Source organism: Lynx rufus, unplaced genomic scaffold, assembly GCF_022079265.1.
Source record: "Lynx rufus isolate CCGP_SWC_20201006 ecotype Redwood Valley unplaced genomic scaffold, mLynRuf1.p SCAF_23, whole genome shotgun sequence".
Taxonomy (NCBI): Eukaryota; Metazoa; Chordata; class Mammalia; order Carnivora; family Felidae; genus Lynx; species Lynx rufus.
The window spans coordinates 27203-98203 of record NW_025814838.1 but is presented as its reverse complement, the minus strand read 5'-3'; positions in this window follow the sequence as shown (position 1 = coordinate 98203).

The following is a 71001-nucleotide window of genomic DNA, read 5'->3' as shown; positions in this document are numbered from 1 at the left end:
CGTTTCCCTAAGCACGAAATGTCTGCTGAGAAGCCCCGCGGGGCCGACGAGACGACCCCGTGCCCTCAACGCTGTGCAGCCAACAGGGGGCGGGATCCAGTTGTCGACCAACTTCTCCTTCCCCTAAATTTCCAAGGGTTGCAAGTGCTTGCGGGGCCTCACAGGGCTGCGCCCCAAGTGCATCTCCCAAAGCAAGGCTGTGACGTAACCGACCTCACCTGGCCTCAGTGGACTCCGGGAAGTCACAAGTGTTGGAGTAGGTGTACCGGTCCTAGGCGTTAGACTGTCCTAAGCTCACCTGGAGAAACCACACTATGGTGACTCCACCTGTCCCACGGACGGACACCTCGTTTCACACAGTCGGTGGGGACTGCGACGACAGTACCGGATGCAGAACTCGCTCGAACGACACTAAGGGCAACCCTTCACCAAGAACCCATCTTGTTTCCCTCGCGTCAGTAGTGTGTGCAGCGGCCCGCGGGGCTCGAAAAGGTCAGGCCAGTGCTGTCTCCGCGCCTCTCGGAAGCATCAAGGTGGGGACAGCGTCTCGCCACTGACATCTGATGGCGCTCACGTACACAAGTGTTGGAAAACGGACGCTGGCCCGCGAGGGAAGCTCCCTGGGCTGATGTGCAGGAAAGAACACCGTGGGAGTGTGCTTGTGGGGCGGTGGCGGAGTGGGGCCATAAGAACCCTCTTGGAACGAACATCCCGTTTCCTACAGTTAGAAGCCTTGGACCCACCGCGACGGTGGTGCTGAACGCGAGGTGTCCACCATGGGAGCTGCGTGGAAACACGCTGCGGCGATACCCTTTCCACACGTAATGAGGTTTCCCCAGATGACAGTGTGTGGGAAACCACGCGCGGCCTGTGCGGAGAGTGCCACACACTCCTGTGGCGAAACAACACTGGGGTGCATGCTTGCTGTGACGACCCTCTCGTTTCCCAAAGCTAGACGTGTGTGCAGAGTTACGCGGAGCCAGGCTGCAAGGAGCCAGAGAGGGAACCCTGTGACACAGCACGGTGCGGAAGCCTCCTTTCGGCTCAGCAACCCCTGGTTTCCCCAGGTTGGCAGGCTTTGGAGACCCCCGCGGTCGACTCGCAGGGCAATGCCACGGACTCCATTCTGTGAACCTCAGTGTGGGACCACCCTCTTTCCTCCTACCTTCACGACGGAAGAAGCCTTGGAAATAGTCTGCCGTGCCTGCCTTGAAAGTCCCAGGGACTGAACTCTGCCAGAGAAACTCCAGTTGGGGAAAGCTAGCTTTCCACCAACACGTTGTTCCACCAAGGAGGAAGTGCTCCCTGGAGAGCACTGCGGGGCCGACAGCGCCCGTCCCCTCGACTCAGCTCCGGGAAGCACACTCTCGCGGAGGGCCTCTTTCAACTGACACCCCGTTTCCCTAAGCACGAAATGTCTGCTGAGAAGCCCCGCGGGGCCGACGAGACGACCCCGTGCCCTCAACGCTGTGCAGCCAACAGGGGGCGGGATCCAGTTGTCGACCAACTTCTCCTTCCCCTAAATTTCCAAGGGTTGCAAGTGCTTGCGGGGCCTCACAGGGCTGCGCCCCAAGTGCATCTCCCAAAGCAAGGCTGTGACGTAACCGACCTCACCTGGCCTCAGTGGACTCCGGGAAGTCAGAAGTGTTGGAGTAGGTGTACCGGTCCTAGGCGTTAGACTGTCCTAAGCTCACCTGGAGAAACCACACTATGGTGACTCCACCTGTCCCACGCACGGACACCTCGTTTCACACATTCGGTGGGGACTACGACGACAGTACCGGATGCAGAACTCGCTCGAACGACACTAAGGGCAATCCTTCACCAAGAACCCATCTTGTTTCCCTCGCGTCAGTAGCGTGTGCAGCGGCCCGCGGGGCTCGAAAAGGTCAGGCCAGTGCTGTCTCCGCGCCTCTCGGAAGCATCAAGGTGGGGACAGCGTCTCGCCACTGATATCTGATGGCGCTCACGTACACAAGTGTTGGAAATCGGACGCTGGCCCACGAGGGAAGCTCCTTGGGCTGATGTGCAGGAAAGTACACCGTGGGAGAGTGCTTGTGGGGCGGTGGCGGAGTGGGGCCATAAGAACCCTCTTGGAACGAACATCCCTTTTCCCACAGTTAGAAGCCTTGGAACCACCGCGACGGTGGTGCTGAACGCGAGGTGTCCACCATGGGAGCTGCGTGGAAACACGCTGCGGCGATACCCTTTCCACACGTAATGAGGTTTCACCAGATGACAAGTGTCTGGGAAACCACGCGCGGCCTGTGCGGAGAGTGCCAAACACTCCCGCGGTGAAACAACACTGGGGTGCATGCTTGCTGTGACGACCCTCTCGTTTCCCAAAGCTAGTCGTGTGTGCAGAGGTGCGCGGAGCCAGGCTGCAAGGAGCCACAGAGGGAACCCTGTGACACAGCACGGTGGGGAAGCCTTCTTTCGGCTCAGCAACCCCTGGTTTCCCCAGGTTGGCAGGCTTTGGAGACCCCCGCGGGCAACTCGCAGGGCCATGCCACGGACTCCATTCTGTGAAACCTCAGTGTGGGACCACCCTCTTTCCTCCTACCTTCACGACGGAAGAAGCCTTGGAAATAGTCTGCCGTGCCTGCCTTGAAAGTCCCAGGGACTGAACTCTGCCAGAGAAACTCCAGTTGGGGAAAGCTAGCTTTCCACCAACACGTTGTTCCACTAAGGAGGACGTGCTCCCTGGAGAGCACTGCGGGGCCGACAGGGCCCGTCTCCTCGACTCAGCTCCGGGAAGCACACTCTCGCGGAGGGCCTCTTTCAACTGACACCCCCGTTTCCCTAAGCACGAAATGTCTGCTGAGAAGCCCGGCGGCGCCGACGAGACGACCCCGTGCCCTCTACGCTGTGCAGCCAACAGGGGGTGGGATCCAGTTTTCGACCAAATTCGTCCCCGAAAGGTCCAAGGGTTGGAAATGCTTGCGGGGCCTCACAGGGTTTCGCCCCAACTGCATCTCCCAAAGCAAGGGTGTGACGTAACAGACCTCACCTGGCCTCAGTGGACTCCGGGAAGTCAGAAGTGTGGGAGTAGGTGTACCGGCCCTAGGCGTTAGACTGTCCTAAGCTCACCTGGAGAAACCACACTATGGTGACTCCACCTGTCCCACGGACGGACACCTCGTTTCACACAGTCGGTGGGGAATGCGACGACAGTACCGGATGCAGAATTCGCTCGAACGACACTAAGGGCAACCCTTCACCAAGAACCCATCTTGTTTCCCTCGCGTCAGTAGTGTGTGCAGCGGCCCGCGGGGCTCGAAAAGGTCAGGCCAGTGCTGTCTCCGCGCCTCTCGGAAGCATCAAGGTGGGGACAGCGTCTCGCCACTGACATCTGATGGCGCTCACGTACACAAGTGTTGGCAAACGGACGCTGGCCCGCGAGGGAAGCTCCCTGGGCTGATGTGCAGGAAAGAACACCGTGGGAGTGTGCTTGTGGGGCGGTGGCGGAGTGGGGCCATAAGAACCCTCTTGGAACGAACATCCCGTTTCCTACAGTTAGAAGCCTTGGACCCACCGCGACGGTGGTGCTGAACGCGAGGTGTCCACCATGGGAGCTGCGTGGAAACACGCTGCGGCGATACCCTTTCCACACGTAATGAGGTTTCCCCAGATGACAGTGTGTGGGAAACCACGCGCGGCCTGTGCGGAGAGTGCCACACACTCCTGTGGCGAAACAACACTGGGGTGCATGCTTGCTGTGACGACCCTCTCGTTTCCCAAAGCTAGACGTGTGTGCAGAGTTACGCGGAGCCAGGCTGCAAGGAGCCAGAGAGGGAACCCTGTGACACAGCACGGGTGCGGAAGCCTCCTTTCGGCTCAGCAACCCCTGGTTTCCCCAGGTTGGCAGGCTTTGGAGACCCCCGCGGTCGACTCGCAGGGCAATGCCACGGACTCCATTCTGTGAACCTCAGTGTGGGACCACCCTCTTTCCTCCTACCTTCACGACGGAAGAAGCCTTGGAAATAGTCTGCCGTGCCTGCCTTGAAAGTCCCAGGGACTGAACTCTGCCAGAGAAACTCCAGTTGGGGAAAGCTAGCTTTCCACCAACACGTTGTTCCACCAAGGAGGAAGTGCTCCCTGGAGAGCACTGCGGGGCCGACAGCGCCCGTCCCCTCGACTCAGCTCCGGGAAGCACACTCTCGCGGAGGGCCTCTTTCAACTGACACCCCGTTTCCCTAAGCACGAAATGTCTGCTGAGAAGCCCCGCGGGGCCGACGAGACGACCCCGTGCCCTCAACGCTGTGCAGCCAACAGGGGGCGGGATCCAGTTGTCGACCAACTTCTCCTTCCCCTAAATTTCCAAGGGTTGCAAGTGCTTGCGGGGCCTCACAGGGCTGCGCCCCAAGTGCATCTCCCAAAGCAAGGCTGTGACGTAACCGACCTCACCTGGCCTCAGTGGACTCCGGGAAGTCAGAAGTGTTGGAGTAGGTGTACCGGTCCTAGGCGTTAGACTGTCCTAAGCTCACCTGGAGAAACCACACTATGGTGACTCCACCTGTCCCACGCACGGACACCTCGTTTCACACATTCGGTGGGGACTACGACGACAGTACCGGATGCAGAACTCGCTCGAACGACACTAAGGGCAATCCTTCACCAAGAACCCATCTTGTTTCCCTCGCGTCAGTAGCGTGTGCAGCGGCCCGCGGGGCTCGAAAAGGTCAGGCCAGTGCTGTCTCCGCGGCTCTCGGAAGCATCAAGGTGGGGACAGCGTCTCGCCACTGATATCTGATGGCGCTCACGTACACAAGTGTTGGAAATCGGACGCTGGCCCACGAGGGAAGCTCCTTGGGCTGATGTGCAGGAAAGTACACCGTGGGAGAGTGCTTGTGGGGCGGTGGCGGAGTGGGGCCATAAGAACCCTCTTGGAACGAACATCCCGTTTCCCACAGTTAGAAGCCTTGGAACCACCGCGACGGTGGTGCTGAACGCGAGGTGTCCACCATGGGAGCTGCGTGGAAACACGCTGCGGCGATACCCTTTCCACACGTAATGAGGTTTCACCAGATGACAAGTGTCTGGGAAACCACGTGCGGCCTGTGCGGAGAGTGCCAAACACTCCCGCGGTGAAACAACACTGGGGTGCATGCTTGCTGTGACGACCCTCTCGTTTCCCAAAGCTAGTCGTGTGTGCAGAGGTGCGCGGAGCCAGGCTGCAAGGAGCCACAGAGGGAACCCTGTGACACAGCACGGTGGGGAAGCCTTCTTTCGGCTCAGCAACCCCTGGTTTCCCCAGGTTGGCAGGCTTTGGAGACCCCCGCGGGCAACTCGCAGGGCCATGCCACGGACTCCATTCTGTGAAACCTCAGTGTGGGACCACCCTCTTTCCTCCTACCTTCACGACGGAAGAAGCCTTGGAAATAGTCTGCCGTGCCTGCCTTGAAAGTCCCAGGGACTGAACTCTGCCAGAGAAACTCCAGTTGGGGAAAGCTAGCTTTCCACCAACACGTTGTTCCACTAAGGAGGACGTGCTCCCTGGAGAGCACTGCGGGGCCGACAGGGCCCGTCTCCTCGACTCAGCTCCGGGAAGCACACTCTCGCGGAGGGCCTCTTTCAACTGACACCCCGTTTCCCTAAGCACGAAATGTCTGCTGAGAAGCCCGGCGGCGCCGACGAGACGACCCCGTGCCCTCTACGCTGTGCAGCCAACAGGGGGTGGGATCCAGTTTTCGACCAAATTCGTCCCCGAAAGGTCCAAGGGTTGGAAATGCTTGCGGGGCCTCACAGGGTTTCGCCCCAACTGCATCTCCCAAAGCAAGGGTGTGACGTAACAGACCTCACCTGGCCTCAGTGGACTCCGGGAAGTCAGAAGTGTGGGAGTAGGTGTACCGGCCCTAGGCGTTAGACTGTCCTAAGCTCACCTGGAGAAACCACACTATGGTGACTCCACCTGTCCCACGGACGGACACCTCGTTTCACACAGTCGGTGGGGACTGCGACGACAGTACCGGATGCAGAATTCGCTCGAACGACACTAAGGGCAACCCTTCACCAAGAACCCATCTTGTTTCCCTCGCGTCAGTAGTGTGTGCAGCGGCCCGCGGGGCTCGAAAAGGTCAGGCCAGTGCTGTCTCCGCGCCTCTCGGAAGCATCAAGGTGGGGACAGCGTCTCGCCACTGACATCTGATGGCGCTCACGTACACAAGTGTTGGAAAACGGACGCTGGCCCGCGAGGGAAGCTCCCTGGGCTGATGTGCAGGAAAGAACACCGTGGGAGTGTGCTTGTGGGGCGGTGGCGGAGTGGGGCCATAAGAACCCTCTTGGAACGAACATCCCGTTTCCTACAGTTAGAAGCCTTGGACCCACCGCGACGGTGGTGCTGAACGCGAGGTGTCCACCATGGGAGCTGCGTGGAAACACGCTGCGGCGATACCCTTTCCACACGTAATGAGGTTTCCCCAGATGACAGTGTGTGGGAAACCACGCGCGGCCTGTGCGGAGAGTGCCACACACTCCTGTGGCGAAACAACACTGGGGTGCATGCTTGCTGTGACGACCCTCTCGTTTCCCAAAGCTAGACGTGTGTGCAGAGTTACGCGGAGCCAGGCTGCAAGGAGCCAGAGAGGGAACCCTGTGACACAGCACGGTGGGGAAGCCTCCTTTCGGCTCAGCAACCCCTGGTTTCCCCAGGTTGGCAGGCTTTGGAGACCCCCGCGGTCGACTCGCAGGGCAATGCCACGGACTCCATTCTGTGAACCTCAGTGTGGGACCACCCTCTTTCCTCCTACCTTCACGACGGAAGAAGCCTTGGAAATAGTCTGCCGTGCCTGCCTTGAAAGTCCCAGGGACTGAACTCTGCCAGAGAAACTCCAGTTGGGGAAAGCTAGCTTTCCACCAACACGTTGTTCCACCAAGGAGGAAGTGCTCCCTGGAGAGCACTGCGGGGCCGACAGCGCCCGTCCCCTCGACTCAGCTCCGGGAAGCACACTCTCGCGGAGGGCCTCTTTCAACTGACACCCCGTTTCCCTAAGCACGAAATGTCTGCTGAGAAGCCCCGCGGGGCCGACGAGACGACCCCGTGCCCTCAACGCTGTGCAGCCAACAGGGGGCGGGATCCAGTTGTCGACCAACTTCTCCTTCCCCTAAATTTCCAAGGGTTGCAAGTGCTTGCGGGGCCTCACAGGGCTGCGCCCCAAGTGCATCTCCCAAAGCAAGGCTGTGACGTAACCGACCTCACCTGGCCTCAGTGGACTCTGGGAAGTCAGAAGTGTTGGAGTAGGTGTACCGGTCCTAGGCGTTAGACTGTCCTAAGCTCACCTGGAGAAACCACACTATGGTGACTCCACCTGTCCCACGGACGGACACCTCGTTTCACACAGTCGGTGGGGACTGCGACGACAGTACCGGATGCAGAACTCGCTCGAACGACACTAAGGGCAACCCTTCACCAAGAACCCATCTTGTTTCCCTCGCGTCAGTAGTGTGTGCAGCGGCCCGCGGGGCTCGAAAAGGTCAGGCCAGTGCTGTCTCCGCGCCTCTCGGAAGCATCAAGGTGGGGACAGCGTCTCGCCACTGACATCTGATGGCGCTCACGTACACAAGTGTTGGAAAACGGACGCTGGCCCGCGAGGGAAGCTCCCTGGGCTGATGTGCAGGAAAGAACACCGTGGGAGTGTGCTTGTGGGGCGGTGGCGGAGTGGGGCCATAAGAACCCTCTTGGAACGAACATCCCGTTTCCTACAGTTAGAAGCCTTGGACCCACCGCGACGGTGGTGCTGAACGCGAGGTGTCCACCATGGGAGCTGCGTGGAAACACGCTGCGGCGATACCCTTTCCACACGTAATGAGGTTTCCCCAGATGACAGTGTGTGGGAAACCACGCGCGGCCTGTGCGGAGAGTGCCACACACTCCTGTGGCGAAACAACACTGGGGTGCATGCTTGCTGTGACGACCCTCTCGTTTCCCAAAGCTAGACGTGTGTGCAGAGTTACGCGGAGCCAGGCTGCAAGGAGCCAGAGAGGGAACCCTGTGACACAGCACGGTGCGGAAGCCTCCTTTCGGCTCAGCAACCCCTGGTTTCCCCAGGTTGGCAGGCTTTGGAGACCCCCGCGGTCGACTCGCAGGGCAATGCCACGGACTCCATTCTGTGAACCTCAGTGTGGGACCACCCTCTTTCCTCCTACCTTCACGACGGAAGAAGCCTTGGAAATAGTCTGCCGTGCCTGCCTTGAAAGTCCCAGGGACTGAACTCTGCCAGAGAAACTCCAGTTGGGGAAAGCTAGCTTTCCACCAACACGTTGTTCCACCAAGGAGGAAGTGCTCCCTGGAGAGCACTGCGGGGCCGACAGCGCCCGTCCCCTCGACTCAGCTCCGGGAAGCACACTCTCGCGGAGGGCCTCTTTCAACTGACACCCCGTTTCCCTAAGCACGAAATGTCTGCTGAGAAGCCCCGCGGGGCCGACGAGACGACCCCGTGCCCTCAACGCTGTGCAGCCAACAGGGGGCGGGATCCAGTTGTCGACCAACTTCTCCTTCCCCTAAATTTCCAAGGGTTGCAAGTGCTTGCGGGGCCTCACAGGGCTGCGCCCCAAGTGCATCTCCCAAAGCAAGGCTGTGACGTAACCGACCTCACCTGGCCTCAGTGGACTCCGGGAAGTCAGAAGTGTTGGAGTAGGTGTACCGGTCCTAGGCGTTAGACTGTCCTAAGCTCACCTGGAGAAACCACACTATGGTGACTCCACCTGTCCCACGCACGGACACCTCGTTTCACACATTCGGTGGGGACTACGACGACAGTACCGGATGCAGAACTCGCTCGAACGACACTAAGGGCAATCCTTCACCAAGAACCCATCTTGTTTCCCTCGCGTCAGTAGCGTGTGCAGCGGCCCGCGGGGCTCGAAAAGGTCAGGCCAGTGCTGTCTCCGCGCCTCTCGGAAGCATCAAGGTGGGGACAGCGTCTCGCCACTGATATCTGATGGCGCTCACGTACACAAGTGTTGGAAATCGGACGCTGGCCCACGAGGGAAGCTCCTTGGGCTGATGTGCAGGAAAGTACACCGTGGGAGAGTGCTTGTGGGGCGGTGGCGGAGTGGGGCCATAAGAACCCTCTTGGAACGAACATCCCTTTTCCCACAGTTAGAAGCCTTGGAACCACCGCGACGGTGGTGCTGAACGCGAGGTGTCCACCATGGGAGCTGCGTGGAAACACGCTGCGGCGATACCCTTTCCACACGTAATGAGGTTTCACCAGATGACAAGTGTCTGGGAAACCACGTGCGGCCTGTGCGGAGAGTGCCAAACACTCCCGCGGTGAAACAACACTGGGGTGCATGCTTGCTGTGACGACCCTCTCGTTTCCCAAAGCTAGTCGTGTGTGCAGAGGTGCGCGGAGCCAGGCTGCAAGGAGCCACAGAGGGAACCCTGTGACACAGCACGGTGGGGAAGCCTTCTTTCGGCTCAGCAACCCCTGGTTTCCCCAGGTTGGCAGGCTTTGGAGACCCCCGCGGGCAACTCGCAGGGCCATGCCACGGACTCCATTCTGTGAAACCTCAGTGTGGGACCACCCTCTTTCCTCCTACCTTCACGACGGAAGAAGCCTTGGAAATAGTCTGCCGTGCCTGCCTTGAAAGTCCCAGGGACTGAACTCTGCCAGAGAAACTCCAGTTGGGGAAAGCTAGCTTTCCACCAACACGTTGTTCCACTAAGGAGGACGTGCTCCCTGGAGAGCACTGCGGGGCCGACAGGGCCCGTCTCCTCGACTCAGCTCCGGGAAGCACACTCTCGCGGAGGGCCTCTTTCAACTGACACCCCGTTTCCCTAAGCACGAAATGTCTGCTGAGAAGCCCGGCGGCGCCGACGAGACGACCCCGTGCCCTCTACGCTGTGCAGCCAACAGGGGGTGGGATCCAGTTTTCGACCAAATTCGTCCCCGAAAGGTCCAAGGGTTGGAAATGCTTGCGGGGCCTCACAGGGTTTCGCCCCAACTGCATCTCCCAAAGCAAGGGTGTGACGTAACAGACCTCACCTGGCCTCAGTGGACTCCGGGAAGTCAGAAGTGTGGGAGTAGGTGTACCGGCCCTAGGCGTTAGACTGTCCTAAGCTCACCTGGAGAAACCACACTATGGTGACTCCACCTGTCCCACGGACGGACACCTCGTTTCACACAGTCGGTGGGGAATGCGACGACAGTACCGGATGCAGAATTCGCTCGAACGACACTAAGGGCAACCCTTCACCAAGAACCCATCTTGTTTCCCTCGCGTCAGTAGTGTGTGCAGCGGCCCGCGGGGCTCGAAAAGGTCAGGCCAGTGCTGTCTCCGCGCCTCTCGGAAGCATCAAGGTGGGGACAGCGTCTCGCCACTGACATCTGATGGCGCTCACGTACACAAGTGTTGGCAAACGGACGCTGGCCCGCGAGGGAAGCTCCCTGGGCTGATGTGCAGGAAAGAACACCGTGGGAGTGTGCTTGTGGGGCGGTGGCGGAGTGGGGCCATAAGAACCCTCTTGGAACGAACATCCCGTTTCCTACAGTTAGAAGCCTTGGACCCACCGCGACGGTGGTGCTGAACGCGAGGTGTCCACCATGGGAGCTGCGTGGAAACACGCTGCGGCGATACCCTTTCCACACGTAATGAGGTTTCCCCAGATGACAGTGTGTGGGAAACCACGCGCGGCCTGTGCGGAGAGTGCCACACACTCCTGTGGCGAAACAACACTGGGGTGCATGCTTGCTGTGACGACCCTCTCGTTTCCCAAAGCTAGACGTGTGTGCAGAGTTACGCGGAGCCAGGCTGCAAGGAGCCAGAGAGGGAACCCTGTGACACAGCACGGGTGCGGAAGCCTCCTTTCGGCTCAGCAACCCCTGGTTTCCCCAGGTTGGCAGGCTTTGGAGACCCCCGCGGTCGACTCGCAGGGCAATGCCACGGACTCCATTCTGTGAACCTCAGTGTGGGACCACCCTCTTTCCTCCTACCTTCACGACGGAAGAAGCCTTGGAAATAGTCTGCCGTGCCTGCCTTGAAAGTCCCAGGGACTGAACTCTGCCAGAGAAACTCCAGTTGGGGAAAGCTAGCTTTCCACCAACACGTTGTTCCACCAAGGAGGAAGTGCTCCCTGGAGAGCACTGCGGGGCCGACAGCGCCCGTCCCCTCGACTCAGCTCCGGGAAGCACACTCTCGCGGAGGGCCTCTTTCAACTGACACCCCGTTTCCCTAAGCACGAAATGTCTGCTGAGAAGCCCCGCGGGGCCGACGAGACGACCCCGTGCCCTCAACGCTGTGCAGCCAACAGGGGGCGGGATCCAGTTGTCGACCAACTTCTCCTTCCCCTAAATTTCCAAGGGTTGCAAGTGCTTGCGGGGCCTCACAGGGCTGCGCCCCAAGTGCATCTCCCAAAGCAAGGCTGTGACGTAACCGACCTCACCTGGCCTCAGTGGACTCCGGGAAGTCAGAAGTGTTGGAGTAGGTGTACCGGTCCTAGGCGTTAGACTGTCCTAAGCTCACCTGGAGAAACCACACTATGGTGACTCCACCTGTCCCACGCACGGACACCTCGTTTCACACATTCGGTGGGGACTACGACGACAGTACCGGATGCAGAACTCGCTCGAACGACACTAAGGGCAATCCTTCACCAAGAACCCATCTTGTTTCCCTCGCGTCAGTAGCGTGTGCAGCGGCCCGCGGGGCTCGAAAAGGTCAGGCCAGTGCTGTCTCCGCGGCTCTCGGAAGCATCAAGGTGGGGACAGCGTCTCGCCACTGATATCTGATGGCGCTCACGTACACAAGTGTTGGAAATCGGACGCTGGCCCACGAGGGAAGCTCCTTGGGCTGATGTGCAGGAAAGTACACCGTGGGAGAGTGCTTGTGGGGCGGTGGCGGAGTGGGGCCATAAGAACCCTCTTGGAACGAACATCCCGTTTCCCACAGTTAGAAGCCTTGGAACCACCGCGACGGTGGTGCTGAACGCGAGGTGTCCACCATGGGAGCTGCGTGGAAACACGCTGCGGCGATACCCTTTCCACACGTAATGAGGTTTCACCAGATGACAAGTGTCTGGGAAACCACGTGCGGCCTGTGCGGAGAGTGCCAAACACTCCCGCGGTGAAACAACACTGGGGTGCATGCTTGCTGTGACGACCCTCTCGTTTCCCAAAGCTAGTCGTGTGTGCAGAGGTGCGCGGAGCCAGGCTGCAAGGAGCCACAGAGGGAACCCTGTGACACAGCACGGTGGGGAAGCCTTCTTTCGGCTCAGCAACCCCTGGTTTCCCCAGGTTGGCAGGCTTTGGAGACCCCCGCGGGCAACTCGCAGGGCCATGCCACGGACTCCATTCTGTGAAACCTCAGTGTGGGACCACCCTCTTTCCTCCTACCTTCACGACGGAAGAAGCCTTGGAAATAGTCTGCCGTGCCTGCCTTGAAAGTCCCAGGGACTGAACTCTGCCAGAGAAACTCCAGTTGGGGAAAGCTAGCTTTCCACCAACACGTTGTTCCACTAAGGAGGACGTGCTCCCTGGAGAGCACTGCGGGGCCGACAGGGCCCGTCTCCTCGACTCAGCTCCGGGAAGCACACTCTCGCGGAGGGCCTCTTTCAACTGACACCCCGTTTCCCTAAGCACGAAATGTCTGCTGAGAAGCCCGGCGGCGCCGACGAGACGACCCCGTGCCCTCTACGCTGTGCAGCCAACAGGGGGTGGGATCCAGTTTTCGACCAAATTCGTCCCCGAAAGGTCCAAGGGTTGGAAATGCTTGCGGGGCCTCACAGGGTTTCGCCCCAACTGCATCTCCCAAAGCAAGGGTGTGACGTAACAGACCTCACCTGGCCTCAGTGGACTCCGGGAAGTCAGAAGTGTGGGAGTAGGTGTACCGGCCCTAGGCGTTAGACTGTCCTAAGCTCACCTGGAGAAACCACACTATGGTGACTCCACCTGTCCCACGGACGGACACCTCGTTTCACACAGTCGGTGGGGACTGCGACGACAGTACCGGATGCAGAATTCGCTCGAACGACACTAAGGGCAACCCTTCACCAAGAACCCATCTTGTTTCCCTCGCGTCAGTAGTGTGTGCAGCGGCCCGCGGGGCTCGAAAAGGTCAGGCCAGTGCTGTCTCCGCGCCTCTCGGAAGCATCAAGGTGGGGACAGCGTCTCGCCACTGACATCTGATGGCGCTCACGTACACAAGTGTTGGCAAACGGACGCTGGCCCGCGAGGGAAGCTCCCTGGGCTGATGTGCAGGAAAGAACACCGTGGGAGTGTGCTTGTGGGGCGGTGGCGGAGTGGGGCCATAAGAACCCTCTTGGAACGAACATCCCGTTTCCTACAGTTAGAAGCCTTGGACCCACCGCGACGGTGGTGCTGAACGCGAGGTGTCCACCATGGGAGCTGCGTGGAAACACGCTGCGGCGATACCCTTTCCACACGTAATGAGGTTTCCCCAGATGACAGTGTGTGGGAAACCACGCGCGGCCTGTGCGGAGAGTGCCACACACTCCTGTGGCGAAACAACACTGGGGTGCATGCTTGCTGTGACGACCCTCTCGTTTCCCAAAGCTAGACGTGTGTGCAGAGTTACGCGGAGCCAGGCTGCAAGGAGCCAGAGAGGGAACCCTGTGACACAGCACGGGTGCGGAAGCCTCCTTTCGGCTCAGCAACCCCTGGTTTCCCCAGGTTGGCAGGCTTTGGAGACCCCCGCGGTCGACTCGCAGGGCAATGCCACGGACTCCATTCTGTGAACCTCAGTGTGGGACCACCCTCTTTCCTCCTACCTTCACGACGGAAGAAGCCTTGGAAATAGTCTGCCGTGCCTGCCTTGAAAGTCCCAGGGACTGAACTCTGCCAGAGAAACTCCAGTTGGGGAAAGCTAGCTTTCCACCAACACGTTGTTCCACCAAGGAGGAAGTGCTCCCTGGAGAGCACTGCGGGGCCGACAGCGCCCGTCCCCTCGACTCAGCTCCGGGAAGCACACTCTCGCGGAGGGCCTCTTTCAACTGACACCCCGTTTCCCTAAGCACGAAATGTCTGCTGAGAAGCCCCGCGGGGCCGACGAGACGACCCCGTGCCCTCAACGCTGTGCAGCCAACAGGGGGCGGGATCCAGTTGTCGACCAACTTCTCCTTCCCCTAAATTTCCAAGGGTTGCAAGTGCTTGCGGGGCCTCACAGGGCTGCGCCCCAAGTGCATCTCCCAAAGCAAGGCTGTGACGTAACCGACCTCACCTGGCCTCAGTGGACTCCGGGAAGTCAGAAGTGTTGGAGTAGGTGTACCGGTCCTAGGCGTTAGACTGTCCTAAGCTCACCTGGAGAAACCACACTATGGTGACTCCACCTGTCCCACGCACGGACACCTCGTTTCACACATTCGGTGGGGACTACGACGACAGTACCGGATGCAGAACTCGCTCGAACGACACTAAGGGCAATCCTTCACCAAGAACCCATCTTGTTTCCCTCGCGTCAGTAGCGTGTGCAGCGGCCCGCGGGGCTCGAAAAGGTCAGGCCAGTGCTGTCTCCGCGCCTCTCGGAAGCATCAAGGTGGGGACAGCGTCTCGCCACTGATATCTGATGGCGCTCACGTACACAAGTGTTGGAAATCGGACGCTGGCCCACGAGGGAAGCTCCTTGGGCTGATGTGCAGGAAAGTACACCGTGGGAGAGTGCTTGTGGGGCGGTGGCGGAGTGGGGCCATAAGAACCCTCTTGGAACGAACATCCCGTTTCCCACAGTTAGAAGCCTTGGAACCACCGCGACGGTGGTGCTGAACGCGAGGTGTCCACCATGGGAGCTGCGTGGAAACACGCTGCGGCGATACCCTTTCCACACGTAATGAGGTTTCACCAGATGACAAGTGTCTGGGAAACCACGTGCGGCCTGTGCGGAGAGTGCCAAACACTCCCGCGGTGAAACAACACTGGGGTGCATGCTTGCTGTGACGACCCTCTCGTTTCCCAAAGCTAGTCGTGTGTGCAGAGGTGCGCGGAGCCAGGCTGCAAGGAGCCACAGAGGGAACCCTGTGACACAGCACGGTGGGGAAGCCTTCTTTCGGCTCAGCAACCCCTGGTTTCCCCAGGTTGGCAGGCTTTGGAGACCCCCGCGGGCAACTCGCAGGGCCATGCCACGGACTCCATTCTGTGAAACCTCAGTGTGGGACCACCCTCTTTCCTCCTACCTTCACGACGGAAGAAGCCTTGGAAATAGTCTGCCGTGCCTGCCTTGAAAGTCCCAGGGACTGAACTCTGCCAGAGAAACTCCAGTTGGGGAAAGCTAGCTTTCCACCAACACGTTGTTCCACTAAGGAGGACGTGCTCCCTGGAGAGCACTGCGGGGCCGACAGGGCCCGTCTCCTCGACTCAGCTCCGGGAAGCACACTCTCGCGGAGGGCCTCTTTCAACTGACACCCCGTTTCCCTAAGCACGAAATGTCTGCTGAGAAGCCCGGCGGCGCCGACGAGACGACCCCGTGCCCTCTACGCTGTGCAGCCAACAGGGGGTGGGATCCAGTTTTCGACCAAATTCGTCCCCGAAAGGTCCAAGGGTTGGAAATGCTTGCGGGGCCTCACAGGGTTTCGCCCCAACTGCATCTCCCAAAGCAAGGGTGTGACGTAACAGACCTCACCTGGCCTCAGTGGACTCCGGGAAGTCAGAAGTGTGGGAGTAGGTGTACCGGCCCTAGGCGTTAGACTGTCCTAAGCTCACCTGGAGAAACCACACTATGGTGACTCCACCTGTCCCACGGACGGACACCTCGTTTCACACAGTCGGTGGGGACTGCGACGACAGTACCGGATGCAGAATTCGCTCGAACGACACTAAGGGCAACCCTTCACCAAGAACCCATCTTGTTTCCCTCGCGTCAGTAGTGTGTGCAGCGGCCCGCGGGGCTCGAAAAGGTCAGGCCAGTGCTGTCTCCGCGCCTCTCGGAAGCATCAAGGTGGGGACAGCGTCTCGCCACTGACATCTGATGGCGCTCACGTACACAAGTGTTGGAAAACGGACGCTGGCCCGCGAGGGAAGCTCCCTGGGCTGATGTGCAGGAAAGAACACCGTGGGAGTGTGCTTGTGGGGCGGTGGCGGAGTGGGGCCATAAGAACCCTCTTGGAACGAACATCCCGTTTCCTACAGTTAGAAGCCTTGGACCCACCGCGACGGTGGTGCTGAACGCGAGGTGTCCACCATGGGAGCTGCGTGGAAACACGCTGCGGCGATACCCTTTCCACACGTAATGAGGTTTCCCCAGATGACAGTGTGTGGGAAACCACGCGCGGCCTGTGCGGAGAGTGCCACACACTCCTGTGGCGAAACAACACTGGGGTGCATGCTTGCTGTGACGACCCTCTCGTTTCCCAAAGCTAGACGTGTGTGCAGAGTTACGCGGAGCCAGGCTGCAAGGAGCCAGAGAGGGAACCCTGTGACACAGCACGGTGCGGAAGCCTCCTTTCGGCTCAGCAACCCCTGGTTTCCCCAGGTTGGCAGGCTTTGGAGACCCCCGCGGTCGACTCGCAGGGCAATGCCACGGACTCCATTCTGTGAACCTCAGTGTGGGACCACCCTCTTTCCTCCTACCTTCACGACGGAAGAAGCCTTGGAAATAGTCTGCCGTGCCTGCCTTGAAAGTCCCAGGGACTGAACTCTGCCAGAGAAACTCCAGTTGGGGAAAGCTAGCTTTCCACCAACACGTTGTTCCACCAAGGAGGAAGTGCTCCCTGGAGAGCACTGCGGGGCCGACAGCGCCCGTCCCCTCGACTCAGCTCCGGGAAGCACACTCTCGCGGAGGGCCTCTTTCAACTGACACCCCGTTTCCCTAAGCACGAAATGTCTGCTGAGAAGCCCCGCGGGGCCGACGAGACGACCCCGTGCCCTCAACGCTGTGCAGCCAACAGGGGGCGGGATCCAGTTGTCGACCAACTTCTCCTTCCCCTAAATTTCCAAGGGTTGCAAGTGCTTGCGGGGCCTCACAGGGCTGCGCCCCAAGTGCATCTCCCAAAGCAAGGCTGTGACGTAACCGACCTCACCTGGCCTCAGTGGACTCCGGGAAGTCAGAAGTGTTGGAGTAGGTGTACCGGTCCTAGGCGTTAGACTGTCCTAAGCTCACCTGGAGAAACCACACTATGGTGACTCCACCTGTCCCACGCACGGACACCTCGTTTCACACATTCGGTGGGGACTACGACGACAGTACCGGATGCAGAACTCGCTCGAACGACACTAAGGGCAATCCTTCACCAAGAACCCATCTTGTTTCCCTCGCGTCAGTAGCGTGTGCAGCGGCCCGCGGGGCTCGAAAAGGTCAGGCCAGTGCTGTCTCCGCGCCTCTCGGAAGCATCAAGGTGGGGACAGCGTCTCGCCACTGATATCTGATGGCGTTCACGTACACAAGTGTTGGAAATCGGACGCTGGCCCACGAGGGAAGCTCCTTGGGCTGATGTGCAGGAAAGTACACCGTGGGAGAGTGCTTGTGGGGCGGTGGCGGAGTGGGGCCATAAGAACCCTCTTGGAACGAACATCCCTTTTCCCACAGTTAGAAGCCTTGGAACCACCGCGACGGTGGTGCTGAACGCGAGGTGTCCACCATGGGAGCTGCGTGGAAACACGCTGCGGCGATACCCTTTCCACACGTAATGAGGTTTCACCAGATGACAAGTGTCTGGGAAACCACGTGCGGCCTGTGCGGAGAGTGCCAAACACTCCCGCGGTGAAACAACACTGGGGTGCATGCTTGCTGTGACGACCCTCTCGTTTCCCAAAGCTAGTCGTGTGTGCAGAGGTGCGCGGAGCCAGGCTGCAAGGAGCCACAGAGGGAACCCTGTGACACAGCACGGTGGGGAAGCCTTCTTTCGGCTCAGCAACCCCTGGTTTCCCCAGGTTGGCAGGCTTTGGAGACCCCCGCGGGCAACTCGCAGGGCCATGCCACGGACTCCATTCTGTGAAACCTCAGTGTGGGACCACCCTCTTTCCTCCTACCTTCACGACGGAAGAAGCCTTGGAAATAGTCTGCCGTGCCTGCCTTGAAAGTCCCAGGGACTGAACTCTGCCAGAGAAACTCCAGTTGGGGAAAGCTAGCTTTCCACCAACACGTTGTTCCACTAAGGAGGACGTGCTCCCTGGAGAGCACTGCGGGGCCGACAGGGCCCGTCTCCTCGACTCAGCTCCGGGAAGCACACTCTCGCGGAGGGCCTCTTTCAACTGACACCCCGTTTCCCTAAGCACGAAATGTCTGCTGAGAAGCCCGGCGGCGCCGACGAGACGACCCCGTGCCCTCTACGCTGTGCAGCCAACAGGGGGTGGGATCCAGTTTTCGACCAAATTCGTCCCCGAAAGGTCCAAGGGTTGGAAATGCTTGCGGGGCCTCACAGGGTTTCGCCCCAACTGCATCTCCCAAAGCAAGGGTGTGACGTAACAGACCTCACCTGGCCTCAGTGGACTCCGGGAAGTCAGAAGTGTGGGAGTAGGTGTACCGGCCCTAGGCGTTAGACTGTCCTAAGCTCACCTGGAGAAACCACACTATGGTGACTCCACCTGTCCCACGGACGGACACCTCGTTTCACACAGTCGGTGGGGACTGCGACGACAGTACCGGATGCAGAATTCGCTCGAACGACACTAAGGGCAACCCTTCACCAAGAACCCATCTTGTTTCCCTCGCATCAGTAGTGTGTGCAGCGGCCCGCGGGGCTCGAAAAGGTCAGGCCAGTGCTGTCTCCGCGCCTCTCGGAAGCATCAAGGTGGGGACAGCGTCTCGCCACTGACATCTGATGGCGCTCACGTACACAAGTGTTGGAAAACGGACGCTGGCCCGCGAGGGAAGCTCCCTGGGCTGATGTGCAGGAAAGAACACCGTGGGAGTGTGCTTGTGGGGCGGTGGCGGAGTGGGGCCATAAGAACCCTCTTGGAACGAACATCCCGTTTCCTACAGTTAGAAGCCTTGGACCCACCGCGACGGTGGTGCTGAACGCGAGGTGTCCACCATGGGAGCTGCGTGGAAACACGCTGCGGCGATACCCTTTCCACACGTAATGAGGTTTCCCCAGATGACAGTGTGTGGGAAACCACGCGCGGCCTGTGCGGAGAGTGCCACACACTCCTGTGGCGAAACAACACTGGGGTGCATGCTTGCTGTGACGACCCTCTCGTTTCCCAAAGCTAGACGTGTGTGCAGAGTTACGCGGAGCCAGGCTGCAAGGAGCCAGAGAGGGAACCCTGTGACACAGCACGGTGCGGAAGCCTCCTTTCGGCTCAGCAACCCCTGGTTTCCCCAGGTTGGCAGGCTTTGGAGACCCCCGCGGTCGACTCGCAGGGCAATGCCACGGACTCCATTCTGTGAACCTCAGTGTGGGACCACCCTCTTTCCTCCTACCTTCACGACGGAAGAAGCCTTGGAAATAGTCTGCCGTGCCTGCCTTGAAAGTCCCAGGGACTGAACTCTGCCAGAGAAACTCCAGTTGGGGAAAGCTAGCTTTCCACCAACACGTTGTTCCACCAAGGAGGAAGTGCTCCCTGGAGAGCACTGCGGGGCCGACAGCGCCCGTCCCCTCGACTCAGCTCCGGGAAGCACACTCTCGCGGAGGGCCTCTTTCAACTGACACCCCGTTTCCCTAAGCACGAAATGTCTGCTGAGAAGCCCCGCGGGGCCGACGAGACGACCCCGTGCCCTCAACGCTGTGCAGCCAACAGGGGGCGGGATCCAGTTGTCGACCAACTTCTCCTTCCCCTAAATTTCCAAGGGTTGCAAGTGCTTGCGGGGCCTCACAGGGCTGCGCCCCAAGTGCATCTCCCAAAGCAAGGCTGTGACGTAACCGACCTCACCTGGCCTCAGTGGACTCCGGGAAGTCAGAAGTGTTGGAGTAGGTGTACCGGTCCTAGGCGTTAGACTGTCCTAAGCTCACCTGGAGAAACCACACTATGGTGACTCCACCTGTCCCACGCACGGACACCTCGTTTCACACATTCGGTGGGGACTACGACGACAGTACCGGATGCAGAACTCGCTCGAACGACACTAAGGGCAATCCTTCACCAAGAACCCATCTTGTTTCCCTCGCGTCAGTAGCGTGTGCAGCGGCCCGCGGGGCTCGAAAAGGTCAGGCCAGTGCTGTCTCCGCGCCTCTCGGAAGCATCAAGGTGGGGACAGCGTCTCGCCACTGATATCTGATGGCGCTCACGTACACAAGTGTTGGAAATCGGACGCTGGCCCACGAGGGAAGCTCCTTGGGCTGATGTGCAGGAAAGTACACCGTGGGAGAGTGCTTGTGGGGCGGTGGCGGAGTGGGGCCATAAGAACCCTCTTGGAACGAACATCCCTTTTCCCACAGTTAGAAGCCTTGGAACCACCGCGACGGTGGTGCTGAACGCGAGGTGTCCACCATGGGAGCTGCGTGGAAACACGCTGCGGCGATACCCTTTCCACACGTAATGAGGTTTCACCAGATGACAAGTGTCTGGGAAACCACGTGCGGCCTGTGCGGAGAGTGCCAAACACTCCCGCGGTGAAACAACACTGGGGTGCATGCTTGCTGTGACGACCCTCTCGTTTCCCAAAGCTAGTCGTGTGTGCAGAGGTGCGCGGAGCCAGGCTGCAAGGAGCCACAGAGGGAACCCTGTGACACAGCACGGTGGGGAAGCCTTCTTTCGGCTCAGCAACCCCTGGTTTCCCCAGGTTGGCAGGCTTTGGAGACCCCCGCGGGCAACTCGCAGGGCCATGCCACGGACTCCATTCTGTGAAACCTCAGTGTGGGACCACCCTCTTTCCTCCTACCTTCACGACGGAAGAAGCCTTGGAAATAGTCTGCCGTGCCTGCCTTGAAAGTCCCAGGGACTGAACTCTGCCAGAGAAACTCCAGTTGGGGAAAGCTAGCTTTCCACCAACACGTTGTTCCACTAAGGAGGACGTGCTCCCTGGAGAGCACTGCGGGGCCGACAGGGCCCGTCTCCTCGACTCAGCTCCGGGAAGCACACTCTCGCGGAGGGCCTCTTTCAACTGACACCCCGTTTCCCTAAGCACGAAATGTCTGCTGAGAAGCCCGGCGGCGCCGACGAGACGACCCCGTGCCCTCTACGCTGTGCAGCCAACAGGGGGTGGGATCCAGTTTTCGACCAAATTCGTCCCCGAAAGGTCCAAGGGTTGGAAATGCTTGCGGGGCCTCACAGGGTTTCGCCCCAACTGCATCTCCCAAAGCAAGGGTGTGACGTAACAGACCTCACCTGGCCTCAGTGGACTCCGGGAAGTCAGAAGTGTGGGAGTAGGTGTACCGGCCCTAGGCGTTAGACTGTCCTAAGCTCACCTGGAGAAACCACACTATGGTGACTCCACCTGTCCCACGGACGGACACCTCGTTTCACACAGTCGGTGGGGACTGCGACGACAGTACCGGATGCAGAATTCGCTCGAACGACACTAAGGGCAACCCTTCACCAAGAACCCATCTTGTTTCCCTCGCGTCAGTAGTGTGTGCAGCGGCCCGCGGGGCTCGAAAAGGTCAGGCCAGTGCTGTCTCCGCGCCTCTCGGAAGCATCAAGGTGGGGACAGCGTCTCGCCACTGACATCTGATGGCGCTCACGTACACAAGTGTTGGAAAACGGACGCTGGCCCGCGAGGGAAGCTCCCTGGGCTGATGTGCAGGAAAGAACACCGTGGGAGTGTGCTTGTGGGGCGGTGGCGGAGTGGGGCCATAAGAACCCTCTTGGAACGAACATCCCGTTTCCTACAGTTAGAAGCCTTGGACCCACCGCGACGGTGGTGCTGAACGCGAGGTGTCCACCATGGGAGCTGCGTGGAAACACGCTGCGGCGATACCCTTTCCACACGTAATGAGGTTTCCCCAGATGACAGTGTGTGGGAAACCACGCGCGGCCTGTGCGGAGAGTGCCACACACTCCTGTGGCGAAACAACACTGGGGTGCATGCTTGCTGTGACGACCCTCTCGTTTCCCAAAGCTAGACGTGTGTGCAGAGTTACGCGGAGCCAGGCTGCAAGGAGCCAGAGAGGGAACCCTGTGACACAGCACGGTGCGGAAGCCTCCTTTCGGCTCAGCAACCCCTGGTTTCCCCAGGTTGGCAGGCTTTGGAGACCCCCGCGGTCGACTCGCAGGGCAATGCCACGGACTCCATTCTGTGAACCTCAGTGTGGGACCACCCTCTTTCCTCCTACCTTCACGACGGAAGAAGCCTTGGAAATAGTCTGCCGTGCCTGCCTTGAAAGTCCCAGGGACTGAACTCTGCCAGAGAAACTCCAGTTGGGGAAAGCTAGCTTTCCACCAACACGTTGTTCCACCAAGGAGGAAGTGCTCCCTGGAGAGCACTGCGGGGCCGACAGCGCCCGTCCCCTCGACTCAGCTCCGGGAAGCACACTCTCGCGGAGGGCCTCTTTCAACTGACACCCCGTTTCCCTAAGCACGAAATGTCTGCTGAGAAGCCCCGCGGGGCCGACGAGACGACCCCGTGCCCTCAACGCTGTGCAGCCAACAGGGGGCGGGATCCAGTTGTCGACCAACTTCTCCTTCCCCTAAATTTCCAAGGGTTGCAAGTGCTTGCGGGGCCTCACAGGGCTGCGCCCCAAGTGCATCTCCCAAAGCAAGGCTGTGACGTAACCGACCTCACCTGGCCTCAGTGGACTCCGGGAAGTCAGAAGTGTTGGAGTAGGTGTACCGGTCCTAGGCGTTAGACTGTCCTAAGCTCACCTGGAGAAACCACACTATGGTGACTCCACCTGTCCCACGCACGGACACCTCGTTTCACACATTCGGTGGGGACTACGACGACAGTACCGGATGCAGAACTCGCTCGAACGACACTAAGGGCAATCCTTCACCAAGAACCCATCTTGTTTCCCTCGCGTCAGTAGCGTGTGCAGCGGCCCGCGGGGCTCGAAAAGGTCAGGCCAGTGCTGTCTCCGCGGCTCTCGGAAGCATCAAGGTGGGGACAGCGTCTCGCCACTGATATCTGATGGCGCTCACGTACACAAGTGTTGGAAATCGGACGCTGGCCCACGAGGGAAGCTCCTTGGGCTGATGTGCAGGAAAGTACACCGTGGGAGAGTGCTTGTGGGGCGGTGGCGGAGTGGGGCCATAAGAACCCTCTTGGAACGAACATCCCGTTTCCCACAGTTAGAAGCCTTGGAACCACCGCGACGGTGGTGCTGAACGCGAGGTGTCCACCATGGGAGCTGCGTGGAAACACGCTGCGGCGATACCCTTTCCACACGTAATGAGGTTTCACCAGATGACAAGTGTCTGGGAAACCACGTGCGGCCTGTGCGGAGAGTGCCAAACACTCCCGCGGTGAAACAACACTGGGGTGCATGCTTGCTGTGACGACCCTCTCGTTTCCCAAAGCTAGTCGTGTGTGCAGAGGTGCGCGGAGCCAGGCTGCAAGGAGCCACAGAGGGAACCCTGTGACACAGCACGGTGGGGAAGCCTTCTTTCGGCTCAGCAACCCCTGGTTTCCCCAGGTTGGCAGGCTTTGGAGACCCCCGCGGGCAACTCGCAGGGCCATGCCACGGACTCCATTCTGTGAAACCTCAGTGTGGGACCACCCTCTTTCCTCCTACCTTCACGACGGAAGAAGCCTTGGAAATAGTCTGCCGTGCCTGCCTTGAAAGTCCCAGGGACTGAACTCTGCCAGAGAAACTCCAGTTGGGGAAAGCTAGCTTTCCACCAACACGTTGTTCCACTAAGGAGGACGTGCTCCCTGGAGAGCACTGCGGGGCCGACAGGGCCCGTCTCCTCGACTCAGCTCCGGGAAGCACACTCTCGCGGAGGGCCTCTTTCAACTGACACCCCGTTTCCCTAAGCACGAAATGTCTGCTGAGAAGCCCGGCGGCGCCGACGAGACGACCCCGTGCCCTCTACGCTGTGCAGCCAACAGGGGGTGGGATCCAGTTTTCGACCAAATTCGTCCCCGAAAGGTCCAAGGGTTGGAAATGCTTGCGGGGCCTCACAGGGTTTCGCCCCAACTGCATCTCCCAAAGCAAGGGTGTGACGTAACAGACCTCACCTGGCCTCAGTGGACTCCGGGAAGTCAGAAGTGTGGGAGTAGGTGTACCGGCCCTAGGCGTTAGACTGTCCTAAGCTCACCTGGAGAAACCACACTATGGTGACTCCACCTGTCCCACGGACGGACACCTCGTTTCACACAGTCGGTGGGGACTGCGACGACAGTACCGGATGCAGAATTCGCTCGAACGACACTAAGGGCAACCCTTCACCAAGAACCCATCTTGTTTCCCTCGCGTCAGTAGTGTGTGCAGCGGCCCGCGGGGCTCGAAAAGGTCAGGCCAGTGCTGTCTCCGCGCCTCTCGGAAGCATCAAGGTGGGGACAGCGTCTCGCCACTGACATCTGATGGCGCTCACGTACACAAGTGTTGGCAAACGGACGCTGGCCCGCGAGGGAAGCTCCCTGGGCTGATGTGCAGGAAAGAACACCGTGGGAGTGTGCTTGTGGGGCGGTGGCGGAGTGGGGCCATAAGAACCCTCTTGGAACGAACATCCCGTTTCCTACAGTTAGAAGCCTTGGACCCACCGCGACGGTGGTGCTGAACGCGAGGTGTCCACCATGGGAGCTGCGTGGAAACACGCTGCGGCGATACCCTTTCCACACGTAATGAGGTTTCCCCAGATGACAGTGTGTGGGAAACCACGCGCGGCCTGTGCGGAGAGTGCCACACACTCCTGTGGCGAAACAACACTGGGGTGCATGCTTGCTGTGACGACCCTCTCGTTTCCCAAAGCTAGACGTGTGTGCAGAGTTACGCGGAGCCAGGCTGCAAGGAGCCAGAGAGGGAACCCTGTGACACAGCACGGTGCGGAAGCCTCCTTTCGGCTCAGCAACCCCTGGTTTCCCCAGGTTGGCAGGCTTTGGAGACCCCCGCGGTCGACTCGCAGGGCAATGCCACGGACTCCATTCTGTGAACCTCAGTGTGGGACCACCCTCTTTCCTCCTACCTTCACGACGGAAGAAGCCTTGGAAATAGTCTGCCGTGCCTGCCTTGAAAGTCCCAGGGACTGAACTCTGCCAGAGAAACTCCAGTTGGGGAAAGCTAGCTTTCCACCAACACGTTGTTCCACCAAGGAGGAAGTGCTCCCTGGAGAGCACTGCGGGGCCGACAGCGCCCGTCCCCTCGACTCAGCTCCGGGAAGCACACTCTCGCGGAGGGCCTCTTTCAACTGACACCCCGTTTCCCTAAGCACGAAATGTCTGCTGAGAAGCCCCGCGGGGCCGACGAGACGACCCCGTGCCCTCAACGCTGTGCAGCCAACAGGGGGCGGGATCCAGTTGTCGACCAACTTCTCCTTCCCCTAAATTTCCAAGGGTTGCAAGTGCTTGCGGGGCCTCACAGGGCTGCGCCCCAAGTGCATCTCCCAAAGCAAGGCTGTGACGTAACCGACCTCACCTGGCCTCAGTGGACTCCGGGAAGTCAGAAGTGTTGGAGTAGGTGTACCGGTCCTAGGCGTTAGACTGTCCTAAGCTCACCTGGAGAAACCACACTATGGTGACTCCACCTGTCCCACGCACGGACACCTCGTTTCACACATTCGGTGGGGACTACGACGACAGTACCGGATGCAGAACTCGCTCGAACGACACTAAGGGCAATCCTTCACCAAGAACCCATCTTGTTTCCCTCGCGTCAGTAGCGTGTGCAGCGGCCCGCGGGGCTCGAAAAGGTCAGGCCAGTGCTGTCTCCGCGCCTCTCGGAAGCATCAAGGTGGGGACAGCGTCTCGCCACTGATATCTGATGGCGCTCACGTACACAAGTGTTGGAAATCGGACGCTGGCCCACGAGGGAAGCTCCTTGGGCTGATGTGCAGGAAAGTACACCGTGGGAGAGTGCTTGTGGGGCGGTGGCGGAGTGGGGCCATAAGAACCCTCTTGGAACGAACATCCCGTTTCCCACAGTTAGAAGCCTTGGAACCACCGCGACGGTGGTGCTGAACGCGAGGTGTCCACCATGGGAGCTGCGTGGAAACACGCTGCGGCGATACCCTTTCCACACGTAATGAGGTTTCACCAGATGACAAGTGTCTGGGAAACCACGTGCGGCCTGTGCGGAGAGTGCCAAACACTCCCGCGGTGAAACAACACTGGGGTGCATGCTTGCTGTGACGACCCTCTCGTTTCCCAAAGCTAGTCGTGTGTGCAGAGGTGCGCGGAGCCAGGCTGCAAGGAGCCACAGAGGGAACCCTGTGACACAGCACGGTGGGGAAGCCTTCTTTCGGCTCAGCAACCCCTGGTTTCCCCAGGTTGGCAGGCTTTGGAGACCCCCGCGGGCAACTCGCAGGGCCATGCCACGGACTCCATTCTGTGAAACCTCAGTGTGGGACCACCCTCTTTCCTCCTACCTTCACGACGGAAGAAGCCTTGGAAATAGTCTGCCGTGCCTGCCTTGAAAGTCCCAGGGACTGAACTCTGCCAGAGAAACTCCAGTTGGGGAAAGCTAGCTTTCCACCAACACGTTGTTCCACTAAGGAGGACGTGCTCCCTGGAGAGCACTGCGGGGCCGACAGGGCCCGTCTCCTCGACTCAGCTCCGGGAAGCACACTCTCGCGGAGGGCCTCTTTCAACTGACACCCCCGTTTCCCTAAGCACGAAATGTCTGCTGAGAAGCCCGGCGGCGCCGACGAGACGACCCCGTGCCCTCTACGCTGTGCAGCCAACAGGGGGTGGGATCCAGTTTTCGACCAAATTCGTCCCCGAAAGGTCCAAGGGTTGGAAATGCTTGCGGGGCCTCACAGGGTTTCGCCCCAACTGCATCTCCCAAAGCAAGGGTGTGACGTAACAGACCTCACCTGGCCTCAGTGGACTCCGGGAAGTCAGAAGTGTGGGAGTAGGTGTACCGGCCCTAGGCGTTAGACTGTCCTAAGCTCACCTGGAGAAACCACACTATGGTGACTCCACCTGTCCCACGGACGGACACCTCGTTTCACACAGTCGGTGGGGACTGCGACGACAGTACCGGATGCAGAATTCGCTCGAACGACACTAAGGGCAACCCTTCACCAAGAACCCATCTTGTTTCCCTCGCGTCAGTAGTGTGTGCAGCGGCCCGCGGGGCTCGAAAAGGTCAGGCCAGTGCTGTCTCCGCGCCTCTCGGAAGCATCAAGGTGGGGACAGCGTCTCGCCACTGACATCTGATGGCGCTCACGTACACAAGTGTTGGAAAACGGACGCTGGCCCGCGAGGGAAGCTCCCTGGGCTGATGTGCAGGAAAGAACACCGTGGGAGTGTGCTTGTGGGGCGGTGGCGGAGTGGGGCCATAAGAACCCTCTTGGAACGAACATCCCGTTTCCTACAGTTAGAAGCCTTGGACCCACCGCGACGGTGGTGCTGAACGCGAGGTGTCCACCATGGGAGCTGCGTGGAAACACGCTGCGGCGATACCCTTTCCACACGTAATGAGGTTTCCCCAGATGACAGTGTGTGGGAAACCACGCGCGGCCTGTGCGGAGAGTGCCACACACTCCTGTGGCGAAACAACACTGGGGTGCATGCTTGCTGTGACGACCCTCTCGTTTCCCAAAGCTAGACGTGTGTGCAGAGTTACGCGGAGCCAGGCTGCAAGGAGCCAGAGAGGGAACCCTGTGACACAGCACGGTGCGGAAGCCTCCTTTCGGCTCAGCAACCCCTGGTTTCCCCAGGTTGGCAGGCTTTGGAGACCCCCGCGGTCGACTCGCAGGGCAATGCCACGGACTCCATTCTGTGAACCTCAGTGTGGGACCACCCTCTTTCCTCCTACCTTCACGACGGAAGAAGCCTTGGAAATAGTCTGCCGTGCCTGCCTTGAAAGTCCCAGGGACTGAACTCTGCCAGAGAAACTCCAGTTGGGGAAAGCTAGCTTTCCACCAACACGTTGTTCCACCAAGGAGGAAGTGCTCCCTGGAGAGCACTGCGGGGCCGACAGCGCCCGTCCCCTCGACTCAGCTCCGGGAAGCACACTCTCGCGGAGGGCCTCTTTCAACTGACACCCCGTTTCCCTAAGCACGAAATGTCTGCTGAGAAGCCCCGCGGGGCCGACGAGACGACCCCGTGCCCTCAACGCTGTGCAGCCAACAGGGGGCGGGATCCAGTTGTCGACCAACTTCTCCTTCCCCTAAATTTCCAAGGGTTGCAAGTGCTTGCGGGGCCTCACAGGGCTGCGCCCCAAGTGCATCTCCCAAAGCAAGGCTGTGACGTAACCGACCTCACCTGGCCTCAGTGGACTCCGGGAAGTCAGAAGTGTTGGAGTAGGTGTACCGGTCCTAGGCGTTAGACTGTCCTAAGCTCACCTGGAGAAACCACACTATGGTGACTCCACCTGTCCCACGCACGGACACCTCGTTTCACACATTCGGTGGGGACTACGACGACAGTACCGGATGCAGAACTCGCTCGAACGACACTAAGGGCAATCCTTCACCAAGAACCCATCTTGTTTCCCTCGCGTCAGTAGCGTGTGCAGCGGCCCGCGGGGCTCGAAAAGGTCAGGCCAGTGCTGTCTCCGCGCCTCTCGGAAGCATCAAGGTGGGGACAGCGTCTCGCCACTGATATCTGATGGCGCTCACGTACACAAGTGTTGGAAATCGGACGCTGGCCCACGAGGGAAGCTCCTTGGGCTGATGTGCAGGAAAGTACACCGTGGGAGAGTGCTTGTGGGGCGGTGGCGGAGTGGGGCCATAAGAACCCTCTTGGAACGAACATCCCGTTTCCCACAGTTAGAAGCCTTGGAACCACCGCGACGGTGGTGCTGAACGCGAGGTGTCCACCATGGGAGCTGCGTGGAAACACGCTGCGGCGATACCCTTTCCACACGTAATGAGGTTTCACCAGATGACAAGTGTCTGGGAAACCACGTGCGGCCTGTGCGGAGAGTGCCAAACACTCCCGCGGTGAAACAACACTGGGGTGCATGCTTGCTGTGACGACCCTCTCGTTTCCCAAAGCTAGTCGTGTGTGCAGAGGTGCGCGGAGCCAGGCTGCAAGGAGCCACAGAGGGAACCCTGTGACACAGCACGGTGGGGAAGCCTTCTTTCGGCTCAGCAACCCCTGGTTTCCCCAGGTTGGCAGGCTTTGGAGACCCCCGCGGGCAACTCGCAGGGCCATGCCACGGACTCCATTCTGTGAAACCTCAGTGTGGGACCACCCTCTTTCCTCCTACCTTCACGACGGAAGAAGCCTTGGAAATAGTCTGCCGTGCCTGCCTTGAAAGTCCCAGGGACTGAACTCTGCCAGAGAAACTCCAGTTGGGGAAAGCTAGCTTTCCACCAACACGTTGTTCCACTAAGGAGGACGTGCTCCCTGGAGAGCACTGCGGGGCCGACAGGGCCCGTCTCCTCGACTCAGCTCCGGGAAGCACACTCTCGCGGAGGGCCTCTTTCAACTGACACCCCCGTTTCCCTAAGCACGAAATGTCTGCTGAGAAGCCCGGCGGCGCCGACGAGACGACCCCGTGCCCTCTACGCTGTGCAGCCAACAGGGGGTGGGATCCAGTTTTCGACCAAATTCGTCCCCGAAAGGTCCAAGGGTTGGAAATGCTTGCGGGGCCTCACAGGGTTTCGCCCCAACTGCATCTCCCAAAGCAAGGGTGTGACGTAACAGACCTCACCTGGCCTCAGTGGACTCCGGGAAGTCAGAAGTGTGGGAGTAGGTGTACCGGCCCTAGGCGTTAGACTGTCCTAAGCTCACCTGGAGAAACCACACTATGGTGACTCCACCTGTCCCACGGACGGACACCTCGTTTCACACAGTCGGTGGGGAATGCGACGACAGTACCGGATGCAGAATTCGCTCGAACGACACTAAGGGCAACCCTTCACCAAGAACCCATCTTGTTTCCCTCGCGTCAGTAGTGTGTGCAGCGGCCCGCGGGGCTCGAAAAGGTCAGGCCAGTGCTGTCTCCGCGCCTCTCGGAAGCATCAAGGTGGGGACAGCGTCTCGCCACTGATATCTGATGGCGCTCACGTACACAAGTGTTGGAAATCGGACGCTGGCCCACGAGGGAAGCTCCTTGGGCTGATGTGCAGGAAAGTACACCGTGGGAGAGTGCTTGTGGGGCGGTGGCGGAGTGGGGCCATAAGAACCCTCTTGGAACGAACATCCCTTTTCCCACAGTTAGAAGCCTTGGAACCACCGCGACGGTGGTGCTGAACGCGAGGTGTCCACCATGGGAGCTGCGTGGAAACACGCTGCGGCGATACCCTTTCCACACGTAATGAGGTTTCACCAGATGACAAGTGTCTGGGAAACCACGTGCGGCCTGTGCGGAGAGTGCCAAACACTCCCGCGGTGAAACAACACTGGGGTGCATGCTTGCTGTGACGACCCTCTCGTTTCCCAAAGCTAGTCGTGTGTGCAGAGGTGCGCGGAGCCAGGCTGCAAGGAGCCACAGAGGGAACCCTGTGACACAGCACGGTGGGGAAGCCTTCTTTCGGCTCAGCAACCCCTGGTTTCCCCAGGTTGGCAGGCTTTGGAGACCCCCGCGGGCAACTCGCAGGGCCATGCCACGGACTCCATTCTGTGAAACCTCAGTGTGGGACCACCCTCTTTCCTCCTACCTTCACGACGGAAGAAGCCTTGGAAATAGTCTGCCGTGCCTGCCTTGAAAGTCCCAGGGACTGAACTCTGCCAGAGAAACTCCAGTTGGGGAAAGCTAGCTTTCCACCAACACGTTGTTCCACTAAGGAGGACGTGCTCCCTGGAGAGCACTGCGGGGCCGACAGGGCCCGTCTCCTCGACTCAGCTCCGGGAAGCACACTCTCGCGGAGGGCCTCTTTCAACTGACACCCCGTTTCCCTAAGCACGAAATGTCTGCTGAGAAGCCCGGCGGCGCCGACGAGACGACCCCGTGCCCTCTACGCTGTGCAGCCAACAGGGGGTGGGATCCAGTTTTCGACCAAATTCGTCCCCGAAAGGTCCAAGGGTTGGAAATGCTTGCGGGGCCTCACAGGGTTTCGCCCCAACTGCATCTCCCAAAGCAAGGGTGTGACGTAACAGACCTCACCTGGCCTCAGTGGACTCCGGGAAGTCAGAAGTGTGGGAGTAGGTGTACCGGCCCTAGGCGTTAGACTGTCCTAAGCTCACCTGGAGAAACCACACTATGGTGACTCCACCTGTCCCACGGACGGACACCTCGTTTCACACAGTCGGTGGGGACTGCGACGACAGTACCGGATGCAGAATTCGCTCGAACGACACTAAGGGCAACCCTTCACCAAGAACCCATCTTGTTTCCCTCGCGTCAGTAGTGTGTGCAGCGGCCCGCGGGGCTCGAAAAGGTCAGGCCAGTGCTGTCTCCGCGCCTCTCGGAAGCATCAAGGTGGGGACAGCGTCTCGCCACTGACATCTGATGGCGCTCACGTACACAAGTGTTGGCAAACGGACGCTGGCCCGCGAGGGAAGCTCCCTGGGCTGATGTGCAGGAAAGAACACCGTGGGAGTGTGCTTGTGGGGCGGTGGCGGAGTGGGGCCATAAGAACCCTCTTGGAACGAACATCCCGTTTCCTACAGTTAGAAGCCTTGGACCCACCGCGACGGTGGTGCTGAACGCGAGGTGTCCACCATGGGAGCTGCGTGGAAACACGCTGCGGCGATACCCTTTCCACACGTAATGAGGTTTCCCCAGATGACAGTGTGTGGGAAACCACGCGCGGCCTGTGCGGAGAGTGCCACACACTCCTGTGGCGAAACAACACTGGGGTGCATGCTTGCTGTGACGACCCTCTCGTTTCCCAAAGCTAGACGTGTGTGCAGAGTTACGCGGAGCCAGGCTGCAAGGAGCCAGAGAGGGAACCCTGTGACACAGCACGGGTGCGGAAGCCTCCTTTCGGCTCAGCAACCCCTGGTTTCCCCAGGTTGGCAGGCTTTGGAGACCCCCGCGGTCGACTCGCAGGGCAATGCCACGGACTCCATTCTGTGAACCTCAGTGTGGGACCACCCTCTTTCCTCCTACCTTCACGACGGAAGAAGCCTTGGAAATAGTCTGCCGTGCCTGCCTTGAAAGTCCCAGGGACTGAACTCTGCCAGAGAAACTCCAGTTGGGGAAAGCTAGCTTTCCACCAACACGTTGTTCCACCAAGGAGGAAGTGCTCCCTGGAGAGCACTGCGGGGCCGACAGCGCCCGTCCCCTCGACTCAGCTCCGGGAAGCACACTCTCGCGGAGGGCCTCTTTCAACTGACACCCCGTTTCCCTAAGCACGAAATGTCTGCTGAGAAGCCCCGCGGGGCCGACGAGACGACCCCGTGCCCTCAACGCTGTGCAGCCAACAGGGGGCGGGATCCAGTTGTCGACCAACTTCTCCTTCCCCTAAATTTCCAAGGGTTGCAAGTGCTTGCGGGGCCTCACAGGGCTGCGCCCCAAGTGCATCTCCCAAAGCAAGGCTGTGACGTAACCGACCTCACCTGGCCTCAGTGGACTCCGGGAAGTCAGAAGTGTTGGAGTAGGTGTACCGGTCCTAGGCGTTAGACTGTCCTAAGCTCACCTGGAGAAACCACACTATGGTGACTCCACCTGTCCCACGCACGGACACCTCGTTTCACACATTCGGTGGGGACTACGACGACAGTACCGGATGCAGAACTCGCTCGAACGACACTAAGGGCAATCCTTCACCAAGAACCCATCTTGTTTCCCTCGCGTCAGTAGCGTGTGCAGCGGCCCGCGGGGCTCGAAAAGGTCAGGCCAGTGCTGTCTCCGCGCCTCTCGGAAGCATCAAGGTGGGGACAGCGTCTCGCCACTGATATCTGATGGCGCTCACGTACACAAGTGTTGGAAATCGGACGCTGGCCCACGAGGGAAGCTCCTTGGGCTGATGTGCAGGAAAGTACACCGTGGGAGAGTGCTTGTGGGGCGGTGGCGGAGTGGGGCCATAAGAACCCTCTTGGAACGAACATCCCTTTTCCCACAGTTAGAAGCCTTGGAACCACCGCGACGGTGGTGCTGAACGCGAGGTGTCCACCATGGGAGCTGCGTGGAAACACGCTGCGGCGATACCCTTTCCACACGTAATGAGGTTTCACCAGATGACAAGTGTCTGGGAAACCACGTGCGGCCTGTGCGGAGAGTGCCAAACACTCCCGCGGTGAAACAACACTGGGGTGCATGCTTGCTGTGACGACCCTCTCGTTTCCCAAAGCTAGTCGTGTGTGCAGAGGTGCGCGGAGCCAGGCTGCAAGGAGCCACAGAGGGAACCCTGTGACACAGCACGGTGGGGAAGCCTTCTTTCGGCTCAGCAACCCCTGGTTTCCCCAGGTTGGCAGGCTTTGGAGACCCCCGCGGGCAACTCGCAGGGCCATGCCACGGACTCCATTCTGTGAAACCTCAGTGTGGGACCACCCTCTTTCCTCCTACCTTCACGACGGAAGAAGCCTTGGAAATAGTCTGCCGTGCCTGCCTTGAAAGTCCCAGGGACTGAACTCTGCCAGAGAAACTCCAGTTGGGGAAAGCTAGCTTTCCACCAACACGTTGTTCCACTAAGGAGGACGTGCTCCCTGGAGAGCACTGCGGGGCCGACAGGGCCCGTCTCCTCGACTCAGCTCCGGGAAGCACACTCTCGCGGAGGGCCTCTTTCAACTGACACCCCGTTTCCCTAAGCACGAAATGTCTGCTGAGAAGCCCGGCGGCGCCGACGAGACGACCCCGTGCCCTCTACGCTGTGCAGCCAACAGGGGGTGGGATCCAGTTTTCGACCAAATTCGTCCCCGAAAGGTCCAAGGGTTGGAAATGCTTGCGGGGCCTCACAGGGTTTCGCCCCAACTGCATCTCCCAAAGCAAGGGTGTGACGTAACAGACCTCACCTGGCCTCAGTGGACTCCGGGAAGTCAGAAGTGTGGGAGTAGGTGTACCGGCCCTAGGCGTTAGACTGTCCTAAGCTCACCTGGAGAAACCACACTATGGTGACTCCACCTGTCCCACGGACGGACACCTCGTTTCACACAGTCGGTGGGGACTGCGACGACAGTACCGGATGCAGAATTCGCTCGAACGACACTAAGGGCAACCCTTCACCAAGAACCCATCTTGTTTCCCTCGCGTCAGTAGTGTGTGCAGCGGCCCGCGGGGCTCGAAAAGGTCAGGCCAGTGCTGTCTCCGCGCCTCTCGGAAGCATCAAGGTGGGGACAGCGTCTCGCCACTGACATCTGATGGCGCTCACGTACACAAGTGTTGGCAAACGGACGCTGGCCCGCGAGGGAAGCTCCCTGGGCTGATGTGCAGGAAAGAACACCGTGGGAGTGTGCTTGTGGGGCGGTGGCGGAGTGGGGCCATAAGAACCCTCTTGGAACGAACATCCCGTTTCCTACAGTTAGAAGCCTTGGACCCACCGCGACGGTGGTGCTGAACGCGAGGTGTCCACCATGGGAGCTGCGTGGAAACACGCTGCGGCGATACCCTTTCCACACGTAATGAGGTTTCCCCAGATGACAGTGTGTGGGAAACCACGCGCGGCCTGTGCGGAGAGTGCCACACACTCCTGTGGCGAAACAACACTGGGGTGCATGCTTGCTGTGACGACCCTCTCGTTTCCCAAAGCTAGACGTGTGTGCAGAGTTACGCGGAGCCAGGCTGCAAGGAGCCAGAGAGGGAACCCTGTGACACAGCACGGTGCGGAAGCCTCCTTTCGGCTCAGCAACCCCTGGTTTCCCCAGGTTGGCAGGCTTTGGAGACCCCCGCGGTCGACTCGCAGGGCAATGCCACGGACTCCATTCTGTGAACCTCAGTGTGGGACCACCCTCTTTCCTCCTACCTTCACGACGGAAGAAGCCTTGGAAATAGTCTGCCGTGCCTGCCTTGAAAGTCCCAGGGACTGAACTCTGCCAGAGAAACTCCAGTTGGGGAAAGCTAGCTTTCCACCAACACGTTGTTCCACCAAGGAGGAAGTGCTCCCTGGAGAGCACTGCGGGGCCGACAGCGCCCGTCCCCTCGACTCAGCTCCGGGAAGCACACTCTCGCGGAGGGCCTCTTTCAACTGACACCCCGTTTCCCTAAGCACGAAATGTCTGCTGAGAAGCCCCGCGGGGCCGACGAGACGACCCCGTGCCCTCAACGCTGTGCAGCCAACAGGGGGCGGGATCCAGTTGTCGACCAACTTCTCCTTCCCCTAAATTTCCAAGGGTTGCAAGTGCTTGCGGGGCCTCACAGGGCTGCGCCCCAAGTGCATCTCCCAAAGCAAGGCTGTGACGTAACCGACCTCACCTGGCCTCAGTGGACTCCGGGAAGTCAGAAGTGTTGGAGTAGGTGTACCGGTCCTAGGCGTTAGACTGTCCTAAGCTCACCTGGAGAAACCACACTATGGTGACTCCACCTGTCCCACGCACGGACACCTCGTTTCACACATTCGGTGGGGACTACGACGACAGTACCGGATGCAGAACTCGCTCGAACGACACTAAGGGCAATCCTTCACCAAGAACCCATCTTGTTTCCCTCGCGTCAGTAGCGTGTGCAGCGGCCCGCGGGGCTCGAAAAGGTCAGGCCAGTGCTGTCTCCGCGGCTCTCGGAAGCATCAAGGTGGGGACAGCGTCTCGCCACTGATATCTGATGGCGCTCACGTACACAAGTGTTGGAAATCGGACGCTGGCCCACGAGGGAAGCTCCTTGGGCTGATGTGCAGGAAAGTACACCGTGGGAGAGTGCTTGTGGGGCGGTGGCGGAGTGGGGCCATAAGAACCCTCTTGGAACGAACATCCCGTTTCCCACAGTTAGAAGCCTTGGAACCACCGCGACGGTGGTGCTGAACGCGAGGTGTCCACCATGGGAGCTGCGTGGAAACACGCTGCGGCGATACCCTTTCCACACGTAATGAGGTTTCACCAGATGACAAGTGTCTGGGAAACCACGTGCGGCCTGTGCGGAGAGTGCCAAACACTCCCGCGGTGAAACAACACTGGGGTGCATGCTTGCTGTGACGACCCTCTCGTTTCCCAAAGCTAGTCGTGTGTGCAGAGGTGCGCGGAGCCAGGCTGCAAGGAGCCACAGAGGGAACCCTGTGACACAGCACGGTGGGGAAGCCTTCTTTCGGCTCAGCAACCCCTGGTTTCCCCAGGTTGGCAGGCTTTGGAGACCCCCGCGGGCAACTCGCAGGGCCATGCCACGGACTCCATTCTGTGAAACCTCAGTGTGGGACCACCCTCTTTCCTCCTACCTTCACGACGGAAGAAGCCTTGGAAATAGTCTGCCGTGCCTGCCTTGAAAGTCCCAGGGACTGAACTCTGCCAGAGAAACTCCAGTTGGGGAAAGCTAGCTTTCCACCAACACGTTGTTCCACTAAGGAGGACGTGCTCCCTGGAGAGCACTGCGGGGCCGACAGGGCCCGTCTCCTCGACTCAGCTCCGGGAAGCACACTCTCGCGGAGGGCCTCTTTCAACTGACACCCCGTTTCCCTAAGCACGAAATGTCTGCTGAGAAGCCCGGCGGCGCCGACGAGACGACCCCGTGCCCTCTACGCTGTGCAGCCAACAGGGGGTGGGATCCAGTTTTCGACCAAATTCGTCCCCGAAAGGTCCAAGGGTTGGAAATGCTTGCGGGGCCTCACAGGGTTTCGCCCCAACTGCATCTCCCAAAGCAAGGGTGTGACGTAACAGACCTCACCTGGCCTCAGTGGACTCCGGGAAGTCAGAAGTGTGGGAGTAGGTGTACCGGCCCTAGGCGTTAGACTGTCCTAAGCTCACCTGGAGAAACCACACTATGGTGACTCCACCTGTCCCACGGACGGACACCTCGTTTCACACAGTCGGTGGGGACTGCGACGACAGTACCGGATGCAGAATTCGCTCGAACGACACTAAGGGCAACCCTTCACCAAGAACCCATCTTGTTTCCCTCGCGTCAGTAGTGTGTGCAGCGGCCCGCGGGGCTCGAAAAGGTCAGGCCAGTGCTGTCTCCGCGCCTCTCGGAAGCATCAAGGTGGGGACAGCGTCTCGCCACTGACATCTGATGGCGCTCACGTACACAAGTGTTGGAAAACGGACGCTGGCCCGCGAGGGAAGCTCCCTGGGCTGATGTGCAGGAAAGAACACCGTGGGAGTGTGCTTGTGGGGCGGTGGCGGAGTGGGGCCATAAGAACCCTCTTGGAACGAACATCCCGTTTCCTACAGTTAGAAGCCTTGGACCCACCGCGACGGTGGTGCTGAACGCGAGGTGTCCACCATGGGAGCTGCGTGGAAACACGCTGCGGCGATACCCTTTCCACACGTAATGAGGTTTCCCCAGATGACAGTGTGTGGGAAACCACGCGCGGCCTGTGCGGAGAGTGCCACACACTCCTGTGGCGAAACAACACTGGGGTGCATGCTTGCTGTGACGACCCTCTCGTTTCCCAAAGCTAGACGTGTGTGCAGAGTTACGCGGAGCCAGGCTGCAAGGAGCCAGAGAGGGAACCCTGTGACACAGCACGGTGCGGAAGCCTCCTTTCGGCTCAGCAACCCCTGGTTTCCCCAGGTTGGCAGGCTTTGGAGACCCCCGCGGTCGACTCGCAGGGCAATGCCACGGACTCCATTCTGTGAACCTCAGTGTGGGACCACCCTCTTTCCTCCTACCTTCACGACGGAAGAAGCCTTGGAAATAGTCTGCCGTGCCTGCCTTGAAAGTCCCAGGGACTGAACTCTGCCAGAGAAACTCCAGTTGGGGAAAGCTAGCTTTCCACCAACACGTTGTTCCACCAAGGAGGAAGTGCTCCCTGGAGAGCACTGCGGGGCCGACAGCGCCCGTCCCCTCGACTCAGCTCCGGGAAGCACACTCTCGCGGAGGGCCTCTTTCAACTGACACCCCGTTTCCCTAAGCACGAAATGTCTGCTGAGAAGCCCCGCGGGGCCGACGAGACGACCCCGTGCCCTCAACGCTGTGCAGCCAACAGGGGGCGGGATCCAGTTGTCGACCAACTTCTCCTTCCCCTAAATTTCCAAGGGTTGCAAGTGCTTGCGGGGCCTCACAGGGCTGCGCCCCAAGTGCATCTCCCAAAGCAAGGCTGTGACGTAACCGACCTCACCTGGCCTCAGTGGACTCCGGGAAGTCAGAAGTGTTGGAGTAGGTGTACCGGTCCTAGGCGTTAGACTGTCCTAAGCTCACCTGGAGAAACCACACTATGGTGACTCCACCTGTCCCACGCACGGACACCTCGTTTCACACATTCGGTGGGGACTACGACGACAGTACCGGATGCAGAACTCGCTCGAACGACACTAAGGGCAATCCTTCACCAAGAACCCATCTTGTTTCCCTCGCGTCAGTAGCGTGTGCAGCGGCCCGCGGGGCTCGAAAAGGTCAGGCCAGTGCTGTCTCCGCGCCTCTCGGAAGCATCAAGGTGGGGACAGCGTCTCGCCACTGATATCTGATGGCGCTCACGTACACAAGTGTTGGAAATCGGACGCTGGCCCACGAGGGAAGCTCCTTGGGCTGATGTGCAGGAAAGTACACCGTGGGAGAGTGCTTGTGGGGCGGTGGCGGAGTGGGGCCATAAGAACCCTCTTGGAACGAACATCCCGTTTCCCACAGTTAGAAGCCTTGGAACCACCGCGACGGTGGTGCTGAACGCGAGGTGTCCACCATGGGAGCTGCGTGGAAACACGCTGCGGCGATACCCTTTCCACACGTAATGAGGTTTCACCAGATGACAAGTGTCTGGGAAACCACGTGCGGCCTGTGCGGAGAGTGCCAAACACTCCCGCGGTGAAACAACACTGGGGTGCATGCTTGCTGTGACGACCCTCTCGTTTCCCAAAGCTAGTCGTGTGTGCAGAGGTGCGCGGAGCCAGGCTGCAAGGAGCCACAGAGGGAACCCTGTGACACAGCACGGTGGGGAAGCCTTCTTTCGGCTCAGCAACCCCTGGTTTCCCCAGGTTGGCAGGCTTTGGAGACCCCCGCGGGCAACTCGCAGGGCCATGCCACGGACTCCATTCTGTGAAACCTCAGTGTGGGACCACCCTCTTTCCTCCTACCTTCACGACGGAAGAAGCCTTGGAAATAGTCTGCCGTGCCTGCCTTGAAAGTCCCAGGGACTGAACTCTGCCAGAGAAACTCCAGTTGGGGAAAGCTAGCTTTCCACCAACACGTTGTTCCACTAAGGAGGACGTGCTCCCTGGAGAGCACTGCGGGGCCGACAGGGCCCGTCTCCTCGACTCAGCTCCGGGAAGCACACTCTCGCGGAGGGCCTCTTTCAACTGACACCCCGTTTCCCTAAGCACGAAATGTCTGCTGAGAAGCCCGGCGGCGCCGACGAGACGACCCCGTGCCCTCTACGCTGTGCAGCCAACAGGGGGTGGGATCCAGTTTTCGACCAAATTCGTCCCCGAAAGGTCCAAGGGTTGGAAATGCTTGCGGGGCCTCACAGGGTTTCGCCCCAACTGCATCTCCCAAAGCAAGGGTGTGACGTAACAGACCTCACCTGGCCTCAGTGGACTCCGGGAAGTCAGAAGTGTGGGAGTAGGTGTACCGGCCCTAGGCGTTAGACTGTCCTAAGCTCACCTGGAGAAACCACACTATGGTGACTCCACCTGTCCCACGGACGGACACCTCGTTTCACACAGTCGGTGGGGACTGCGACGACAGTACCGGATGCAGAATTCGCTCGAACGACACTAAGGGCAACCCTTCACCAAGAACCCATCTTGTTTCCCTCGCGTCAGTAGTGTGTGCAGCGGCCCGCGGGGCTCGAAAAGGTCAGGCCAGTGCTGTCTCCGCGCCTCTCGGAAGCATCAAGGTGGGGACAGCGTCTCGCCACTGACATCTGATGGCGCTCACGTACACAAGTGTTGGCAAACGGACGCTGGCCCGCGAGGGAAGCTCCCTGGGCTGATGTGCAGGAAAGAACACCGTGGGAGTGTGCTTGTGGGGCGGTGGCGGAGTGGGGCCATAAGAACCCTCTTGGAACGAACATCCCGTTTCCTACAGTTAGAAGCCTTGGACCCACCGCGACGGTGGTGCTGAACGCGAGGTGTCCACCATGGGAGCTGCGTGGAAACACGCTGCGGCGATACCCTTTCCACACGTAATGAGGTTTCCCCAGATGACAGTGTGTGGGAAACCACGCGCGGCCTGTGCGGAGAGTGCCACACACTCCTGTGGCGAAACAACACTGGGGTGCATGCTTGCTGTGACGACCCTCTCGTTTCCCAAAGCTAGACGTGTGTGCAGAGTTACGCGGAGCCAGGCTGCAAGGAGCCAGAGAGGGAACCCTGTGACACAGCACGGTGCGGAAGCCTCCTTTCGGCTCAGCAACCCCTGGTTTCCCCAGGTTGGCAGGCTTTGGAGACCCCCGCGGTCGACTCGCAGGGCAATGCCACGGACTCCATTCTGTGAACCTCAGTGTGGGACCACCCTCTTTCCTCCTACCTTCACGACGGAAGAAGCCTTGGAAATAGTCTGCCGTGCCTGCCTTGAAAGTCCCAGGGACTGAACTCTGCCAGAGAAACTCCAGTTGGGGAAAGCTAGCTTTCCACCAACACGTTGTTCCACCAAGGAGGAAGTGCTCCCTGGAGAGCACTGCGGGGCCGACAGCGCCCGTCCCCTCGACTCAGCTCCGGGAAGCACACTCTCGCGGAGGGCCTCTTTCAACTGACACCCCGTTTCCCTAAGCACGAAATGTCTGCTGAGAAGCCCCGCGGGGCCGACGAGACGACCCCGTGCCCTCAACGCTGTGCAGCCAACAGGGGGCGGGATCCAGTTGTCGACCAACTTCTCCTTCCCCTAAATTTCCAAGGGTTGCAAGTGCTTGCGGGGCCTCACAGGGCTGCGCCCCAAGTGCATCTCCCAAAGCAAGGCTGTGACGTAACCGACCTCACCTGGCCTCAGTGGACTCCGGGAAGTCAGAAGTGTTGGAGTAGGTGTACCGGTCCTAGGCGTTAGACTGTCCTAAGCTCACCTGGAGAAACCACACTATGGTGACTCCACCTGTCCCACGCACGGACACCTCGTCACACACATTCGGTGGGGACTACGACGACAGTACCGGATGCAGAATTCGCTCGAACGACACTAAGGGCAATCCTTCACCAAGAACCCATCTTGTTTCCCTCGCGTCAGTAGCGTGTGCAGCGGCCCGCGGGGCTCGAAAAGGTCAGGCCAGTGCTGTCTCCGCGCCTCTCGGAAGCATCAAGGTGGGGACAGCGTCTCGCCACTGACATCTGATGGCGCTCACGTACACAAGTGTTGGAAATCGGACGCTGGCCCACGAGGGAAGCTCCTTGGGCTGATGTGCAGGAAAGTACACCGTGGGAGAGTGCTTGTGGGGCGGTGGCGGAGTGGGGCCATAAGAACCCTCTTGGAACGAACATCCCGTTTCCCACAGTTAGAAGCCTTGGAACCACCGCGACGGTGGTGCTGAACGCGAGGTGTCCACCATGGGAGCTGCGTGGAAACACGCTGCGGCGATACCCTTTCCACACGTAATGAGGTTTCACCAGATGACAAGTGTCTGGGAAACCACGTGCGGCCTGTGCGGAGAGTGCCAAACACTCCCGCGGTGAAACAACACTGGGGTGCATGCTTGCTGTGACGACCCTCTCGTTTCCCAAAGCTAGTCGTGTGTGCAGAGGTGCGCGGAGCCAGGCTGCAAGGAGCCACAGAGGGAACCCTGTGACACAGCACGGTGGGGAAGCCTTCTTTCGGCTCAGCAACCCCTGGTTTCCCCAGGTTGGCAGGCTTTGGAGACCCCCGCGGGCAACTCGCAGGGCCATGCCACGGACTCCATTCTGTGAAACCTCAGTGTGGGACCACCCTCTTTCCTCCTACCTTCACGACGGAAGAAGCCTTGGAAATAGTCTGCCGTGCCTGCCTTGAAAGTCCCAGGGACTGAACTCTGCCAGAGAAACTCCAGTTGGGGAAAGCTAGCTTTCCACCAACACGTTGTTCCACTAAGGAGGACGTGCTCCCTGGAGAGCACTGCGGGGCCGACAGGGCCCGTCTCCTCGACTCAGCTCCGGGAAGCACACTCTCGCGGAGGGCCTCTTTCAACTGACACCCCGTTTCCCTAAGCACGAAATGTCTGCTGAGAAGCCCGGCGGCGCCGACGAGACGACCCCGTGCCCTCTACGCTGTGCAGCCAACAGGGGGTGGGATCCAGTTTTCGACCAAATTCGTCCCCGAAAGGTCCAAGGGTTGGAAATGCTTGCGGGGCCTCACAGGGTTTCGCCCCAACTGCATCTCCCAAAGCAAGGGTGTGACGTAACAGACCTCACCTGGCCTCAGTGGACTCCGGGAAGTCAGAAGTGTGGGAGTAGGTGTACCGGCCCTAGGCGTTAGACTGTCCTAAGCTCACCTGGAGAAACCACACTATGGTGACTCCACCTGTCCCACGGACGGACACCTCGTTTCACACAGTCGGTGGGGACTGCGACGACAGTACCGGATGCAGAATTCGCTCGAACGACACTAAGGGCAACCCTTCACCAAGAACCCATCTTGTTTCCCTCGCGTCAGTAGTGTGTGCAGCGGCCCGCGGGGCTCGAAAAGGTCAGGCCAGTGCTGTCTCCGCGCCTCTCGGAAGCATCAAGGTGGGGACAGCGTCTCGCCACTGACATCTGATGGCGCTCACGTACACAAGTGTTGGCAAACGGACGCTGGCCCGCGAGGGAAGCTCCCTGGGCTGATGTGCAGGAAAGAACACCGTGGGAGTGTGCTTGTGGGGCGGTGGCGGAGTGGGGCCATAAGAACCCTCTTGGAACGAACATCCCTTTTCCCACAGTTAGAAGCCTTGGAACCACCGCGACGGTGGTGCTGAACGCGAGGTGTCCACCATGGGAGCTGCGTGGAAACACGCTGCGGCGATACCCTTTCCACACGTAATGAGGTTTCACCAGATGACAAGTGTCTGGGAAACCACGTGCGGCCTGTGCGGAGAGTGCCAAACACTCCCGCGGTGAAACAACACTGGGGTGCATGCTTGCTGTGACGACCCTCTCGTTTCCCAAAGCTAGTCGTGTGTGCAGAGGTGCGCGGAGCCAGGCTGCAAGGAGCCACAGAGGGAACCCTGTGACACAGCACGGTGGGGAAGCCTTCTTTCGGCTCAGCAACCCCTGGTTTCCCCAGGTTGGCAGGCTTTGGAGACCCCCGCGGGCAACTCGCAGGGCCATGCCACGGACTCCATTCTGTGAAACCTCAGTGTGGGACCACCCTCTTTCCTCCTACCTTCACGACGGAAGAAGCCTTGGAAATAGTCTGCCGTGCCTGCCTTGAAAGTCCCAGGGACTGAACTCTGCCAGAGAAACTCCAGTTGGGGAAAGCTAGCTTTCCACCAACACGTTGTTCCACTAAGGAGGACGTGCTCCCTGGAGAGCACTGCGGGGCCGACAGGGCCCGTCTCCTCGACTCAGCTCCGGGAAGCACACTCTCGCGGAGGGCCTCTTTCAACTGACACCCCGTTTCCCTAAGCACGAAATGTCTGCTGAGAAGCCCGGCGGCGCCGACGAGACGACCCCGTGCCCTCTACGCTGTGCAGCCAACAGGGGGTGGGATCCAGTTTTCGACCAAATTCGTCCCCGAAAGGTCCAAGGGTTGGAAATGCTTGCGGGGCCTCACAGGGTTTCGCCCCAACTGCATCTCCCAAAGCAAGGGTGTGACGTAACAGACCTCACCTGGCCTCAGTGGACTCCGGGAAGTCAGAAGTGTGGGAGTAGGTGTACCGGCCCTAGGCGTTAGACTGTCCTAAGCTCACCTGGAGAAACCACACTATGGTGACTCCACCTGTCCCACGGACGGACACCTCGTTTCACACAGTCGGTGGGGACTGCGACGACAGTACCGGATGCAGAATTCGCTCGAACGACACTAAGGGCAACCCTTCACCAAGAACCCATCTTGTTTCCCTCGCGTCAGTAGTGTGTGCAGCGGCCCGCGGGGCTCGAAAAGGTCAGGCCAGTGCTGTCTCCGCGCCTCTCGGAAGCATCAAGGTGGGGACAGCGTCTCGCCACTGACATCTGATGGCGCTCACGTACACAAGTGTTGGCAAACGGACGCTGGCCCGCGAGGGAAGCTCCCTGGGCTGATGTGCAGGAAAGAACACCGTGGGAGTGTGCTTGTGGGGCGGTGGCGGAGTGGGGCCATAAGAACCCTCTTGGAACGAACATCCCGTTTCCTACAGTTAGAAGCCTTGGACCCACCGCGACGGTGGTGCTGAACGCGAGGTGTCCACCATGGGAGCTGCGTGGAAACACGCTGCGGCGATACCCTTTCCACACGTAATGAGGTTTCCCCAGATGACAGTGTGTGGGAAACCACGCGCGGCCTGTGCGGAGAGTGCCACACACTCCTGTGGCGAAACAACACTGGGGTGCATGCTTGCTGTGACGACCCTCTCGTTTCCCAAAGCTAGACGTGTGTGCAGAGTTACGCGGAGCCAGGCTGCAAGGAGCCAGAGAGGGAACCCTGTGACACAGCACGGTGCGGAAGCCTCCTTTCGGCTCAGCAACCCCTGGTTTCCCCAGGTTGGCAGGCTTTGGAGACCCCCGCGGTCGACTCGCAGGGCAATGCCACGGACTCCATTCTGTGAACCTCAGTGTGGGACCACCCTCTTTCCTCCTACCTTCACGACGGAAGAAGCCTTGGAAATAGTCTGCCGTGCCTGCCTTGAAAGTCCCAGGGACTGAACTCTGCCAGAGAAACTCCAGTTGGGGAAAGCTAGCTTTCCACCAACACGTTGTTCCACCAAGGAGGAAGTGCTCCCTGGAGAGCACTGCGGGGCCGACAGCGCCCGTCCCCTCGACTCAGCTCCGGGAAGCACACTCTCGCGGAGGGCCTCTTTCAACTGACACCCCGTTTCCCTAAGCACGAAATGTCTGCTGAGAAGCCCCGCGGGGCCGACGAGACGACCCCGTGCCCTCAACGCTGTGCAGCCAACAGGGGGCGGGATCCAGTTGTCGACCAACTTCTCCTTCCCCTAAATTTCCAAGGGTTGCAAGTGCTTGCGGGGCCTCACAGGGCTGCGCCCCAAGTGCATCTCCCAAAGCAAGGCTGTGACGTAACCGACCTCACCTGGCCTCAGTGGACTCCGGGAAGTCAGAAGTGTTGGAGTAGGTGTACCGGTCCTAGGCGTTAGACTGTCCTAAGCTCACCTGGAGAAACCACACTATGGTGACTCCACCTGTCCCACGCACGGACACCTCGTTTCACACATTCGGTGGGGACTACGACGACAGTACCGGATGCAGAATTCGCTCGAACGACACTAAGGGCAATCCTTCACCAAGAACCCATCTTGTTTCCCTCGCGTCAGTAGCGTGTGCAGCGGCCCGCGGGGCTCGAAAAGGTCAGGCCAGTGCTGTCTCCGCGCCTCTCGGAAGCATCAAGGTGGGGACAGCGTCTCGCCACTGATATCTGATGGCGCTCACGTACACAAGTGTTGGAAATCGGACGCTGGCCCACGAGGGAAGCTCCTTGGGCTGATGTGCAGGAAAGTACACCGTGGGAGAGTGCTTGTGGGGCGGTGGCGGAGTGGGGCCATAAGAACCCTCTTGGAACGAACATCCCTTTTCCCACAGTTAGAAGCCTTGGAACCACCGCGACGGTGGTGCTGAACGCGAGGTGTCCACCATGGGAGCTGCGTGGAAACACGCTGCGGCGATACCCTTTCCACACGTAATGAGGTTTCACCAGATGACAAGTGTCTGGGAAACCACGTGCGGCCTGTGCGGAGAGTGCCAAACACTCCCGCGGTGAAACAACACTGGGGTGCATGCTTGCTGTGACGACCCTCTCGTTTCCCAAAGCTAGTCGTGTGTGCAGAGGTGCGCGGAGCCAGGCTGCAAGGAGCCACAGAGGGAACCCTGTGACACAGCACGGTGGGGAAGCCTTCTTTCGGCTCAGCAACCCCTGGTTTCCCCAGGTTGGCAGGCTTTGGAGACCCCCGCGGGCAACTCGCAGGGCCATGCCACGGACTCCATTCTGTGAAACCTCAGTGTGGGACCACCCTCTTTCCTCCTACCTTCACGACGGAAAAGCCTTGGAAATAGTCTGCCGTGCCTGCCTTGAAAGTCCCAGGGACTGAACTCTGCCAGAGAAACTCCAGTTGGGGAAAGCTAGCTTTCCACCAACACGTTGTTCCACTAAGGAGGACGTGCTCCCTGGAGAGCACTGCGGGGCCGACAGGGCCCGTCTCCTCGACTCAGCTCCGGGAAGCACACTCTCGCGGAGGGCCTCTTTCAACTGACACCCCCGTTTCCCTAAGCACGAAATGTCTGCTGAGAAGCCCGGCGGCGCCGACGAGACGACCCCGTGCCCTCTACGCTGTGCAGCCAACAGGGGGTGGGATCCAGTTTTCGACCAAATTCGTCCCCGAAAGGTCCAAGGGTTGGAAATGCTTGCGGGGCCTCACAGGGTTTCGCCCCAACTGCATCTCCCAAAGCAAGGGTGTGACGTAACAGACCTCACCTGGCCTCAGTGGACTCCGGGAAGTCAGAAGTGTGGGAGTAGGTGTACCGGCCCTAGGCGTTAGACTGTCCTAAGCTCACCTGGAGAAACCACACTATGGTGACTCCACCTGTCCCACGGACGGACACCTCGTTTCACACAGTCGGTGGGGACTGCGACGACAGTACCGGATGCAGAATTCGCTCGAACGACACTAAGGGCAACCCTTCACCAAGAACCCATCTTGTTTCCCTCGCGTCAGTAGTGTGTGCAGCGGCCCGCGGGGCTCGAAAAGGTCAGGCCAGTGCTGTCTCCGCGCCTCTCGGAAGCATCAAGGTGGGGACAGCGTCTCGCCACTGACATCTGATGGCGCTCACGTACACAAGTGTTGGCAAACGGACGCTGGCCCGCGAGGGAAGCTCCCTGGGCTGATGTGCAGGAAAGAACACCGTGGGAGTGTGCTTGTGGGGCGGTGGCGGAGTGGGGCCATAAGAACCCTCTTGGAACGAACATCCCGTTTCCTACAGTTAGAAGCCTTGGACCCACCGCGACGGTGGTGCTGAACGCGAGGTGTCCACCATGGGAGCTGCGTGGAAACACGCTGCGGCGATACCCTTTCCACACGTAATGAGGTTTCCCCAGATGACAGTGTGTGGGAAACCACGCGCGGCCTGTGCGGAGAGTGCCACACACTCCTGTGGCGAAACAACACTGGGGTGCATGCTTGCTGTGACGACCCTCTCGTTTCCCAAAGCTAGACGTGTGTGCAGAGTTACGCGGAGCCAGGCTGCAAGGAGCCAGAGAGGGAACCCTGTGACACAGCACGGTGCGGAAGCCTCCTTTCGGCTCAGCAACCCCTGGTTTCCCCAGGTTGGCAGGCTTTGGAGACCCCCGCGGTCGACTCGCAGGGCAATGCCACGGACTCCATTCTGTGAACCTCAGTGTGGGACCACCCTCTTTCCTCCTACCTTCACGACGGAAGAAGCCTTGGAAATAGTCTGCCGTGCCTGCCTTGAAAGTCCCAGGGACTGAACTCTGCCAGAGAAACTCCAGTTGGGGAAAGCTAGCTTTCCACCAACACGTTGTTCCACCAAGGAGGAAGTGCTCCCTGGAGAGCACTGCGGGGCCGACAGCGCCCGTCCCCTCGACTCAGCTCCGGGAAGCACACTCTCGCGGAGGGCCTCTTTCAACTGACACCCCGTTTCCCTAAGCACGAAATGTCTGCTGAGAAGCCCCGCGGGGCCGACGAGACGACCCCGTGCCCTCAACGCTGTGCAGCCAACAGGGGGCGGGATCCAGTTGTCGACCAACTTCTCCTTCCCCTAAATTTCCAAGGGTTGCAAGTGCTTGCGGGGCCTCACAGGGTTGCGCCCCAAGTGCATCTCCCAAAGCAAGGCTGTGACGTAACCGACCTCACCTGGCCTCAGTGGACTCCGGGAAGTCAGAAGTGTTGGAGTAGGTGTACCGGTCCTAGGCGTTAGACTGTCCTAAGCTCACCTGGAGAAACCACACTATGGTGACTCCACCTGTCCCACGCACGGACACCTCGTTTCACACATTCGGTGGGGACTACGACGACAGTACCGGATGCAGAACTCGCTCGAACGACACTAAGGGCAATCCTTCACCAAGAACCCATCTTGTTTCCCTCGCGTCAGTAGCGTGTGCAGCGGCCCGCGGGGCTCGAAAAGGTCAGGCCAGTGCTGTCTCCGCGGCTCTCGGAAGCATCAAGGTGGGGACAGCGTCTCGCCACTGATATCTGATGGCGCTCACGTACACAAGTGTTGGAAATCGGACGCTGGCCCACGAGGGAAGCTCCTTGGGCTGATGTGCAGGAAAGTACACCGTGGGAGAGTGCTTGTGGGGCGGTGGCGGAGTGGGGCCATAAGAACCCTCTTGGAACGAACATCCCGTTTCCCACAGTTAGAAGCCTTGGAACCACCGCGACGGTGGTGCTGAACGCGAGGTGTCCACCATGGGAGCTGCGTGGAAACACGCTGCGGCGATACCCTTTCCACACGTAATGAGGTTTCACCAGATGACAAGTGTCTGGGAAACCACGTGCGGCCTGTGCGGAGAGTGCCAAACACTCCCGCGGTGAAACAACACTGGGGTGCATGCTTGCTGTGACGACCCTCTCGTTTCCCAAAGCTAGTCGTGTGTGCAGAGGTGCGCGGAGCCAGGCTGCAAGGAGCCACAGAGGGAACCCTGTGACACAGCACGGTGGGGAAGCCTTCTTTCGGCTCAGCAACCCCTGGTTTCCCCAGGTTGGCAGGCTTTGGAGACCCCCGCGGGCAACTCGCAGGGCCATGCCACGGACTCCATTCTGTGAAACCTCAGTGTGGGACCACCCTCTTTCCTCCTACCTTCACGACGGAAGAAGCCTTGGAAATAGTCTGCCGTGCCTGCCTTGAAAGTCCCAGGGACTGAACTCTGCCAGAGAAACTCCAGTTGGGGAAAGCTAGCTTTCCACCAACACGTTGTTCCACTAAGGAGGACGTGCTCCCTGGAGAGCACTGCGGGGCCGACAGGGCCCGTCTCCTCGACTCAGCTCCGGGAAGCACACTCTCGCGGAGGGCCTCTTTCAACTGACACCCCGTTTCCCTAAGCACGAAATGTCTGCTGAGAAGCCCGGCGGCGCCGACGAGACGACCCCGTGCCCTCTACGCTGTGCAGCCAACAGGGGGTGGGATCCAGTTTTCGACCAAATTCGTCCCCGAAAGGTCCAAGGGTTGGAAATGCTTGCGGGGCCTCACAGGGTTTCGCCCCAACTGCATCTCCCAAAGCAAGGGTGTGACGTAACAGACCTCACCTGGCCTCAGTGGACTCCGGGAAGTCAGAAGTGTGGGAGTAGGTGTACCGGCCCTAGGCGTTAGACTGTCCTAAGCTCACCTGGAGAAACCACACTATGGTGACTCCACCTGTCCCACGGACGGACACCTCGTTTCACACAGTCGGTGGGGACTGCGACGACAGTACCGGATGCAGAATTCGCTCGAACGACACTAAGGGCAACCCTTCACCAAGAACCCATCTTGTTTCCCTCGCGTCAGTAGTGTGTGCAGCGGCCCGCGGGGCTCGAAAAGGTCAGGCCAGTGCTGTCTCCGCGCCTCTCGGAAGCATCAAGGTGGGGACAGCGTCTCGCCACTGACATCTGATGGCGCTCACGTACACAAGTGTTGGAAAACGGACGCTGGCCCGCGAGGGAAGCTCCCTGGGCTGATGTGCAGGAAAGAACACCGTGGGAGTGTGCTTGTGGGGCGGTGGCGGAGTGGGGCCATAAGAACCCTCTTGGAACGAACATCCCGTTTCCTACAGTTAGAAGCCTTGGACCCACCGCGACGGTGGTGCTGAACGCGAGGTGTCCACCATGGGAGCTGCGTGGAAACACGCTGCGGCGATACCCTTTCCACACGTAATGAGGTTTCCCCAGATGACAGTGTGTGGGAAACCACGCGCGGCCTGTGCGGAGAGTGCCACACACTCCTGTGGCGAAACAACACTGGGGTGCATGCTTGCTGTGACGACCCTCTCGTTTCCCAAAGCTAGACGTGTGTGCAGAGTTACGCGGAGCCAGGCTGCAAGGAGCCAGAGAGGGAACCCTGTGACACAGCACGGTGCGGAAGCCTCCTTTCGGCTCAGCAACCCCTGGTTTCCCCAGGTTGGCAGGCTTTGGAGACCCCCGCGGTCGACTCGCAGGGCAATGCCACGGACTCCATTCTGTGAACCTCAGTGTGGGACCACCCTCTTTCCTCCTACCTTCACGACGGAAGAAGCCTTGGAAATAGTCTGCCGTGCCTGCCTTGAAAGTCCCAGGGACTGAACTCTGCCAGAGAAACTCCAGTTGGGGAAAGCTAGCTTTCCACCAACACGTTGTTCCACCAAGGAGGAAGTGCTCCCTGGAGAGCACTGCGGGGCCGACAGCGCCCGTCCCCTCGACTCAGCTCCGGGAAGCACACTCTCGCGGAGGGCCTCTTTCAACTGACACCCCGTTTCCCTAAGCACGAAATGTCTGCTGAGAAGCCCCGCGGGGCCGACGAGACGACCCCGTGCCCTCAACGCTGTGCAGCCAACAGGGGGCGGGATCCAGTTGTCGACCAACTTCTCCTTCCCCTAAATTTCCAAGGGTTGCAAGTGCTTGCGGGGCCTCACAGGGCTGCGCCCCAAGTGCATCTCCCAAAGCAAGGCTGTGACGTAACCGACCTCACCTGGCCTCAGTGGACTCCGGGAAGTCAGAAGTGTTGGAGTAGGTGTACCGGTCCTAGGCGTTAGACTGTCCTAAGCTCACCTGGAGAAACCACACTATGGTGACTCCACCTGTCCCACGCACGGACACCTCGTTTCACACATTCGGTGGGGACTACGACGACAGTACCGGATGCAGAACTCGCTCGAACGACACTAAGGGCAATCCTTCACCAAGAACCCATCTTGTTTCCCTCGCGTCAGTAGCGTGTGCAGCGGCCCGCGGGGCTCGAAAAGGTCAGGCCAGTGCTGTCTCCGCGCCTCTCGGAAGCATCAAGGTGGGGACAGCGTCTCGCCACTGATATCTGATGGCGCTCACGTACACAAGTGTTGGAAATCGGACGCTGGCCCACGAGGGAAGCTCCTTGGGCTGATGTGCAGGAAAGTACACCGTGGGAGAGTGCTTGTGGGGCGGTGGCGGAGTGGGGCCATAAGAACCCTCTTGGAACGAACATCCCTTTTCCCACAGTTAGAAGCCTTGGAACCACCGCGACGGTGGTGCTGAACGCGAGGTGTCCACCATGGGAGCTGCGTGGAAACACGCTGCGGCGATACCCTTTCCACACGTAATGAGGTTTCACCAGATGACAAGTGTCTGGGAAACCACGTGCGGCCTGTGCGGAGAGTGCCAAACACTCCCGCGGTGAAACAACACTGGGGTGCATGCTTGCTGTGACGACCCTCTCGTTTCCCAAAGCTAGTCGTGTGTGCAGAGGTGCGCGGAGCCAGGCTGCAAGGAGCCACAGAGGGAACCCTGTGACACAGCACGGTGGGGAAGCCTTCTTTCGGCTCAGCAACCCCTGGTTTCCCCAGGTTGGCAGGCTTTGGAGACCCCCGCGGGCAACTCGCAGGGCCATGCCACGGACTCCATTCTGTGAAACCTCAGTGTGGGACCACCCTCTTTCCTCCTACCTTCACGACGGAAGAAGCCTTGGAAATAGTCTGCCGTGCCTGCCTTGAAAGTCCCAGGGACTGAACTCTGCCAGAGAAACTCCAGTTGGGGAAAGCTAGCTTTCCACCAACACGTTGTTCCACTAAGGAGGACGTGCTCCCTGGAGAGCACTGCGGGGCCGACAGGGCCCGTCTCCTCGACTCAGCTCCGGGAAGCACACTCTCGCGGAGGGCCTCTTTCAACTGACACCCCGTTTCCCTAAGCACGAAATGTCTGCTGAGAAGCCCGGCGGCGCCGACGAGACGACCCCGTGCCCTCTACGCTGTGCAGCCAACAGGGGGTGGGATCCAGTTTTCGACCAAATTCGTCCCCGAAAGGTCCAAGGGTTGGAAATGCTTGCGGGGCCTCACAGGGTTTCGCCCCAACTGCATCTCCCAAAGCAAGGGTGTGACGTAACAGACCTCACCTGGCCTCAGTGGACTCCGGGAAGTCAGAAGTGTGGGAGTAGGTGTACCGGCCCTAGGCGTTAGACTGTCCTAAGCTCACCTGGAGAAACCACACTATGGTGACTCCACCTGTCCCACGGACGGACACCTCGTTTCACACAGTCGGTGGGGACTGCGACGACAGTACCGGATGCAGAATTCGCTCGAACGACACTAAGGGCAACCCTTCACCAAGAACCCATCTTGTTTCCCTCGCGTCAGTAGTGTGTGCAGCGGCCCGCGGGGCTCGAAAAGGTCAGGCCAGTGCTGTCTCCGCGCCTCTCGGAAGCATCAAGGTGGGGACAGCGTCTCGCCACTGACATCTGATGGCGCTCACGTACACAAGTGTTGGAAAACGGACGCTGGCCCGCGAGGGAAGCTCCCTGGGCTGATGTGCAGGAAAGAACACCGTGGGAGTGTGCTTGTGGGGCGGTGGCGGAGTGGGGCCATAAGAACCCTCTTGGAACGAACATCCCGTTTCCTACAGTTAGAAGCCTTGGACCCACCGCGACGGTGGTGCTGAACGCGAGGTGTCCACCATGGGAGCTGCGTGGAAACACGCTGCGGCGATACCCTTTCCACACGTAATGAGGTTTCCCCAGATGACAGTGTGTGGGAAACCACGCGCGGCCTGTGCGGAGAGTGCCACACACTCCTGTGGCGAAACAACACTGGGGTGCATGCTTGCTGTGACGACCCTCTCGTTTCCCAAAGCTAGACGTGTGTGCAGAGTTACGCGGAGCCAGGCTGCAAGGAGCCAGAGAGGGAACCCTGTGACACAGCACGGTGCGGAAGCCTCCTTTCGGCTCAGCAACCCCTGGTTTCCCCAGGTTGGCAGGCTTTGGAGACCCCCGCGGTCGACTCGCAGGGCAATGCCACGGACTCCATTCTGTGAACCTCAGTGTGGGACCACCCTCTTTCCTCCTACCTTCACGACGGAAGAAGCCTTGGAAATAGTCTGCCGTGCCTGCCTTGAAAGTCCCAGGGACTGAACTCTGCCAGAGAAACTCCAGTTGGGGAAAGCTAGCTTTCCACCAACACGTTGTTCCACCAAGGAGGAAGTGCTCCCTGGAGAGCACTGCGGGGCCGACAGCGCCCGTCCCCTCGACTCAGCTCCGGGAAGCACACTCTCGCGGAGGGCCTCTTTCAACTGACACCCCGTTTCCCTAAGCACGAAATGTCTGCTGAGAAGCCCCGCGGGGCCGACGAGACGACCCCGTGCCCTCAACGCTGTGCAGCCAACAGGGGGCGGGATCCAGTTGTCGACCAACTTCTCCTTCCCCTAAATTTCCAAGGGTTGCAAGTGCTTGCGGGGCCTCACAGGGCTGCGCCCCAAGTGCATCTCCCAAAGCAAGGCTGTGACGTAACCGACCTCACCTGGCCTCAGTGGACTCCGGGAAGTCAGAAGTGTTGGAGTAGGTGTACCGGTCCTAGGCGTTAGACTGTCCTAAGCTCACCTGGAGAAACCACACTATGGTGACTCCACCTGTCCCACGCACGGACACCTCGTTTCACACATTCGGTGGGGACTACGACGACAGTACCGGATGCAGAATTCGCTCGAACGACACTAAGGGCAATCCTTCACCAAGAACCCATCTTGTTTCCCTCGCGTCAGTAGCGTGTGCAGCGGCCCGCGGGGCTCGAAAAGGTCAGGCCAGTGCTGTCTCCGCGCCTCTCGGAAGCATCAAGGTGGGGACAGCGTCTCGCCACTGACATCTGATGGCGCTCACGTACACAAGTGTTGGAAATCGGACGCTGGCCCACGAGGGAAGCTCCTTGGGCTGATGTGCAGGAAAGTACACCGTGGGAGAGTGCTTGTGGGGCGGTGGCGGAGTGGGGCCATAAGAACCCTCTTGGAACGAACATCCCGTTTCCCACAGTTAGAAGCCTTGGAACCACCGCGACGGTGGTGCTGAACGCGAGGTGTCCACCATGGGAGCTGCGTGGAAACACGCTGCGGCGATACCCTTTCCACACGTAATGAGGTTTCACCAGATGACAAGTGTCTGGGAAACCACGTGCGGCCTGTGCGGAGAGTGCCAAACACTCCCGCGGTGAAACAACACTGGGGTGCATGCTTGCTGTGACGACCCTCTCGTTTCCCAAAGCTAGTCGTGTGTGCAGAGGTGCGCGGAGCCAGGCTGCAAGGAGCCACAGAGGGAACCCTGTGACACAGCACGGTGGGGAAGCCTTCTTTCGGCTCAGCAACCCCTGGTTTCCCCAGGTTGGCAGGCTTTGGAGACCCCCGCGGGCAACTCGCAGGGCCATGCCACGGACTCCATTCTGTGAAACCTCAGTGTGGGACCACCCTCTTTCCTCCTACCTTCACGACGGAAGAAGCCTTGGAAATAGTCTGCCGTGCCTGCCTTGAAAGTCCCAGGGACTGAACTCTGCCAGAGAAACTCCAGTTGGGGAAAGCTAGCTTTCCACCAACACGTTGTTCCACTAAGGAGGACGTGCTCCCTGGAGAGCACTGCGGGGCCGACAGGGCCCGTCTCCTCGACTCAGCTCCGGGAAGCACACTCTCGCGGAGGGCCTCTTTCAACTGACACCCCGTTTCCCTAAGCACGAAATGTCTGCTGAGAAGCCCGGCGGCGCCGACGAGACGACCCCGTGCCCTCTACGCTGTGCAGCCAACAGGGGGTGGGATCCAGTTTTCGACCAAATTCGTCCCCGAAAGGTCCAAGGGTTGGAAATGCTTGCGGGGCCTCACAGGGTTTCGCCCCAACTGCATCTCCCAAAGCAAGGGTGTGACGTAACAGACCTCACCTGGCCTCAGTGGACTCCGGGAAGTCAGAAGTGTGGGAGTAGGTGTACCGGCCCTAGGCGTTAGACTGTCCTAAGCTCACCTGGAGAAACCACACTATGGTGACTCCACCTGTCCCACGGACGGACACCTCGTTTCACACAGTCGGTGGGGACTGCGACGACAGTACCGGATGCAGAATTCGCTCGAACGACACTAAGGGCAACCCTTCACCAAGAACCCATCTTGTTTCCCTCGCGTCAGTAGTGTGTGCAGCGGCCCGCGGGGCTCGAAAAGGTCAGGCCAGTGCTGTCTCCGCGCCTCTCGGAAGCATCAAGGTGGGGACAGCGTCTCGCCACTGACATCTGATGGCGCTCACGTACACAAGTGTTGGCAAACGGACGCTGGCCCGCGAGGGAAGCTCCCTGGGCTGATGTGCAGGAAAGAACACCGTGGGAGTGTGCTTGTGGGGCGGTGGCGGAGTGGGGCCATAAGAACCCTCTTGGAACGAACATCCCTTTTCCCACAGTTAGAAGCCTTGGAACCACCGCGACGGTGGTGCTGAACGCGAGGTGTCCACCATGGGAGCTGCGTGGAAACACGCTGCGGCGATACCCTTTCCACACGTAATGAGGTTTCACCAGATGACAAGTGTCTGGGAAACCACGTGCGGCCTGTGCGGAGAGTGCCAAACACTCCCGCGGTGAAACAACACTGGGGTGCATGCTTGCTGTGACGACCCTCTCGTTTCCCAAAGCTAGTCGTGTGTGCAGAGGTGCGCGGAGCCAGGCTGCAAGGAGCCACAGAGGGAACCCTGTGACACAGCACGGTGGGGAAGCCTTCTTTCGGCTCAGCAACCCCTGGTTTCCCCAGGTTGGCAGGCTTTGGAGACCCCCGCGGGCAACTCGCAGGGCCATGCCACGGACTCCATTCTGTGAAACCTCAGTGTGGGACCACCCTCTTTCCTCCTACCTTCACGACGGAAGAAGCCTTGGAAATAGTCTGCCGTGCCTGCCTTGAAAGTCCCAGGGACTGAACTCTGCCAGAGAAACTCCAGTTGGGGAAAGCTAGCTTTCCACCAACACGTTGTTCCACTAAGGAGGACGTGCTCCCTGGAGAGCACTGCGGGGCCGACAGGGCCCGTCTCCTCGACTCAGCTCCGGGAAGCACACTCTCGCGGAGGGCCTCTTTCAACTGACACCCCGTTTCCCTAAGCACGAAATGTCTGCTGAGAAGCCCGGCGGCGCCGACGAGACGACCCCGTGCCCTCTACGCTGTGCAGCCAACAGGGGGTGGGATCCAGTTTTCGACCAAATTCGTCCCCGAAAGGTCCAAGGGTTGGAAATGCTTGCGGGGCCTCACAGGGTTTCGCCCCAACTGCATCTCCCAAAGCAAGGGTGTGACGTAACAGACCTCACCTGGCCTCAGTGGACTCCGGGAAGTCAGAAGTGTGGGAGTAGGTGTACCGGCCCTAGGCGTTAGACTGTCCTAAGCTCACCTGGAGAAACCACACTATGGTGACTCCACCTGTCCCACGGACGGACACCTCGTTTCACACAGTCGGTGGGGACTGCGACGACAGTACCGGATGCAGAATTCGCTCGAACGACACTAAGGGCAACCCTTCACCAAGAACCCATCTTGTTTCCCTCGCGTCAGTAGTGTGTGCAGCGGCCCGCGGGGCTCGAAAAGGTCAGGCCAGTGCTGTCTCCGCGCCTCTCGGAAGCATCAAGGTGGGGACAGCGTCTCGCCACTGACATCTGATGGCGCTCACGTACACAAGTGTTGGAAAACGGACGCTGGCCCGCGAGGGAAGCTCCCTGGGCTGATGTGCAGGAAAGAACACCGTGGGAGTGTGCTTGTGGGGCGGTGGCGGAGTGGGGCCATAAGAACCCTCTTGGAACGAACATCCCGTTTCCTACAGTTAGAAGCCTTGGACCCACCGCGACGGTGGTGCTGAACGCGAGGTGTCCACCATGGGAGCTGCGTGGAAACACGCTGCGGCGATACCCTTTCCACACGTAATGAGGTTTCCCCAGATGACAGTGTGTGGGAAACCACGCGCGGCCTGTGCGGAGAGTGCCACACACTCCTGTGGCGAAACAACACTGGGGTGCATGCTTGCTGTGACGACCCTCTCGTTTCCCAAAGCTAGACGTGTGTGCAGAGTTACGCGGAGCCAGGCTGCAAGGAGCCAGAGAGGGAACCCTGTGACACAGCACGGTGCGGAAGCCTCCTTTCGGCTCAGCAACCCCTGGTTTCCCCAGGTTGGCAGGCTTTGGAGACCCCCGCGGTCGACTCGCAGGGCAATGCCACGGACTCCATTCTGTGAACCTCAGTGTGGGACCACCCTCTTTCCTCCTACCTTCACGACGGAAGAAGCCTTGGAAATAGTCTGCCGTGCCTGCCTTGAAAGTCCCAGGGACTGAACTCTGCCAGAGAAACTCCAGTTGGGGAAAGCTAGCTTTCCACCAACACGTTGTTCCACCAAGGAGGAAGTGCTCCCTGGAGAGCACTGCGGGGCCGACAGCGCCCGTCCCCTCGACTCAGCTCCGGGAAGCACACTCTCGCGGAGGGCCTCTTTCAACTGACACCCCGTTTCCCTAAGCACGAAATGTCTGCTGAGAAGCCCCGCGGGGCCGACGAGACGACCCCGTGCCCTCAACGCTGTGCAGCCAACAGGGGGCGGGATCCAGTTGTCGACCAACTTCTCCTTCCCCTAAATTTCCAAGGGTTGCAAGTGCTTGCGGGGCCTCACAGGGCTGCGCCCCAAGTGCATCTCCCAAAGCAAGGCTGTGACGTAACCGACCTCACCTGGCCTCAGTGGACTCCGGGAAGTCAGAAGTGTTGGAGTAGGTGTACCGGTCCTAGGCGTTAGACTGTCCTAAGCTCACCTGGAGAAACCACACTATGGTGACTCCACCTGTCCCACGCACGGACACCTCGTTTCACACATTCGGTGGGGACTACGACGACAGTACCGGATGCAGAATTCGCTCGAACGACACTAAGGGCAATCCTTCACCAAGAACCCATCTTGTTTCCCTCGCGTCAGTAGCGTGTGCAGCGGCCCGCGGGGCTCGAAAAGGTCAGGCCAGTGCTGTCTCCGCGCCTCTCGGAAGCATCAAGGTGGGGACAGCGTCTCGCCACTGACATCTGATGGCGCTCACGTACACAAGTGTTGGAAATCGGACGCTGGCCCACGAGGGAAGCTCCTTGGGCTGATGTGCAGGAAAGTACACCGTGGGAGAGTGCTTGTGGGGCGGTGGCGGAGTGGGGCCATAAGAACCCTCTTGGAACGAACATCCCGTTTCCCACAGTTAGAAGCCTTGGAACCACCGCGACGGTGGTGCTGAACGCGAGGTGTCCACCATGGGAGCTGCGTGGAAACACGCTGCGGCGATACCCTTTCCACACGTAATGAGGTTTCACCAGATGACAAGTGTCTGGGAAACCACGTGCGGCCTGTGCGGAGAGTGCCAAACACTCCCGCGGTGAAACAACACTGGGGTGCATGCTTGCTGTGACGACCCTCTCGTTTCCCAAAGCTAGTCGTGTGTGCAGAGGTGCGCGGAGCCAGGCTGCAAGGAGCCACAGAGGGAACCCTGTGACACAGCACGGTGGGGAAGCCTTCTTTCGGCTCAGCAACCCCTGGTTTCCCCAGGTTGGCAGGCTTTGGAGACCCCCGCGGGCAACTCGCAGGGCCATGCCACGGACTCCATTCTGTGAAACCTCAGTGTGGGACCACCCTCTTTCCTCCTACCTTCACGACGGAAGAAGCCTTGGAAATAGTCTGCCGTGCCTGCCTTGAAAGTCCCAGGGACTGAACTCTGCCAGAGAAACTCCAGTTGGGGAAAGCTAGCTTTCCACCAACACGTTGTTCCACTAAGGAGGACGTGCTCCCTGGAGAGCACTGCGGGGCCGACAGGGCCCGTCTCCTCGACTCAGCTCCGGGAAGCACACTCTCGCGGAGGGCCTCTTTCAACTGACACCCCGTTTCCCTAAGCACGAAATGTCTGCTGAGAAGCCCGGCGGCGCCGACGAGACGACCCCGTGCCCTCTACGCTGTGCAGCCAACAGGGGGTGGGATCCAGTTTTCGACCAAATTCGTCCCCGAAAGGTCCAAGGGTTGGAAATGCTTGCGGGGCCTCACAGGGTTTCGCCCCAACTGCATCTCCCAAAGCAAGGGTGTGACGTAACAGACCTCACCTGGCCTCAGTGGACTCCGGGAAGTCAGAAGTGTGGGAGTAGGTGTACCGGCCCTAGGCGTTAGACTGTCCTAAGCTCACCTGGAGAAACCACACTATGGTGACTCCACCTGTCCCACGGACGGACACCTCGTTTCACACAGTCGGTGGGGACTGCGACGACAGTACCGGATGCAGAATTCGCTCGAACGACACTAAGGGCAACCCTTCACCAAGAACCCATCTTGTTTCCCTCGCGTCAGTAGTGTGTGCAGCGGCCCGCGGGGCTCGAAAAGGTCAGGCCAGTGCTGTCTCCGCGCCTCTCGGAAGCATCAAGGTGGGGACAGCGTCTCGCCACTGACATCTGATGGCGCTCACGTACACAAGTGTTGGCAAACGGACGCTGGCCCGCGAGGGAAGCTCCCTGGGCTGATGTGCAGGAAAGAACACCGTGGGAGTGTGCTTGTGGGGCGGTGGCGGAGTGGGGCCATAAGAACCCTCTTGGAACGAACATCCCTTTTCCCACAGTTAGAAGCCTTGGAACCACCGCGACGGTGGTGCTGAACGCGAGGTGTCCACCATGGGAGCTGCGTGGAAACACGCTGCGGCGATACCCTTTCCACACGTAATGAGGTTTCACCAGATGACAAGTGTCTGGGAAACCACGTGCGGCCTGTGCGGAGAGTGCCAAACACTCCCGCGGTGAAACAACACTGGGGTGCATGCTTGCTGTGACGACCCTCTCGTTTCCCAAAGCTAGTCGTGTGTGCAGAGGTGCGCGGAGCCAGGCTGCAAGGAGCCACAGAGGGAACCCTGTGACACAGCACGGTGGGGAAGCCTTCTTTCGGCTCAGCAACCCCTGGTTTCCCCAGGTTGGCAGGCTTTGGAGACCCCCGCGGGCAACTCGCAGGGCCATGCCACGGACTCCATTCTGTGAAACCTCAGTGTGGGACCACCCTCTTTCCTCCTACCTTCACGACGGAAGAAGCCTTGGAAATAGTCTGCCGTGCCTGCCTTGAAAGTCCCAGGGACTGAACTCTGCCAGAGAAACTCCAGTTGGGGAAAGCTAGCTTTCCACCAACACGTTGTTCCACTAAGGAGGACGTGCTCCCTGGAGAGCACTGCGGGGCCGACAGGGCCCGTCTCCTCGACTCAGCTCCGGGAAGCACACTCTCGCGGAGGGCCTCTTTCAACTGACACCCCGTTTCCCTAAGCACGAAATGTCTGCTGAGAAGCCCGGCGGCGCCGACGAGACGACCCCGTGCCCTCTACGCTGTGCAGCCAACAGGGGGTGGGATCCAGTTTTCGACCAAATTCGTCCCCGAAAGGTCCAAGGGTTGGAAATGCTTGCGGGGCCTCACAGGGTTTCGCCCCAACTGCATCTCCCAAAGCAAGGGTGTGACGTAACAGACCTCACCTGGCCTCAGTGGACTCCGGGAAGTCAGAAGTGTGGGAGTAGGTGTACCGGCCCTAGGCGTTAGACTGTCCTAAGCTCACCTGGAGAAACCACACTATGGTGACTCCACCTGTCCCACGGACGGACACCTCGTTTCACACAGTCGGTGGGGACTGCGACGACAGTACCGGATGCAGAATTCGCTCGAACGACACTAAGGGCAACCCTTCACCAAGAACCCATCTTGTTTCCCTCGCGTCAGTAGTGTGTGCAGCGGCCCGCGGGGCTCGAAAAGGTCAGGCCAGTGCTGTCTCCGCGCCTCTCGGAAGCATCAAGGTGGGGACAGCGTCTCGCCACTGACATCTGATGGCGCTCACGTACACAAGTGTTGGAAAACGGACGCTGGCCCGCGAGGGAAGCTCCCTGGGCTGATGTGCAGGAAAGAACACCGTGGGAGTGTGCTTGTGGGGCGGTGGCGGAGTGGGGCCATAAGAACCCTCTTGGAACGAACATCCCGTTTCCTACAGTTAGAAGCCTTGGACCCACCGCGACGGTGGTGCTGAACGCGAGGTGTCCACCATGGGAGCTGCGTGGAAACACGCTGCGGCGATACCCTTTCCACACGTAATGAGGTTTCCCCAGATGACAGTGTGTGGGAAACCACGCGCGGCCTGTGCGGAGAGTGCCACACACTCCTGTGGCGAAACAACACTGGGGTGCATGCTTGCTGTGACGACCCTCTCGTTTCCCAAAGCTAGACGTGTGTGCAGAGTTACGCGGAGCCAGGCTGCAAGGAGCCAGAGAGGGAACCCTGTGACACAGCACGGTGCGGAAGCCTCCTTTCGGCTCAGCAACCCCTGGTTTCCCCAGGTTGGCAGGCTTTGGAGACCCCCGCGGTCGACTCGCAGGGCAATGCCACGGACTCCATTCTGTGAACCTCAGTGTGGGACCACCCTCTTTCCTCCTACCTTCACGACGGAAGAAGCCTTGGAAATAGTCTGCCGTGCCTGCCTTGAAAGTCCCAGGGACTGAACTCTGCCAGAGAAACTCCAGTTGGGGAAAGCTAGCTTTCCACCAACACGTTGTTCCACCAAGGAGGAAGTGCTCCCTGGAGAGCACTGCGGGGCCGACAGCGCCCGTCCCCTCGACTCAGCTCCGGGAAGCACACTCTCGCGGAGGGCCTCTTTCAACTGACACCCCGTTTCCCTAAGCACGAAATGTCTGCTGAGAAGCCCCGCGGGGCCGACGAGACGACCCCGTGCCCTCAACGCTGTGCAGCCAACAGGGGGCGGGATCCAGTTGTCGACCAACTTCTCCTTCCCCTAAATTTCCAAGGGTTGCAAGTGCTTGCGGGGCCTCACAGGGCTGCGCCCCAAGTGCATCTCCCAAAGCAAGGCTGTGACGTAACCGACCTCACCTGGCCTCAGTGGACTCCGGGAAGTCAGAAGTGTTGGAGTAGGTGTACCGGTCCTAGGCGTTAGACTGTCCTAAGCTCACCTGGAGAAACCACACTATGGTGACTCCACCTGTCCCACGGACGGACACCTCGTTTCACACAGTTGGTGGGGACTGCGACGACAGTACCGGATGCAGAATTCGCTCGAACGACACTAAGGGCAACCCTTCACCAAGAACCCATCTTGTTTCCCTCGCGTCAGTAGCGTGTGCAGCGGCCCGCGGGGCTCGAAAAGGTCAGGCCAGTGCTGTCTCCGCGCCTCTCGGAAGCATCAAGGTGGGGACAGCGTCTCGCCACTGACATCTGATGGCGCTCACGTACACAAGTGTTGGAAAACGGACGCTGGCCCACGAGGGAAGCTCCTTGGGCTGATGTGCAGGAAAGTACACCGTGGGAGAGTGCTTGTGGGGCGGTGGCGGAGTGGGGCCATAAGAACCCTCTTGGAACGAACATCCCGTTTCCCACAGGTAGAAGCCTTGGAACCACCGCGACGGTGGTGCTGAACGCGAGGTGTCCACCATGGGAGCTGCGTGGAAACACGCTGCGGCGATACCCTTTCCACACGTAATGAGGTTTCACCAGATGACAAGTGTCTGGGACACCACGCGCGGCCTGTGCGGAGAGTGCCAAACACTCCCGCGGTGAAACAACACTGGGGTGCATGCTTGCTGTGACGACCCTCTCGTTTCCCAAAGCTAGTCGTGTGTGCAGAGGTGCGCGGAGCCAGGCTGCAAGGAGCCACAGAGGGAACCCTGTGACACAGCACGGTGGGGAAGCCTTCTTTCGGCTCAGCAACCCCTGGTTTCCCCAGGTTGGCAGGCTTTGGAGACCCCCGCGGGCAACTCGCAGGGCCATGCCACGGACTCCATTCTGTGAAACCTCAGTGTGGGACCACCCTCTTTCCTCCTACCTTCACGACGGAAGAAGCCTTGGAAATAGTCTGCCGTGCCTGCCTTGAAAGTCCCAGGGACTGAACTCTGCCAGAGAAACTCCAGTTGGGGAAAGCTAGCTTTCCACCAACACGTTGTTCCACTAAGGAGGACGTGCTCCCTGGAGAGCACTGCGGGGCCGACAGGGCCCGTCTCCTCGACTCAGCTCCGGGAAGCACACTCTCGCGGAGGGCCTCTTTCAACTGACACCCCGTTTCCCTAAGCACGAAATGTCTGCTGAGAAGCCCGGCGGCGCCGACGAGACGACCCCGTGCCCTCTACGCTGTGCAGCCAACAGGGGGTGGGATCCAGTTTTCGACCAAATTCGTCCCCGAAAGGTCCAAGGGTTGGAAATGCTTGCGGGGCCTCACAGGGTTTCGCCCCAACTGCATCTCCCAAAGCAAGGGTGTGACGTAACAGACCTCACCTGGCCTCAGTGGACTCCGGGAAGTCAGAAGTGTGGGAGTAGGTGTACCGGCCCTAGGCGTTAGACTGTCCTAAGCTCACCTGGAGAAACCACACTATGGTGACTCCACCTGTCCCACGGACGGACACCTCGTTTCACACAGTCGGTGGGGACTGCGACGACAGTACCGGATGCAGAATTCGCTCGAACGACACTAAGGGCAACCCTTCACCAAGAACCCATCTTGTTTCCCTCGCGTCAGTAGTGTGTGCAGCGGCCCGCGGGGCTCGAAAAGGTCAGGCCAGTGCTGTCTCCGCGCCTCTCGGAAGCATCAAGGTGGGGACAGCGTCTCGCCACTGACATCTGATGGCGCTCACGTACACAAGTGTTGGCAAACGGACGCTGGCCCGCGAGGGAAGCTCCCTGGGCTGATGTGCAGGAAAGAACACCGTGGGAGTGTGCTTGTGGGGCGGTGGCGGAGTGGGGCCATAAGAACCCTCTTGGAACGAACATCCCGTTTCCTACAGTTAGAAGCCTTGGACCCACCGCGACGGTGGTGCTGAACGCGAGGTGTCCACCATGGGAGCTGCGTGGAAACACGCTGCGGCGATACCCTTTCCACACGTAATGAGGTTTCCCCAGATGACAGTGTGTGGGAAACCACGCGCGGCCTGTGCGGAGAGTGCCACACACTCCTGTGGCGAAACAACACTGGGGTGCATGCTTGCTGTGACGACCCTCTCGTTTCCCAAAGCTAGACGTGTGTGCAGAGTTACGCGGAGCCAGGCTGCAAGGAGCCAGAGAGGGAACCCTGTGACACAGCACGGTGCGGAAGCCTCCTTTCGGCTCAGCAACCCCTGGTTTCCCCAGGTTGGCAGGCTTTGGAGACCCCCGCGGTCGACTCGCAGGGCAATGCCACGGACTCCATTCTGTGAACCTCAGTGTGGGACCACCCTCTTTCCTCCTACCTTCACGACGGAAGAAGCCTTGGAAATAGTCTGCCGTGCCTGCCTTGAAAGTCCCAGGGACTGAACTCTGCCAGAGAAACTCCAGTTGGGGAAAGCTAGCTTTCCACCAACACGTTGTTCCACCAAGGAGGAAGTGCTCCCTGGAGAGCACTGCGGGGCCGACAGCGCCCGTCCCCTCGACTCAGCTCCGGGAAGCACACTCTCGCGGAGGGCCTCTTTCAACTGACACCCCGTTTCCCTAAGCACGAAATGTCTGCTGAGAAGCCCCGCGGGGCCGACGAGACGACCCCGTGCCCTCAACGCTGTGCAGCCAACAGGGGGCGGGATCCAGTTGTCGACCAACTTCTCCTTCCCCTAAATTTCCAAGGGTTGCAAGTGCTTGCGGGGCCTCACAGGGCTGCGCCCCAAGTGCATCTCCCAAAGCAAGGCTGTGACGTAACCGACCTCACCTGGCCTCAGTGGACTCCGGGAAGTCAGAAGTGTTGGAGTAGGTGTACCGGTCCTAGGCGTTAGACTGTCCTAAGCTCACCTGGAGAAACCACACTATGGTGACTCCACCTGTCCCACGCACGGACACCTCGTTTCACACATTCGGTGGGGACTACGACGACAGTACCGGATGCAGAACTCGCTCGAACGACACTAAGGGCAATCCTTCACCAAGAACCCATCTTGTTTCCCTCGCGTCAGTAGCGTGTGCAGCGGCCCGCGGGGCTCGAAAAGGTCAGGCCAGTGCTGTCTCCGCGGCTCTCGGAAGCATCAAGGTGGGGACAGCGTCTCGCCACTGACATCTGATGGCGCTCACGTACACAAGTGTTGGAAATCGGACGCTGGCCCACGAGGGAAGCTCCTTGGGCTGATGTGCAGGAAAGTACACCGTGGGAGAGTGCTTGTGGGGCGGTGGCGGAGTGGGGCCATAAGAACCCTCTTGGAACGAACATCCCGTTTCCCACAGTTAGAAGCCTTGGAACCACCGCGACGGTGGTGCTGAACGCGAGGTGTCCACCATGGGAGCTGCGTGGAAACACGCTGCGGCGATACCCTTTCCACACGTAATGAGGTTTCACCAGATGACAAGTGTCTGGGAAACCACGCGCGGCCTGTGCGGAGAGTGCCAAACACTCCCGCGGTGAAACAACACTGGGGTGCATGCTTGCTGTGACGACCCTCTCGTTTCCCAAAGCTAGTCGTGTGTGCAGAGGTGCGCGGAGCCAGGCTGCAAGGAGCCACAGAGGGAACCCTGTGACACAGCACGGTGGGGAAGCCTTCTTTCGGCTCAGCAACCCCTGGTTTCCCCAGGTTGGCAGGCTTTGGAGACCCCCGCGGGCAACTCGCAGGGCCATGCCACGGACTCCATTCTGTGAAACCTCAGTGTGGGACCACCCTCTTTCCTCCTACCTTCACGACGGAAGAAGCCTTGGAAATAGTCTGCCGTGCCTGCCTTGAAAGTCCCAGGGACTGAACTCTGCCAGAGAAACTCCAGTTGGGGAAAGCTAGCTTTCCACCAACACGTTGTTCCACTAAGGAGGACGTGCTCCCTGGAGAGCACTGCGGGGCCGACAGGGCCCGTCTCCTCGACTCAGCTCCGGGAAGCACACTCTCGCGGAGGGCCTCTTTCAACTGACACCCCGTTTCCCTAAGCACGAAATGTCTGCTGAGAAGCCCGGCGGCGCCGACGAGACGACCCCGTGCCCTCTACGCTGTGCAGCCAACAGGGGGTGGGATCCAGTTTTCGACCAAATTCGTCCCCGAAAGGTCCAAGGGTTGGAAATGCTTGCGGGGCCTCACAGGGTTTCGCCCCAACTGCATCTCCCAAAGCAAGGGTGTGACGTAACAGACCTCACCTGGCCTCAGTGGACTCCGGGAAGTCAGAAGTGTGGGAGTAGGTGTACCGGCCCTAGGCGTTAGACTGTCCTAAGCTCACCTGGAGAAACCACACTATGGTGACTCCACCTGTCCCACGGACGGACACCTCGTTTCACACAGTCGGTGGGGACTGCGACGACAGTACCGGATGCAGAATTCGCTCGAACGACACTAAGGGCAACCCTTCACCAAGAACCCATCTTGTTTCCCTCGCGTCAGTAGTGTGTGCAGCGGCCCGCGGGGCTCGAAAAGGTCAGGCCAGTGCTGTCTCCGCGCCTCTCGGAAGCATCAAGGTGGGGACAGCGTCTCGCCACTGACATCTGATGGCGCTCACGTACACAAGTGTTGGAAAACGGACGCTGGCCCGCGAGGGAAGCTCCCTGGGCTGATGTGCAGGAAAGAACACCGTGGGAGTGTGCTTGTGGGGCGGTGGCGGAGTGGGGCCATAAGAACCCTCTTGGAACGAACATCCCGTTTCCTACAGTTAGAAGCCTTGGACCCACCGCGACGGTGGTGCTGAACGCGAGGTGTCCACCATGGGAGCTGCGTGGAAACACGCTGCGGCGATACCCTTTCCACACGTAATGAGGTTTCCCCAGATGACAGTGTGTGGGAAACCACGCGCGGCCTGTGCGGAGAGTGCCACACACTCCTGTGGCGAAACAACACTGGGGTGCATGCTTGCTGTGACGACCCTCTCGTTTCCCAAAGCTAGACGTGTGTGCAGAGTTACGCGGAGCCAGGCTGCAAGGAGCCAGAGAGGGAACCCTGTGACACAGCACGGTGCGGAAGCCTCCTTTCGGCTCAGCAACCCCTGGTTTCCCCAGGTTGGCAGGCTTTGGAGACCCCCGCGGTCGACTCGCAGGGCAATGCCACGGACTCCATTCTGTGAACCTCAGTGTGGGACCACCCTCTTTCCTCCTACCTTCACGACGGAAGAAGCCTTGGAAATAGTCTGCCGTGCCTGCCTTGAAAGTCCCAGGGACTGAACTCTGCCAGAGAAACTCCAGTTGGGGAAAGCTAGCTTTCCACCAACACGTTGTTCCACCAAGGAGGAAGTGCTCCCTGGAGAGCACTGCGGGGCCGACAGCGCCCGTCCCCTCGACTCAGCTCCGGGAAGCACACTCTCGCGGAGGGCCTCTTTCAACTGACACCCCGTTTCCCTAAGCACGAAATGTCTGCTGAGAAGCCCCGCGGGGCCGACGAGACGACCCCGTGCCCTCAACGCTGTGCAGCCAACAGGGGGCGGGATCCAGTTGTCGACCAACTTCTCCTTCCCCTAAATTTCCAAGGGTTGCAAGTGCTTGCGGGGCCTCACAGGGCTGCGCCCCAAGTGCATCTCCCAAAGCAAGGCTGTGACGTAACCGACCTCACCTGGCCTCAGTGGACTCCGGGAAGTCAGAAGTGTTGGAGTAGGTGTACCGGTCCTAGGCGTTAGACTGTCCTAAGCTCACCTGGAGAAACCACACTATGGTGACTCCACCTGTCCCACGCACGGACACCTCGTTTCACACATTCGGTGGGGACTACGACGACAGTACCGGATGCAGAACTCGCTCGAACGACACTAAGGGCAATCCTTCACCAAGAACCCATCTTGTTTCCCTCGCGTCAGTAGCGTGTGCAGCGGCCCGCGGGGCTCGAAAAGGTCAGGCCAGTGCTGTCTCCGCGCCTCTCGGAAGCATCAAGGTGGGGACAGCGTCTCGCCACTGATATCTGATGGCGCTCACGTACACAAGTGTTGGAAATCGGACGCTGGCCCACGAGGGAAGCTCCTTGGGCTGATGTGCAGGAAAGTACACCGTGGGAGAGTGCTTGTGGGGCGGTGGCGGAGTGGGGCCATAAGAACCCTCTTGGAACGAACATCCCGTTTCCCACAGTTAGAAGCCTTGGAACCACCGCGACGGTGGTGCTGAACGCGAGGTGTCCACCATGGGAGCTGCGTGGAAACACGCTGCGGCGATACCCTTTCCACACGTAATGAGGTTTCACCAGATGACAAGTGTCTGGGAAACCACGTGCGGCCTGTGCGGAGAGTGCCAAACACTCCCGCGGTGAAACAACACTGGGGTGCATGCTTGCTGTGACGACCCTCTCGTTTCCCAAAGCTAGTCGTGTGTGCAGAGGTGCGCGGAGCCAGGCTGCAAGGAGCCACAGAGGGAACCCTGTGACACAGCACGGTGGGGAAGCCTTCTTTCGGCTCAGCAACCCCTGGTTTCCCCAGGTTGGCAGGCTTTGGAGACCCCCGCGGGCAACTCGCAGGGCCATGCCACGGACTCCATTCTGTGAAACCTCAGTGTGGGACCACCCTCTTTCCTCCTACCTTCACGACGGAAGAAGCCTTGGAAATAGTCTGCCGTGCCTGCCTTGAAAGTCCCAGGGACTGAACTCTGCCAGAGAAACTCCAGTTGGGGAAAGCTAGCTTTCCACCAACACGTTGTTCCACTAAGGAGGACGTGCTCCCTGGAGAGCACTGCGGGGCCGACAGGGCCCGTCTCCTCGACTCAGCTCCGGGAAGCACACTCTCGCGGAGGGCCTCTTTCAACTGACACCCCGTTTCCCTAAGCACGAAATGTCTGCTGAGAAGCCCGGCGGCGCCGACGAGACGACCCCGTGCCCTCTACGCTGTGCAGCCAACAGGGGGTGGGATCCAGTTTTCGACCAAATTCGTCCCCGAAAGGTCCAAGGGTTGGAAATGCTTGCGGGGCCTCACAGGGTTTCGCCCCAACTGCATCTCCCAAAGCAAGGGTGTGACGTAACAGACCTCACCTGGCCTCAGTGGACTCCGGGAAGTCAGAAGTGTGGGAGTAGGTGTACCGGCCCTAGGCGTTAGACTGTCCTAAGCTCACCTGGAGAAACCACACTATGGTGACTCCACCTGTCCCACGGACGGACACCTCGTTTCACACAGTCGGTGGGGACTGCGACGACAGTACCGGATGCAGAATTCGCTCGAACGACACTAAGGGCAACCCTTCACCAAGAACCCATCTTGTTTCCCTCGCGTCAGTAGTGTGTGCAGCGGCCCGCGGGGCTCGAAAAGGTCAGGCCAGTGCTGTCTCCGCGCCTCTCGGAAGCATCAAGGTGGGGACAGCGTCTCGCCACTGACATCTGATGGCGCTCACGTACACAAGTGTTGGAAAACGGACGCTGGCCCGCGAGGGAAGCTCCCTGGGCTGATGTGCAGGAAAGAACACCGTGGGAGTGTGCTTGTGGGGCGGTGGCGGAGTGGGGCCATAAGAACCCTCTTGGAACGAACATCCCGTTTCCTACAGTTAGAAGCCTTGGACCCACCGCGACGGTGGTGCTGAACGCGAGGTGTCCACCATGGGAGCTGCGTGGAAACACGCTGCGGCGATACCCTTTCCACACGTAATGAGGTTTCCCCAGATGACAGTGTGTGGGAAACCACGCGCGGCCTGTGCGGAGAGTGCCACACACTCCTGTGGCGAAACAACACTGGGGTGCATGCTTGCTGTGACGACCCTCTCGTTTCCCAAAGCTAGACGTGTGTGCAGAGTTACGCGGAGCCAGGCTGCAAGGAGCCAGAGAGGGAACCCTGTGACACAGCACGGTGCGGAAGCCTCCTTTCGGCTCAGCAACCCCTGGTTTCCCCAGGTTGGCAGGCTTTGGAGACCCCCGCGGTCGACTCGCAGGGCAATGCCACGGACTCCATTCTGTGAACCTCAGTGTGGGACCACCCTCTTTCCTCCTACCTTCACGACGGAAGAAGCCTTGGAAATAGTCTGCCGTGCCTGCCTTGAAAGTCCCAGGGACTGAACTCTGCCAGAGAAACTCCAGTTGGGGAAAGCTAGCTTTCCACCAACACGTTGTTCCACCAAGGAGGAAGTGCTCCCTGGAGAGCACTGCGGGGCCGACAGCGCCCGTCCCCTCGACTCAGCTCCGGGAAGCACACTCTCGCGGAGGGCCTCTTTCAACTGACACCCCGTTTCCCTAAGCACGAAATGTCTGCTGAGAAGCCCCGCGGGGCCGACGAGACGACCCCGTGCCCTCAACGCTGTGCAGCCAACAGGGGGCGGGATCCAGTTGTCGACCAACTTCTCCTTCCCCTAAATTTCCAAGGGTTGCAAGTGCTTGCGGGGCCTCACAGGGCTGCGCCCCAAGTGCATCTCCCAAAGCAAGGCTGTGACGTAACCGACCTCACCTGGCCTCAGTGGACTCCGGGAAGTCAGAAGTGTTGGAGTAGGTGTACCGGTCCTAGGCGTTAGACTGTCCTAAGCTCACCTGGAGAAACCACACTATGGTGACTCCACCTGTCCCACGCACGGACACCTCGTTTCACACATTCGGTGGGGACTACGACGACAGTACCGGATGCAGAACTCGCTCGAACGACACTAAGGGCAATCCTTCACCAAGAACCCATCTTGTTTCCCTCGCGTCAGTAGCGTGTGCAGCGGCCCGCGGGGCTCGAAAAGGTCAGGCCAGTGCTGTCTCCGCGGCTCTCGGAAGCATCAAGGTGGGGACAGCGTCTCGCCACTGATATCTGATGGCGCTCACGTACACAAGTGTTGGAAATCGGACGCTGGCCCACGAGGGAAGCTCCTTGGGCTGATGTGCAGGAAAGTACACCGTGGGAGAGTGCTTGTGGGGCGGTGGCGGAGTGGGGCCATAAGAACCCTCTTGGAACGAACATCCCGTTTCCCACAGTTAGAAGCCTTGGAACCACCGCGACGGTGGTGCTGAACGCGAGGTGTCCACCATGGGAGCTGCGTGGAAACACGCTGCGGCGATACCCTTTCCACACGTAATGAGGTTTCACCAGATGACAAGTGTCTGGGACACCACGCGCGGCCTGTGCGGAGAGTGCCAAACACTCCCGCGGTGAAACAACACTGGGGTGCATGCTTGCTGTGACGACCCTCTCGTTTCCCAAAGCTAGTCGTGTGTGCAGAGGTGCGCGGAGCCAGGCTGCAAGGAGCCACAGAGGGAACCCTGTGACACAGCACGGTGGGGAAGCCTTCTTTCGGCTCAGCAACCCCTGGTTTCCCCAGGTTGGCAGGCTTTGGAGACCCCCGCGGGCAACTCGCAGGGCCATGCCACGGACTCCATTCTGTGAAACCTCAGTGTGGGACCACCCTCTTTCCTCCTACCTTCACGACGGAAGAAGCCTTGGAAATAGTCTGCCGTGCCTGCCTTGAAAGTC